Raw genomic sequence first — 72089 nt, forward strand, 5'->3', positions numbered from 1 at the left:
GTGTCATTAGACTTAACAAACGAGGATCGGATGTCGTCAACCTTCTTTTCAAAGTGGTTGACGAAGTCATCCACAGAGAGGGAGGAGGGGGGGGGGGGGTGGGGGGGAGGATTCAGCAGTGAGGAGAATGTGGCAAAGAGCTTCCTAGGGTTAGAGGCAGATGCTTGGAATTTAGAGTGGTAGAAAGTGGCCTTAGCAGCAGAAACAGATGAAGAAAATGTAGAGAGGAGGGAGTGAAAAGATGCCAGGTCGGCAGGGAGTTTAGTTTTCTTCCATTTCCGCTCAGCTGCCCGGAGCTCTGTTCTGTGAGCTCGCAATGAGTCATCAAGCCACGGAGCTGGAGGGGAGGACCGAGCCGGCCGGGAGGATAGGGGACACAGGGAGTCAAAGGATGCAGAAAGGGAGGAGAGGAGGGTTGAGGAGGCAGAATCAGGAGATTGGAGGGAGAAGGATTGAGCAGAGGGAAGAGATGATAGGATGGAAGAGGAGAGAGTAGTGGGAGAGAGAGAGCGAAGGTTGCGGCGGCGCGTTACCATCTGTGTAGGGGCAGAGTGAGTAGTGTTGAAGGAGAGCGAGAGAGAAAAAGGATACGACCTCACCCCATCGCGTCCTCCTTCTGGCTGTAGTTATTGAACTCAAACTGCAAGAGGTTTGTTTGTTGTGATTGACTGGGGGGAAACAGCTGCGGGAAAGGCTCTGTCAGATGGGTGTGTATTGGTGGTGGCAAGGACACATCCAAGAAACACCCACAGAAAACCACACCCCCAAGCCAACTCAGGTTTGGCTTCTGTCACAGCAGCCAGCATTTCTTGAGGAGCAAGCCAAAAAATGAGGCCAAATCAGTGGTGCAGTTCCCCTTTAACTGTGGACAATCACCTCACTATTCAGCCTATTGTGCATATTGAACATTCATATTGCAATGTACAACATACCCCATGTCATGGATTCAACATCCATAGGTTATCAGCCTACTCAGTGACACCCACAGAACACAACTGTGAAGAGTTTTCACAAATATTAGCATTGTAGCTCTTATTATGCGACTCTAAAACACTGTGAAATGAGCCACGAATATTGAGTTTACACAAATATTAGCATCCTAGCTCATATTAGGGAACTTTAAAGACATACTCCGTAACTTTGGAGACTACTAAGTATTTTTTCAACCTCCCACTTTGGGCTGGATTTGTCAATGTGTAGTTCATGCATGCATAATCTATGAGCAGAATTAATGTCTTACCTCAATCGGCCACAAAATCCCTAGTTTGAATGCAACTATTTTTTTGGAAGCTGTGCTGCGCCATTTTCCCTACATTTCCACCTACAAGCCCTTAGCAATTTGAGTTCAACCAAGCTTCAGCTGCTCGCCACATGAGTGACAGCTAGCAAGATGCACATGGTGCACCCACAGTAGAGCGAGAGAGAGAGAGCAATGAAGTGATGTACATATCTGCACATTCAGTATGTGACATAGTACTCCATTTTCGTGGACCACTTTTGGCTCATGAGCACTACTTTCAGAACTACTGGCTAAAAAGTATACAAAAGTACAGAGAATCACTTTAAATGTGGGAAATCACCTCACCATATAGCTTATTGACATTCATATTGCATTTGTGAGAGATTTATTATGTTTATAATTGATGGAATGACTAACTTAGAAAGAATGCATTCTTGACTGGGCTAATGTAGGTTGTCACACCTGGCAAGCTGTGATTGAGGTGAAGAGCTGTTTTAGGGGGTAAAGGGAGATAAGGATTTGTGTCTCCAGATGCTGGAATATACTGGTTCTTTGTGATCTGTGAACCTTCCTTGGACGTAGGAATGGTGTCTAAGGGAGCTGGCTCTTCTCACTATGACAGGTTGTTATGATATGGACATATGCCTGGCAACAGGGGTGCATCAACGGATTGGCTGAGTAAGTCTAAACCACGCTCAAGTCTCTACTCTAATTGGTCAGCAGAGAGGTGGGAAACTCTCTCTGTCAGAGTATTTGAGTATTGAATCTGTAACAATGGATTAGTTCTCTGGGGTGCCCTGCGAGGTATTTCAGAGAGCCCGTATATACGAAACATCATATTTACCATTGAAGGTTTTTCCATTAATTAAAATAACTAGTATATCTTAGAAGTCGTGTTGACCTCTTTTGTTCCTAATGCCAGACTTGAATTGACGCAACTTTGACACATTGTATAGCCTTACCTATGGGGCTTGTGTCCATGAAATGGGGTATCAGCCTACTCAGTGACATAAACAGATTACAATTCTGAAGAGTTTACACAAATATTAGCATACTCATGGGGATCTGTTACTCAGAGTCCCATGAAATGACACCATGTATACATTATACAGACCCTACTGAGTATTCCCTACAATACTTTTACTTTCGCACCCAGAATAGTTTTTGCTCTATAAACCAATATGTAATCCATATGCAGTGATTCGCATTGGTGGCATTTATTTGAACTTGGAAAGTTTTAAAACCCAACTTTAATGCAAATGTCACTTAACTATGAACAAATATCAATCCTTGTTAATGTTTAAACAATTATTTTCATATATCATGAATAAATAAAGGTTATTATATTGTCACTTTTCTACTATTACGTGGGGGACTTTTATTTATATTTTTTTCACTATTTCGAGAACCGGAAATGCTTTTTTAGTGTTGCTGACGAAACGCTGATTAGATTGATCAGATTTCGTAAAAATGTATGCGCCTGTGCGCTCGTTGTGTGAGATAGTGGTATATTATTCGCATATGCAATGCCAGCCCCGCGAAACATCTCTTCTACAAGTAGCCTAGCCTACGGTATCATTTGATTGGTAGAAAACAATTTGCTCCATAAAAGAACAACGCTGCATGGAAAATTTGTTGATCCATCAGAAGGAAAGGCCTACATCACCCCCCCGGAGAAAGGACAAATCGGGATAAGGATGCTTTTTTTCCAGAAAGGACATCGTCAGGACAGTAAAACGTGAGACATTGCAAATTATTATTATTTAGCCTTATCCAAATAGAGCAATAACACTCTTACAATGTATCTAAACAAAGCAAAAATTATTGGTATGTAACGTTAGCGTATGTAGCCTAGGCTGCCTTTCTTATGGCATGCAATTTATTATTAATGTATGCAAGTGGCATAAGATTTTACTGTATTTAAACCATACAGTGTTGACAGATTCAAATAACCATCATGACGAGTATGCTATATAAACGCATGTACAATCTATGCCCTCTTCTGTGGTGCATTGCATAACCGTCTTAATATAGTTTAGAAGTAGGCGTTTGGTATAAATAGCCTATAAAGATAATAATAGCTCAGTGTATTTGATATTTGACCTTGTTAATCGAATCCTTGGGACGTCCAACTCTGACGTCACCCCATGGAAGTTGAGACTTTAAACGCTTAAGGTAAGGGTTAAGGTTAGTGTTTAGGGTAGGGACGTTCCAAGGAACCGCCATAGCACTAACCATTTGATATTAAGACTTCAATAAACTGATAATCAAATACCAGGCCAGGGTGTAGATTTGTAAACACTGTGGGAACAAAGATCTGTAACAATCCAAAAACGGACCATAACAGCTATATCCTAGGGGGGACAGATAAAGCAGGAATAATCAGCTCAATATCGGTATAAACATCGAAACCAATTTTTTTAACAAGTAGACTTGAGCCAAAGAACTGAAGCAGTTTTAGTTTACATTTAAATGTAAAAAAGAAAAATAGTATATTGGCTGCAACAATCCTTTTAAGGGAGGCTTTTAAATAGGTCTACTGTATATTAGATTAGGACTCTTACCCTGTATTCTGCTTGTTCTCTAGAAAGTCTCTCCTTGGACTATTGGCCTTTATTAGTTTGCACTTTAATAGAGTGATGAAGCATCCACTTAAAGGCACATTATATTTAATTGAAATCATCAAGCTCCAGAGTCTTCCTAAAACATTAACATTTTAAACAAATATTCATGGTAAATACTTGCATGTATCCTCAAAGTGAATGAAAAAGCCTATTGTGAATGAAAAGCCTATCAAAACAGTAGCCTATGTAACAAGTCAATTAATTAATGCAATAGTCTGATGAGAAGATTTCTTCCATTAGAAAATAAGTGTTGGTTGAAGGAATAAACACACATCAAATGTATTATTGAAGGACTCCTATTTTTGTTATTTCCAAGGTCATTTCGGAGGAAGCAACTTCAGTCCGTACCATTTCTTACTTTGCTCAAACAACTTATTTCTGTTTAACATCTCAAAGGAATATCTTACTCTCAAGTGTTCAAAGAGACTGTTGGGATATTTTTTGATACGTTTTGAGGCTTCTCGGCCCTAGCGTCTGTACTTTTGTTGCTACATTACACCCGAGGACATGTCTGCTGTGCGGCTGCTGCTCCTGTCTCTGCTTTGTGCCCTCTTTGGTATGTGAGTTAACCACATGTGTAGATTGAACGTTTGTGGATAGTCACAACATCTTTCAAAATATGGATATTTGTCTGTATACTGTTGAATTATGAAGCTACCCATTTCTACAATCAAAATAAAGCGCTAATAACAACTCTTCTCTCTCCTGTAAACAAGTGCCCCTGTCTCATGGGGCGTGTGCAGAGGTGGACTCGGACACTGAGGCCGTTGCAGGCAAAGGGTTCAAACTGGGCTGCATCTCCTGTAAGATGAGGCCCGAGGTGGAAGCTTCTGCCACAGTCGACTGGTATTTCAAAGCCAAAGGGGAAGCTGACTTTGCTCATGTGAGTATCTGAGACTGATTAGGATTGCTATAGTATTCCAAATTACTGCCACGGTAGTAGATTGTAGGATTAGGTTTGGGGTTTTGTTTGTTCTGGTGCCCACACAAAACATGCTGCCACTATAGTCTGCAGTCTGTTTAGAGTATGCCAGTGCTTTTTAAAATGGCTAGGGTTAGGTTTACATAGTCCTTTAGACCAGGGTTTCCCAAACTCAGTCCTGGTGCACGTTATTTTATTGTTGCCGTAGCTGATTCAAATAACTAACTCATCATAAAGCTTTGATTATTTGAATCAGCTGTGTAGTGCTAGGGCAAAAACCAAAATGTTCACCCAGAGGGGCCCCAGGAACAAGTTTGGGAAACCCTGCTCTAGGCAAACCTATCTTAATCCACTTTGCCCAGAGCCCATCCCTAAGCACACAACCACAAGGCACAACGCACAAAGGTATGCACACACACACAATGCCCAACCACATGATATGGCAGAGAGCTGTGTGCAGTTTAGATGGAATCAATCTGGATGACATTTTAGCCCTCAGAGATCATAAGAGCCACTGGGACAGCAGATGGGCAGATAGTGCATAGCTCACAGCTATGTAACCTTGAGTATACTTTCCTACTGGAACCCCTTTCAAAACACAGTTGCATCCTGTTGAGTCCATTTTCTTGGATGTTACCAGCTACGAGTCGCGATCTAGGAAGTGAAACCGGAGAGATTTTCAGTGCCAGGTGAATAATACAGATGTCAATGTGTCATTAGATATATAATTACGATGAGGAGGGCCAGCACATTGTGGATGAGCGCTTTGAGGACCGTGTGGATTGGAGCGGCAGTAAGCAGAGCAATGACATACAGGATGCGTCCATCTACCTATTCAATGTCACCTTTAACGACTCGGGCACCTACCGTTGCTTCTTCCACCGGCTCCTGACGTATGATTTCTACGAATACCAGACCGTTGTCAGCAAGGTTGTGCACCTGACAGTGGTGGCTAAAGGTTCAGTATTACTATACAGACTAATGGCTTTGCATGCAATTGGAATTCCGATGTCAATTATCCCTATTGTTAGAAAACATTTATGACCTGAAATTCTATTCAGAAAGTGCTTTGTAAGAGCCTCTGTGGTGCCTTTTGAGTGCTTTGACTCCCGCTCTCTCTCTCTGTCTCTATAGCCACCAGAGGGACGGCCTCCATAGTCTCTGAGGTGATGATGTACGTGTCCATCATCGGGCTACAGGCTTGGCTCTACATAGAGATGGTATACTGCTACAGAAAGATCTCAGCTGCAGGAGAGGAAGCATTACGAGAAAGCGCGTAAGTAACACTGTAACCCTACTTCCTCTCCTGCAGCTGTATCCTTTCATTTTAGGTCCTCCTCTATTAATGTCTCCCTCCATATACAGTAATCTCACTGTCCTCCCTTTCTTGTATGCTCTGTACCTGTCCATCCTGTTGATTTGAGTTCTCTCCTCTCTCTTCCATAGTGCTGAGTAGTGCAATTCCTCTGTTCTTCCTTGTTCAATATTCTCTTTCGTTCTATCTTAATCTTCCTTGCCACTCCCATTCTCTCTCACTCTTTCCATCCTTGTGTCTCGCAATCATCACATTTGCCACTCTAGAAAAGCCAAAGAAGGTAAATTTCCTGAAGAAAATGTGTGTGCTTGCCTCAGCAGTCTTGAAGTGCTTTGTAGTTGTGGGAAACTTAAAAATAGCTTAAAGGGTCATGTAGAATTCAAGCTGAACAGAAGTTGAAGGAGTTAAATATAGTGTTGTCAAGAGAACTAATGTATTTTGCTGACATCACATTTCATTGAACATAAAATGTGAATGATAATACATTTGGCCTTGGCGTTTAGGCTGTGCTACCCATGTGGGGAAAGTGCTCAGTATTTTTATAAGATCAAAACCAAACTAAAGGTAGGGAGCAGAGACAAAAGAACCAAACCATAAGCAGGTGGAGGCTGGGGCAAAAGAGCAGCAGTTGCAAGCGATGATGCTTGCTGAATGGCCAAACTGAATAAGCGGCCCTTAAACAAATGATGTTCAGTCTCTGATTGGATGTTAGCTCAGCTGACACTGCTTGCTTTGCATCGCTACATTAAAGCAATAGGTCTGGTTACTTAAGTTGGATGGATGATTGCTTGATGGAAGGATAAAGGAAGTTATGGATGGATGAAAAAAGGATGGAGTAATGAATGAAGGTTAGAGGGGTTGTTGGATGGGTAAAGAAAGGTTAGAGGGGTAAGTGGATTCATAAAGAGAGGTTAAAGGGATTAATGAATAGATTAAGAGAGGTTAAAAGATTGGAATAAACATAGGAATAGTAGGAGATATGCAGTGTAGTTGAAATTATTGAAATGCTTTAAGTGATGAGTGGCAAGAATGGTTATACTGTAGATGGATAGATAGATGAATAAAGGGTGAATGGATGGATGAATAAGCAGATGATGATATTCTAACCATATCTATCTTTCTCCTTTCTTTCCAGGAATGCAGAATATTTAGCTATAGCCTCGGAGAGTAAAGATAACTGTGCAGGTGTGCAAGTGGCAGAATAACCCAGGTTTGTCATGAGATAAAACTTTATCAGCAAGCCAAAGTAAGCATAGTGTAGTTGCCTCGTTTGGCTCCCTCACATGTGCAAGTCAGAATAACCTAGAAAGAGTGGTGCAGGTCAGTGGTAAGATTGTAGGGAGAAACCAAAAGGCTCTCAGAGACATTTACAGTGGGGAGAACAAGTATTTGATACACTGCCGATTTTGCAGGTTTTCCTACTTACAAAGCATGTAGAGGTCTGTAATTTTTTATCATAGGTACACTTCAACTGTGAGAGACGGAATCTAAAACAAAAATCCAGAAAATCACATTGTATGATTTTTAAGTAATTAATTTGCATTTTATTGCATGACATAAGTATTTGATACATCAGAAAAGCAGAACTTAATATTTGGTACAGAAACCTTTGTTTGCAATTACAGAGATCATACGTTTCCTGTAGGTCTTGACCAGGTTTGAACACACTGCAGCAGGGATTTTGGCCCACTCCTCCATACAGACCTTCTCCAGATCCTTCAGGTTTCGGGGCTGTCGCTGGGCAATACAGACTTTCAGCTCCCTTCAAATATGTTCTATTGGGTTCAGGTCTGGAGACTGGCTAGGCCACTCCAGGACCTTGAGATGCTTCTTACGGAGCCACTCCTTAGTTGCCCTGGCTGTGTGTTTCAGGTCGTTGTCATGCTGGAAGACCCAGCCACGACCCATCTTCAATGCTCTTACTGAGGTAAGGAGGTTGTTGGCCAAGATCTCGCGATACATGGCCCCATCCATCCTCCCCTCAATACGGTGCAGTCGTCCTGTCCCCTTTGCAGAAAAGCATCCCCAAAGAATGATGTTTCCACCTCCATGCTTCACGGTTGGGATGGTGTTCTTGGGGTTGTACTCATCCTTCTTCTTCCTCCAAACACGGCGAGTGGAGTTTAGACCAAAAAGCTCTATTTTTGTCTCATCAGACCACATGACCTTCTCCCATTCCTCCTCTGGATGATCCAGATTGTCATTGGCAAACTTCAGACGGGCCTGGACATGCGCTGGCTTGAGCAGGGGGACCTTGCGTGCGCTGCAGGATTTTAATCCATGACGGCGTAGTGTGTTACTAATGGTTTTCTTTGAGACTGTGGTCCCAGCTCTCTTCAGGTCATTGACCAGGTCCTGCCGTGTAGTTCTGGGCTGATCCCTCACCTTCCTCATGATCATTGATGCCCCACGAGGTGAGATCTTGCATGGAGCCCCAGACCGAGGGTGATTGACCGTCATCTTGAACTTCTTCCATTTTCTAATAATTGCGCCAACAGTTGTTGCCTTCTCACCAAGCTGCTTGCCTATTGTCCTGTAGCCCATCCCAGCATTGTGCAGGTCTACAATTTTATCCCTGATGTCCTTACACAGCTCTCTGGTCTTGGCCATTGTGGAGAGGTTGGAGTCTGTTTGATTGAGTGTGTGGACAGGTGTCTTTTCTTTTATACAGGTAACGAGTTCAAACAGGTGCAGTTAATACAGGTAATGAGTGGAGAACAGGAGGGCTTCTTAAAGAAAAACTAACATGTCTGTGAGAGCCGGAATTCTTACTGGTTGGTAGGTGATCCAATACTTATATCATGCAATAAAATGCAAATTAATTACTTAAAAATCATACAATGTGATTTTCTGGATTTTTGTTTTAGATCCCGTCTCTCACAGTTGAAGTGTACCTATGATAAATATTACAGACCTCTACATGCTTTGTAAGTAGGAAAACCTGCAAAATCGGCAGTGTATCAAATACTTGTTCTCCCCACTGTATAAAGATGGCAAATGTGTAAGAGGGGTAAAGAAATAATTTTGGATCTAACGCATCCACTGAACAATCAATATGCAGTACTGCCATCAGGGCGCAGACTCGGGTGTTTACCTCATAAAAACAACAGAGCCACTAACAGTTGTGTACCAGCATCAGTATGGCTTTTAAATGAAAATTGATTTGTGTGACTTACGTTTATTTTTGAAGTAAAATTGTTTTTGTGACTTAGGGACAGTTCGAAAAAATACAGGGGGGAGGGGGGTTACAAAATAGGGGAGAGGGGTGTAACCTTTTTTTTTGCTATGGGGAGGGTTGTGTGGATTTTATTGGGCACAGGGGAGGGTAGTGCGTTTTTTTACATTCGCCGTTTTGCTGGTTTTCCTATATAATTTATTCAATTTTAGGCAACTTTTCCCATCTGCTTTCATGCGCCTTCCCTATCAAAGGGTTTTGGTGCTTTCCTTATTCACTACCCTACGCCACAGTACCCACATGGGTTGCCGCAGTCGGCTCCGGGCTCATATTCGCCACACTCGCACTTTTGATATTTTTTAGGCTTTTTATCAGAGTTATTGACTTCTCAATAAGCCAGATTCGAGTAACTTCCATGACAGCTTTGTGGTGCTGAAACGTGAAGCGGCAGCTGTGGCGCAATCAATCGGGAGGTGGACAGCACATGGTGCTGAAATTAGCCTAATTAAAGTAATTCATTTCAACAGTCTTGTAGGCTATCCAAAGATTTGTCTGCCAATTCCTCCAATAATGTCACCACTCCTTAAATACCTCTGTGTCCGTGAAGGGCTTTGTGTGTTAAGTTAAAACCAGTGCTCGAATTGAGGGGATAGGGCTTTGTGAGGGTATGCCATAGCCTACTTTTTGTCAAAGAAAATGTCAAAAAGCATAGTCCTTGTTAGTTTAAGATTTTTAAGAAACTAAAACAGATTCTGATTATATAAAGCGATTTATAATGACGCTTTCCTCCACTATGCTCTATGCTAGAAGCAAGCTACACAAGAAAGTTCCGTCTCTGATGCATATGGGGATATCTTTGGTTCGTTTCTGTGGCATTCAGAGGCTGAGCCATGAAGTTCTATAGCCGAGAAGTAAAAAAAAAAGAAGACTTTCCTTGGGACGTAGGGGAGACTGGGGAACAAAGTAACACAGGTCAGTTATAACAGCTTAATAACTCAAATTAGAAACCACTTAGAAAGCTGTTATTCAATGTGCTAATGTTTGGTTAGTGTCTACATGCCTAAGAAGTTTTGTTTAAATCCATCAATTATTTTTTATTTTATTGGAATGAAAACATGTAAATATACTTGCTGCCTCTCTTTTTTAAATTATTGACCTGTGGAACATTCTACATGTATCTAAACATATATAATTTGTATCAGTAAGATGGGGTCTTTTGATTGGTATAGTTGATGACAATAATTGTTTTATTTTTGTCAAAAGATTCAGATTAGTATAGGCTCCTATGTGGGGGGTTAGATGTAACGCAAAACCTTATATTGTATTTAGACACATTCACATCATGATATAAAATGTCACTTCTTTACATCAAGTTTAGCAGTACAACTAAGATAATACCTTAGAAAAATACAATAAAAAGTCAAATTCATACTTTTGAATGCTAATATAAATGTTGGTAAATTTTGAGTTTTTGGTCAATATGACATGCCTAAAAGATAAAATGGAAATATTTTTAATATTTGTTGTCAATTTAGTGTATTACCATTGAAATATCAGTTTCAAATTATAATCTTTTTACCATTTAAGACAGTGTTACATTGACATACTGGGTCAATTGTAACATTTCACTCCCGCCACTTTCGGGTTGAATTGTAAATGACTGGTATGATCTGGAAACATAGTTACAGTGTGTAATGGTAGCTGAGATATGTAAGTTGTTTGTATAACAATTATTAATCTAACTCAAATAATATTTTCATAATAAGCAAAAGCCTAAAAGCGTTACTTGGTTCCCTGATCTCCTTTAATCAAATAGGCCTACAATGTGTAACTCCATCACTATCAATTGAGCTATTCACTTTCTGTTAAAGAGAAGATGTTTAAAGGCCCAACAGTTTTTATATGAATATAATTTTGGGGTAACAATTAAGTACCTTACGGTAATATATTTCCATTAAAATTGGCAAAAATTGCTTTTTAGCAAAAAATACTATTTCTAAAGCAAGGATTTTGCTAGGACTGTCTAAGAGTGGTCTGCGTGGGGAGGGTAAAACTGAAAACTAGCTGTTATTGGCAGAAAGGTTTGGAACTCTCTTTGTTATTGTTCTATTAACCAATTTACCGCATGGTGATGTCACCATGGAAAGCCGAAACTCCTGCCCATGCAAACCTGCTGATTAGAAGGTCCTGTGTAGATTGTTTTTTCAACCAGCAACTATCAGGAAATAACACTGATCACATTTTTTCAGACTTTTACAGTGTTTGTTTCATCAACTGTTGTACAATATGATACAAAACACAGGAAAACATAATTTTGACTGCACTGGGTCTTTAAACCCAGGCAGCTTTTAGGGACTCACTTGTGATGTTCTCTTTTTGGGTTAAGCCACGGAAGAGTATCCAGCAGTTAAAGCTTAAATTGTTCTGTGTCGGACCTCTGTCTGGGGTGGAAAGGTAACTTTTGAAAGTAGGCTACAATGCTTAGAATCACACTGGTTTGGCATGGGGAAATGTGGTAAGATGAACGCATATCTCTTCCCTGCAACGTCTATTTTCAAAATCTGCCTTTCTTTTGGGACTTTTTGAGAGCAACATTTTCTCTTGCAAGCAAGCTGATTGTTTTGAGCTAATAAATAGTAGCGTACCAAGAAAGACAACTCATTTGTTAGAGACATTGGTGATTTTATCTAAATTATTATGTTATTGTCATTGAATTGATTATGTGCTAACCAGATGTGTAAAAAATAGTGTAGGTCTATAAATTGGGCTGCTATTATTTTATGTTCTGGTCCGCCGACTAATATCTCAGAAAAACTGTGGTATTAAAAGAATACATTCTGCTAATGTCTTCAGTAATGTAAAATGACTAGAATAGCATGAAATCTGTTTATAAAAGTCATTTTTTTTCCAGGACCCTTCTTTTCACCCGCTGGTCGTAGTAGTAAGGTAGGCCTACTTTGTAACTGTTACTGTTGTCATAATCATTCTTTTGAGTTAATTCTAATAAGGTGGAGGGTATTGTAATTTTTTTCAAGTACAAGGGGAGGGTCATGTGAAAAAAAATGGAACGTTGGGGAGGGGGGGTGGGGGTGCATTTTTTTTAGGACATCTCGAATTGGATAATTTTAGAACGGTCCCTTACATTTATATTTTATATACCGTGTAAGCGTTTGTATCTGTCATGTGTGAATGTCGATGTTAATATGTTTACAATATACACTACATGACCAAAAGTATGTGGACACCTGCTCGTCAAATCTCATTCCAAAATCATGGGCATTAATATGGAGTTGTTCCCTCTTTGCTACTATAACAGCCTCCACTCTTCTGGGAAGGCTTTCCACTAGATGTTGCAACATCACTGCGGGGACTTGCTTCCATTCAGCCACAAGCGCATTAGTGGGCGATTAGGCCTGGCTTGCAGTCGGTGTTCCAATTCATCCCAAAGGTGTTCGATGGGGTTGAGGTCAGGGCTCTCTGCAGGCCAGTCAAGTTCTTCCACACCGATCTCGACAAACCATTTCTGTATGGACCTCGTTTTGTGCACGGGGGCATTGTCATGCTGAAACAGGAAAAGGCCTTCCCCGAACTTTTGCCACGAAGTTGGGAACAAATAATCGTCTAGAATGTCATTGTATGATGTAGCGTTAAAATGTCCCTTCACTGGAACTAAAGGGCCTAGCCCCAACCGTGAAAAACAGCCCCAGACCATTATTCCTCCTCCACCAAACGTTACAGTTGGTACTATGCATTCGGACAAGTAGCGTTCTCCTGGCATCCGCCAAACCCAGATTCGTCTGTCGGACTGCCAGATGGTGAAGCGTGATTCATCACTCCAGAGAACGCATTTCCTCTGCTCCAGAGTCCAATGGTGGTGAGCTTTACATCACTCCAGCCGACGCTTGGCATTGCGCATAGTGATCTTAGGCTTGTGTGCGGCTGCTTGGCCGAGGTCAGACGATTTGTACACGCTTCAGCACTCGGTGGTCCCGTTCTGTGAGCTTGTGTGGCCTACCACTTCACGGCTGGGCCATTGTTGCTGCTAGACTTCACAATAACATCACTTACAGTTGACCGGGGCAGCTCTAGCAGGGCAGACATTTGATGAACTGACTTGTTGTAAAGGTAGCATCCTATGACTGTGTCAAGTTGAAAGTCACTGAGCTCTTCAGTAAGGCCATTCTACTGCCAATGTTTGTCTATGGAGAGTGCATGGTTGTGTGCTCGATTTGATACACGTCAGCAATGGATGTGTCTGAAATAGCCGAATCCAGTAATTTGAAGGGGTGTCCACATACTTTTGTATATATATTGTATCTGTGTCTATCTTATCTTATCCGACTTGCCATAACTGAAGTTCCTTCTGGAAAAAAGTTACTCTATTCTATTCTATACACACAATTCAAGCAGATTCAAGCATCAAGCAAGTGGAGAGGCAATTATTGTAGGATCGAGGCTTGTCATGGATATTTGCACATTTACATCTAACAGAGTTCAACTCTCCTTGACCTCTCTCTTGTCACAGGATGTGCCATGTGTAATGTATTGATGTTTAATTCTGCTTTCAGGCATTCAAGCGGTTCCATCTACAGACTGGCCTCATCACCTATACGACCCCTTGTTTCGCATGAAGACACCCGGAAGATGTATTGTATCTAGAGTCTTTATTACCTTACATGTTACAATGTTAATGGATAAATGTGATATGGTGACATTACTTTTAGAGTAGTATGTGTATGAATCCTTTTTTTCAGTTTTAATGATATCTCTCTCTAAAGTGTATGTACATTTATATTAATTGAATGGTTATCAAGAGAGCTTTATCAACATGGAATTAGAATACTAGAATGGACATGAACGTTCTTATGACGGTATAAAAGGTCAGCCATTTTGGTAAAGGAGTTGGTCAACCACAATGGTCAGCAAGTGCTGTGATAAGATATTGTTTAAAACAATGAATTTGAAAATTATATGCACAGTAATGTTTATTAGCTAGCTATCCTGCCAGTTTTAGTAGAATGATTCCATCATTTTTTTCTAAATAACTGCCAATATGCCGACATTCCAAACAAACAATGCAGTCAATCCACAGTCTGAAATCAGTTGGTGATATGACTTAGACAAATGTGTAACTGATATTGTATTATATTATAAGATTCACAGCTTTCCAAGAAAACAAACACTGAGACATTTGTGGTCTGTTTACATATTTTTATTATTATTATGTATTTATAATTATATGACAATATTTAGGTTGACAATTCTATTACACAATTTCTGATACATCACATACCTTACTTTTATTTTCCTGGATAAGTAAAAACAGGAAATGCATCACCTATGCCTCTACTGAAATTCATTCCAATTTTATTTTACTACAATGACTGCCATTATCATCCCATTCTGGAACTTTGAGGGTTTATTACATTGCCCCTCAAGAAATTTCATAGGATCTCTATGTTTATCACACACTGTATTAATCAATCCATCCACTCCACCTGTTGTATGTCTTCTAGATTATGCACAATCATCATGAAATGTACTAACCTTCAAAGGTATTTTCATTATAGAATGTGATTGCCTATAATAGACTGTCTACAATGTACAATGTTATGTGAAGATAATGATAAATTAAATAATACAATTAATTGAAGTGAAGATTCATCTTACAATTTTTTATATTGAACTTTTAATTGTCAATATTTAAAGAACAAATCAGACTGCAATTACAGCTGTCCATAAGAACTCTCACAAGAACGCCAAAACATTTAAAGCAAACTGCATCAGCAAAAGACCCATCAATTTAGGGATAACCTTTCCTGCAAACAGTACATACACATCTCACCAAATTCATAATAGATCCACTGATGTTGATAACTTCCCATGTTTACTTACATAGCCTTTCTCCTATACAGTTGGCACCAGTAGTGTAGTGGAGGTAAAACGCACGTCAATGCCTATCTATTGGAGTAAAATACATTGAAAATATAGGGAGCGTTACGTTACTCACCACAAATGACGATCACCGTTTAACCCCCCCCAAAAAATCCGTACCACTACATCACTGATTGGCACTACTGCAGCTGGTACACACAGTCAGTATCGGTGTACTAAGGTAGGTTGAGCTGGTACTCAGGAAACCTCCCTCTAGATACTGGTGGCCTCCACAGAAGTGTGTTGCTGACTTCTTATGGACAGTCAGGGAGATGAGCATACCTGGCTGGAAAGTATTCAGACCCCTTGATTCTTTCCACATTTTGTTACGTTACAGCCTTGTTCTAAAATGGAATTTGATTTTCTTTTAAATCAATCTACACACAATACCCCATGATGACAAAGCAAAAACAGGTTTTTAGAAATTTTAGCAAATGTATAAAAAATAAAAAACCGAAATATCAAATTTACATAAGTATTCAGACCCTTTACTCAGTACTTTGTTGAAGCACCTTTGGTAGTGATTACAGTCTCAAGTATTCTTGGGTATGACGCTACAAGCTTGGCACACCTATATTTGGGGAGTTTCTCCCATTCTTCTCTGCAGATCCTCTCAAGCTCTGTCAGGTTGGATGGGGAGTGTCGCTGCACAGCTATTTTCAGATCTCCCCAGAGATGTTTGATCTGGTTCAAGTCCGGACTCTGCTGGGCCACTGAAGGACATTCAGAGACTTGTCCCAAAGCCACTCCTGCGTTGTCTTGGTTAAGTGCTTAGGGTCGATGTCCTGTTGGAAGGTGAACCTTCTCCCCAGTCTGAGGTCCTGAGCGCTCTGGAGCAGGTTTTCATCAAGGATCTCTCTGTACTTTGCTCCGTTCATCTTTCCCTCGATCCTGACTAGTCTCCCAGTCCCTGCCACTGAATAACATCCCACAGCATGATGCTCCCACCAACATGCTTCACCGTAGGGATGGTGCCAGGTTTCCTCCAGACGTGAAGCTTGGCATTCAGGCCAAAGAGTTCAATCTTGGTTTCATCAGACCAGAGAATCTTGTTTCTCATGGTCTGAGAGTCTTTAGGTGCCTTTTGGCAAACTCCAAGCAGGCAGTCATGTGCCTTTTACTGAGGAGTGACTTCCATCTGGCCATTCTACCATAAAGGCCTTATTGGTGAAATGCTGCAGAGATGGTTGTCCTTCTGGAAGGTTCTCCCATCTCCACAGAGGAACTCTGGAGCTCTGTTAGAGTGACCATTGAGTTCTTGGTCACCTCCCTGACCAAGGCCCTTCTCCCCCGATTGCTCAGTTTGGCCGGGCGGCCAGCTCTAGGAAGAGTTTTGGTGGTTCCAAACTTCTTCCATTTAAGAATGATGGAGGCCACTGTTCTTGTGGACCTTCAATGCTGCAGACATTTTTTAGTAACCTTCCCCAGATCTGTGCCTTGACACAATCATGTCTCGGAGCTCTATAGACAATTTCTTCGACCTCATGGCTTGGTTTTTGCTCTGACATGCACTGTCAACTGTGGTACCTTATATAGAGACAGGTGTGTGCCTTTCCAAATCATGTCCAATCAATTGAATTAACCACAGGTGGACTGCAGTTAAGTTGTAGAAACATCTCAAGGATGATCAATGGAAACAGGATGCACCTGAGCTCAATTTCAAGTCTCATAACAAAGGGTCTGAATACTTATGTAAATAAGGTATTTCTTTTTTCTTTCTTTTTTATAAACTTACAAAAATTCTAAAAACCTGTTTTTGCTTTGTCATTATGGGGTATTGTATGTAGATTGATGAGGATACAATTTAATTTAATCCATTTTAGAATAAGGCTGTAATGTAAAAAGGTCAAGGGGTCTGAATACTTTCCGAATGCACTGTACAGTATGGGAGGATATCACTATCCCAAATTTAAACATTTTGGGCCAGCTATAGACTTGGCACACACAGTATTGATGTCACGACTTCGGCCGAGGCTGCCTCCCCTCCTTGTTCGGGCAGGCTTCGGCGTTTGTGTGTCTACGAAGGAATAAACTCTGTATTCAGTGATTACCCTCCTGCGCCTGACTCCTTTCCATCACACTCATCACAGAATCACCCACCCGCTATGGAGTCAGCGGGAGAAGAGCGCATGCCTGGAGTCGTGGCATGGGTCCAGGAGCATTCCATGATGCTGGCCAGCTTGGGGGAAGCGATGGATCGGGTTCTTCAGGTCGTCCAACGCCTGGAGAGGAGAGGACCCGATCTGTCGAGACCAGCTGGCCAACCGGATCCAGCCACCTACACCCCAGCACCCGGAGGGATCCAGATATCCCGACCACGGGCGTTTGATGGGACGGCGGCGCTGTGCCAGGGATTCCTCCTCCAAATGGAGCTGTACTTCTCCAGCATCAGGCCGGCAGCGGGGCCCGGGTGGAACGACCATTTCCGGTGCCATTTGTGGGAGGACGTCCGACGGGAGCTAGTCTGCCGGGACATAATGTTGTCCTTCAATACACTGGTGGACATGGCCATTTGTTTGGACAACCTGCTGGCAGCCAGAGGACGTCCTGGTAGGGGTCTGCCCGTTTCCACCCCGGACGACTCGGATTCCGAGCCGATGGAGCTGGGTGGAGCCGCCGGCCGAGAGAGCAGAGGAGGACAGCGACAGTGCCGACTACGAGCCAGGCCTAATTGCCCAACATCAGTGCCCGACCTCACTAATGCTCTTGTGGCCGAATGGAAGCAAGTCCCCGCAGCAATGTTCCAACATCTAGTGGAAAGCCTTCCCAGAAGAGTGGAGGCTGTTATAGCAGCAAAGGGTGGGGCCAACTCCATATTAATGCCAATGATTTTGGAATGAGATGTTCGACGAGCAGGTGTCCACATACGTTTGGTAATGTAGTGCATCTTAGGCCTGAAGTAGGTAAAGCTTAATAATAGCCACACCATACCAAATCTTCACAAACGTTTCTAAACTTTATTAGGGTAACATCAAAGTAAGTCCTTTTTTATAGGGAAAATACGAGCAGAAGAGCAAATGTAAACTAGGGAAAAACACACTACCCTCCCCTGTGCCTAATAAAAAAAACACACAACCCTCCCCAAAGCCCCCCAAAAAGTTTCACAACCCTCCCCTATTTTGGACCACCCCTCCGCTCAGTAAATTTCGATCTGTCCCGTAGCTCAGCAGGCTAACACAGTTAACCCAGTTAGTCACATGTTCCCCTTATAACGACTACCCTTGCTGGAAACTTGAAACTAACACGTCTAACACAAACTAACACATGTCAAACTAACACGTCTTCACGTCTCAGGCAAGGTTGCTCATCACATAAGTATGGATCACCAGACCTTGCTGGATCTTGAGGATTGTATTAGTGTAGCAGATGGGGATCTGTGAAACTCACTCCTCAGCCTGAAGTGTTGCCCCTTAAGCAATTGAAGAAGACCCTTTTTAATAGCGCGATGGGTTGGAATGCTTCAGGACGATGGTCAGGTGTGTTTTCGAGGCAGAAGTCCTAAGTTCAAGTCTCCGAATGAGCTGAATCAGGGGGAAGCGGTATTTGTCAAGCAAGCAGCGTATCGTCCTTTACATGAACTTCCTGAACTTATCCCTATAGGCTTTAGCTAAGTGGGCTAACAGTCTTGTGACATGCAGGACACCTGGTTCGAGCCCAGTCAGTCACAAGAGCAAGATTAAATAGGGAGTGGAATGGCTATCCTTAGAAGGGCTATGACAGGGCTATTCAACTATAATCTTATGGGGGCCAAATTGCATTTTTTGTGTGTCTTGCATTGCCTGTTATCATCAAAGACGGGAACAGGAGGCACATCCATGTTCAAGAGAGGCTTAGCTTTCAGGAATAGGGTCATAATAGCTTACAGCCAAAACGGTTCAAACGCTAGAGCCAAATTAGTGAGAAGAAAATCAATTCAACATGCGGCATTGGCTTCAGAAACCAGAGTGGTGTAAAGTAACTTAAGTAAAAATACTTGAAAGTACTACTTAAGTAGTTTTGGGGGGTATCTGTACTTTACTATTTATATTTTTGACAACTTTTACTTTTACTTCACTACATTCCTAAAGAAAATAATGTACTTTTAACTCCATATATTTTCTCTGACACCCAAAAGTCCTTGTTATATTTTGAATACTTAGCAGGACAGGAAAATGGTTCAATACACGCACTTATCAAGGGAACATCTCTGGTCATCCGTACTGCCTCTGATCTGGCGGACTCACTAAACACACATGCTTAGGTTGTAAATTATGTCTGAGTGTTGGTGTGCCCCTGGCTATCCTTAAATAAATACAAAATAATAATAAAATGGTGCCGTCTAGTTTTAATAATAATATAAGGAATTTGAAATTATTTATACTTTTACTTTTGATACTTAAGTATATTTAAAACCAAATACTTTTAGACTTTTACTCAAGTAGTATTTTACTGGGTGACTTTCACTTTTACTTGTCATTTTCTATTAAGGTGTCTTTACTTTTACTCAAGTATGACAATTGGGTCCTTTTTCCACTACTGAGAAACCGCCAGAAGCTTCTATTTACCAAAGAGTGTGTTTGATTCTATCTGTTCTCCTCTACCTTTCCTGGCTAGAATGTTTTCTCTGGTTTTGAATCTGAATTTAGATAACATAATTTAGAAAACTGAATCTGAATGCATCTAAGGAGTTGAATATATGACATTTTGTTAAACTTGAAATGATAGTTTGTCAACTTGATACACAGACTATGAATGCAATATCTATGATATTGAAACTGAATATATAAATATTGAATTTGAATATTCAATTAAATTGGAATTGAATTTTAACTACTGGATCGGTGTCCCAATACCGGGACAGTTGCTGCTCAATATGCGATATGTTTTATTTATTTATTTTTATTTCACCTTTATTTAACCAGGTAGGCCAGTTGAGAACAAGTTCTCATTTACAACTGCGACCTGGCCAAGATAAAGCAAAGCAGTGCGATAAAAACAACAACAGCACAGAGTTTCACATGGGATAAACTAAACATACAGTCAATAATACAATAGAAAATCTATATACAGTGTGTGCAAATGTAGTAAGTTATGGAGGTAAGGCAATAAATAGGCCATAGTGCAAAATAATTACAATTTAGTATTAACACTGGAGTGATAGATGTGCAGAAGATGATGTGCAAATAGATGAGGTAGTTGGGTGGGCTAATTACAAATCGGCTGTGTACAGGTGCAGTGATCGGTAAGCTGCTCTGACTACTGATGCTTAAAGTTAGTGAGGGAGATAAGAGTCTCCAGCTTCAGAGATTTTTGCAGTTCGTTCCAGTCATTAGCAGCAGAGAACTGGAAGGAATTGCGGCCAAAGGAGGTGTTGGCTTTGGGGATGACCAGTGAGATAAAACTGCTGGAGCGCAAACTACGGGTGGGTGTTGCTATGGTGACCAATAAGGTAAGATAAGGCGGGGATTTGCCTAGCAGAGATTTATAGACGACCTGGAGCCAGTGGGTTTGGCGACTAATATGTAGTGAGGGTCAGCCAACGAGAGCGTACAGGTCACAATGGTGGGTAGTATGTGGGGCTTTGGTGACAAAACGGATGGCAGTGTGATAGACTACATCCAATTTGCTGAGTAGAGTGTTGGAGGCGATTTTGTAAATGACATCGCTGAAGTCAAGGATCGGTAGGATAGTCCGTTTTACGAGGGTATGTTTGGCAGCATGAGTGAAGGAGGCTTTGTTGCGAAATAGGAAGCCGATTCTAGATTTAACTTTGGATTGGAGATGCTTAATGTGAGTCTGGAAGGAGAGTTTACGGTCTAACCAGACACCTAGGTATTTGTAGTTGTCCACATATTCTAAGTCAGACCCGCCGAGAGTAGTGATTCTAGTCGGGCGGGCGGGTGCAAGCAGCGTTCGATTGAAGAGTATGCATTTAGTTTTACTAGCGTTTAAGAGCAGTTGGAGGCTATGGAAGGAGTGTTGTATGGCATTGAAGCTCGTTTGGAGGTTTGTTAAAACAGTGTCCAATGAAGGGCCAGATGTCTACAAATGGTGTCGTCTGCGTAGAGGTGGATCTGAGAGTCACCAGCAGCAAGAGCGACATCATTGATATACACAGAGAATAGAGTCGGCCCGAGAATTTAACCCTGTGGCACCCCCATAGAGACTGCCAGAGGTCCAGACAACAGGCCCTCCGATTTTACACATTGAACTCTATCTGAGAAGTAGTTGGTGAACCAGGCGAGGCAGTCATTTGAGAAACCAAGGCTATTTAGTCTGCCAATAAGAATGTTGTGATTGACAGAGTCGAAAGCCTTGGCCAGGTCGATGAAGACGGCTGCATAGTACTGTCTTTTATCGATCGCGGTTATAATATTGTTTAGGACCTTGAGCGTGAGGACCTTGAAGGTACGGTGGGATTCGAAATGGTTGGTGATCTGTTTGTTAACTTGGCTTTCAAAAACTTTCGAAAGGCAGGGCAGGATGGATATAGGTCTGTAACAGTTTGGATCTAGAGTGTCACCCCCTTTGAAGAGGGGGATGACCGCAGCAGCTTTCCAATCTCTGGGGATCTCAGATGATACAAACGAGAGGTTGAACAGGCTAGTAATAGGGGTTGCTACAAATTCGGCGGCTAGAAAGAAAGGGTCCAGATTGTCTAGCCCAGCTGATTTGTAGGGGTCCAGATTTTAGAGGGTACATTAGTCAGGATGATATCTATGAGGGTACCCATGTTTACGGATTTAGGGTTGTACCTGGTAGGTTCCTTGATAATTTGTGTGAGATTGAGGGCATCTAGCTTAGATTGTAGGACAGCCGGGGTGTTAAGCATATCCCAGTTTAGGTCACCAAGCAGTACGAACTCTGAGGATAGATGGCGTTGTAAACAACAGCCAACTTTCAGGGACATAGACATGTCTTATATGGGAAGAAAGCTTAAATGATTGTTAATCTAACTGGAGTGTCCAATTTACAGTAGCTATTACAGCAATAAAGTACCATGCTATTGTTTGAGGATAGTGCACAACAACAAAACACTTTTATCACGGCAACTGGTTTGATACATTCTTACATTCAGTAATCTTGCTCTGATTTGTCATCCCAGAGATAAAATGTAGTGTAGTTTTGTTTGAGAAATCCATTTTTATATTCAAATGTAGGAACTGGGTTCTACAGTTTGACCCCACTGCTGTCTCTGGCTCCACACCCACCCTCGCCCGGCCATCTAGAGGTGTGAAGGTTAGTGTATTTTCTGTAGGGAAGCTAATGATCCATCATGTATGACATTCCTGGGAGTGTGTAAACTTTAATTTTTTATTACCATAGCATATTTTTGTATCTTCTCTATAGCTCTGTACTTGAAAATGTACCAATTCGGCACAACTCCTGGCAGACTTTTTATTTAACCAGGCAAGTCAGTTAAGAACAAATTCTTATTTACAATGACGGCCTACACCGGCCAAACCTGGACGACGCTGGGCCAATTGTTCGCCGCCCTATGGGACTCCCAATCACGGCCGGTTGTGATACAGCCTGGAATCGAACCAGGGGGTCTGTAGTGACGCCTCAAGCACTGACATGCAGTGCCTTAGAACGCTGCGCCACTCGGGAGCTCGGGAGACTTGATGCAAAATATTGTGTAGTGATGTCATTCTTCACTGGATCAGTCTGAAACTTTGCACACACACTGCTGCCATCTTGTGGACAACATCTAAATTACACCTATAATCCTACATCAGTCTGAACTTTATCTTGCATTTCAAAGATGATGCAAAAAAAGAAATAGAAAACGCATGTTTTTTTGTTTGTATTATCTTTTACCAGATCTAATGTATTATATTCTCCTACATTCACTTCACATTTCCACAAACTTCAAAGTGTTTTGTTTGAAATGATATCAAGAATATGCATATCCTTGCTTCAGGTCCTGAGCTACAGGCAGTTAGATTTGGGTATGTCATTTTAGGCGAAAATTTTAAAAATGGGTCAGTGTGAAATCACAAAATACATGTTCAATTTATGAATTTAATGATTCATGTGCATTACAAATTCAAAAATATTTTATTCAAATTCAATATCCTAATACAAAATTCAAAATTATGGAATTCTAATACAATTTCTGTTGGCATTGAAATCGCTCCATTGTAGTACCCAGGCACACTGCGCCCAGTTTACCTCACTACTCATAATGGGGAGTTTCAGCACACCTATGTTGGGATTGTTCTTGTTGTGTGTGGCTCTGTGCAGGAGGAAGGCCTGTTGAGCGAGACGAGACTGCCATATGTTCTGCTATTGTTCCCTTTCCCCTGACAATAGGAAATACATTGAAAATGATTGCAACTGCTCCAGATCTCATTGGGATCTGCTACACTATATGCCAAGAGGTCTGAATCTTCATGGCACAGGTGACAGTGTGCTCACCCTTAGGAGGGTTGTTGGTTCATGCCACACCACGGAGCTGTTACCAATAAAATCGCTACATTGGTAGTATAATCCCTGTAGTCTCTCTCTCAGGCCTTTGTTGTCAGTTTGCTCCTGTTTTGGGGTTAGCAGGTTGCCTCTTGAGAGAGTTTAGTCTCCCTGTATGTGAGCTTAGGCTAGAGACCAACATTGACCTTTGAGGTCTGGTGGACCCATGTATATAGATAAAGGACTCTAGTGCCTAAAAGCCTGTTTTAGCATTGGCAGGGCCATTGAGGACTTTCATAATTTTTAAGTAGTTAACTGGGTGGGACTTCCCATGGGTTAAGGAAGGATCACATGAATCCATCCGGGTCATCACAAGGGATCAGCCAATGAATTATACTTGTGAGCAAATATTCCATAACTGCAGTTGGCATTACATTTGGCTTTGTACCTGTTCAAACAACAAACTACAGGTGGCAGTATGCACCCTTTCAGTTTGCTTGCCAACTCATAGAAGTAGCAGAAGAAGAAAATGGACTACTTCAAAATGGAGATGGCCTCAATGGCACTGCCCATGCTCTCAAAGATGCCATAATGGGACATATACAATAAAGCGATTTCTATCTAAGTCTATGGGTGTAACTCAAAGCAGACGGTGTGCTAGTCCCTTTACCACATGGCCTTTGATGTAGTGGTAAAAACAATAGGTGGGTAAACTCTGATCGCTGGTTGCGGTGAAAAAAGTAATGCTCCCTATACTTTCAATGAATTTTTCTGCAAAAGTTAGGTCAACTGCATTTACTTGCGTATACCCTCCAATACATTTACTCAAACCTACAGACACAACAGCCTATATTATAAGATGCTTATTGTAATGAAAAAAGGGACAAGAATGTAGCAGCCAGCCTTTTTATATGGATATTCTAATGGTAATAGCTAATTAATTAATGGATAAATCATGAATAAAGGTTAAGTAGTCCGCATTATTTTAAAATTAAAATCATCCAGTCACAAGTATTCTTGTCTTTTTATTATGTTCATTGTGATGATAGGCCTAAACTCCTAATAAATAGATTAATAAATAGATAATTCATTACTAAAAGTGCCAAGGCTATAATGACCATGCCTCTAATGATTATCAGCCTCTGATAATGGATGGATAGTTCTAGGAATCGGGTATATTGACAATAAATAAAGAGGGGTAGATAAGATGCCCAGCCTAGATTATTTTAGTTCTGTGCTACTGTAACTACATGAGTTAGCAATGGTTGCTACATGAGTTAGCAATGGTTGGAACTTGGTACATGATGGGCACGGTCACAGACAAGCTCTACACTCCCACCCAACACCCACTTGACATGATGGAACTGTGTCGAGTTGAGTGTGCGTTACCAAACGAGAAGGACTGGGTGATTGAACAACGCTGCAAAGACAGTGCTTTAGCTGAAATCACTGGCATATTTTGAAGACTCGTTTCGCGTTTGGAGAACCTGAAAAAAGAGGTAATTAGCTAACTAAAGCTAATGGAATTGCACACATTTTGTTTCATGCTAACATAGCTAGCCTGACTAGCTAGCTAGGTTGCTAACTAGCTAGCTACTGACTACGAGTTGAATGGACTAGATAGACAATTTTCGGTCTTGCTAATGTTCACTGTTCTTGGCTATATCAGACTGACAATGAATTTGCGCAAGGTTAGGGCTGCGAAGATTACCGTTGGGCCTTTCAACCCTTTCTGGTTGTAGCTAGCTAGCTAATGTAGCTAGATAATGTTAGCACGCTAACTAACTAGCTGGCCACACCACATATAGAACCAGATGTTTCACCGGATGTATAAATCTGAAGCATCCGTTTGGCGTTTCCACGCCACTCGCCACCAAACGTTGATAAGTGGAAGCCCAGTGGGAGAAGATGGAGCGAGATGGTTCCCAAAACTCAGGGCCGGCGTTATTGTCGGCCTTACGGGGCCTGGGCCGCCCTACCGTACCTCCTTGCCCCTCCAAAAAAAATATTTAAATATTGATCATTTATTTAATCGAGATGCGCACCGACAGAAAGACGCATACATCTCAGTTAAAGCATCCAAGCGAGCGAAACAGCGCCCCTCCGTCTTAATATTTGTAGACCATGTATCTGATGCTGTCTGGGCCAAAAAAGTATTGCATCAGATACATGGGTTACATATAGAGGGCCGCTGTTTCGCTCCCTCGGGCTCGATAATCACCAAGCCTCGGTGTGAAAAAGCAAAATATCATGATCCCATATATCCAGTGGAAACGTCATAAAAAACTGCTGTCTGTCCCGAGCTCACTGGCCCAGGAAACTCTGAGGGCCCAGAATAGGCTAGTTGATACAATGTTGCAAGTTCGCTAACTACAGCTTCTGGCTGGGCCCAGTGATGATTTGATCCAATGAGTATGGTTACATGCACACAATAATGTGATGATTGTGGATAGTCAGATTAATATAATAGTTCGATAAAAACATTTACATGCTTTGCAAGAAGAACGATTCCCCTAATAATCCTGTTTACATGGAAACAACTGAAATCAGGCTACCTGATGGCACTCTGATAAATGCAGAAAATTGCCAGTCAAAATAAACATTCTACCACAGCGAACATGTTATTTTTGGGAAGCATATTTGATTCTGAGTTCAGACATATAAAGTTTGTATGTCAAAACTACTTCTACTACACATACATTCAGTTGTTCCTAACTCACTTCACTCACACTAAAGAGGGAGGCTTCTCAGTGGGCAAACCTGGTTGAAAATAAGTCAATATGACTTATTTTTATGATGTCTTATTCTGGTCGCAAACTGGTTGAAAAAGTAAAAAAATAAAAATAAATTCTGACCGCCATATGTAGCCTACTGGTCATAGTTAAGACCTTGTCATAACCTGGTAATGACCACCTGACTACAGCTTATTACCTACACTCTTTGAAAAAAGGGTTCCAAAAGGGTTCTTTGGCTGTTCCCATAGAATAACCCTTTTTAGTTCCAGGGAGAAGCCATTTTGGTTCCATGTAGAACCCTCTTTGGAAAGGGTCCTGCATAGAAGGGTTCTACCTGAAACCAAAAGGGTTCTTCAAAGGGTTCTCCTATGGGAACAGCCGAATAACCCTTTTAGGTTCTAGATAGCACCTTTGTAAAAAGTATTGCAGAGGATAAAGTTGGATATTGAAAACATTGTTCATTACATTTCTATTTGTTTCAATAGTCCCCAATTAAAGTTAATCAGCAACATATTCTTACATTTAAAATAGATCAAGCAATCACATTTTTCGCACATCTGCATACAGTAATTGTTTCATAATTTACCCACAGAAATGACATGCATAGAAACACTGGTAGTATATAAAGGCCCATTGTTTTATTTGATTAATGATTAATAAGAGTGGTGTGATGGGGTAGATCCTCATCAAGGACCTCTGAGCACAGAAGGCGATCTAGAGCGTAGTGGCCCTCGAAGAGTTGTGTGACGGGTCAGTTCTGCAGTGAAGAGAATCAGTGCATTACAACTTTATTAATTTGAGATTTTATAAGCAAACTAGAAAAGGACATTCTTGAAGAAACTTTGTGGACTCAGCTGACTAAAATTATTTCCATGGTAGTAGTTGAGTTTTGTGGCAGTTATAGCTTAGAGATGTCTTTAAAAATGAGCAACTTGCTCATATACATACTTTGCGTCCTTCTCCAACATGACTCGGGAACATTTCGTGAATTTCCAGAGGGCCCGCAACACATCAACTTACTGAGCGTTTCACTTTTCATGACACTTACTGTAAGAAGAAAAAAAGAAATTAACGATTGACATAATGTGGGCATGCAGGACACGAGATAACGGTAACGCACAGTAAAATATTTGTAACTGTCAGAATCTACTAAAAGTTGTAGCAAAGGCATGTTTGCTCCTCTGTCCCTTCATATTGAAGTGGGACATTAATTCATTGGTCATCAATCTGAAAATTTTTAAGAGGCTATCAAAATTAGACAGTTGTATAATGAAAATGTTTAACTCCTCTCTAAATGGTAAAGTTTTGCTTAATCCTAAAACATGTTGTAATATTCAAACAACTTTTTATAAACACACCGCTCCATAATCCTGAGGACATTGTCCCAGTCAGAGGTTCCCCAATTGAGGACAGCTTGGCAGTCTTAAAAAAAGAAAGTTCAATGCAAAAATTCAAGTATGCATAAAGAGGCAATAAGAGACAATAAATATTAAATTGTTCAAAAGTTGTTGGTCATACCATTCCTGCAACAAACAGTGCTAGAAATTGGTGGAAATGGCAAATCTCTTCCTCTTCTCTGCATCTGCACACGTGTTTGAGTGAGCGAAAAGGAGAATGAGCAAGGGAGAAACTTTACATGACTCACCAAGGGACGTGTCTGTTGAATTAGGACACAAGGGTTTTGCACCTGGAAAAAAAAGGCGAGTTAAAATAGGATTTGATTTGCTTTACAATCGTATATTATTAGAAGTGACGCTATTTCAATAGGCGATATGCACAGGCGAGCATGATGTATTTCCGGTTAAATCTCAGGATGGATGTAAACTTCCGGTTATCGTAGAATGCTGTGCTACCGAATGCTAGCATTGAATGCTTGTCATCAAAAACATCCGAAACGGTTAATTTTCGTCGTTGTTTATGTTAATGTTTATGTTAATGTTTTTACTTGTAATACTTCGTCTTGACTTATAACACGATGACGTGTAAACGTACGAAAGTGTCCTTTCAAAAACGGGATGACAGCTCTTCCAGCCATCTTCTAGACATCTAACAGCGATTAATAACATTTATTTCACAACACATTGTAGTCTGCCTATTTAATTGCATACCTAATTCCGCTTGCCGGAGTAGCATCTGGTTTGGGCTTCACTACAACCATGGCATCCACAGGTCCTGGCTTCACTCCCTATTTATTTATGAGATGGTATTAGGAGAGATGCTAGTATGCATGTGACACAACTGTCTGGTATTGAAATGATACAAACCATTGTTCGTGGTTTATGCCACTTCTGCTCTGTTTCAGTGCACGAAAGTACAGGAGGGACGACAGACATGCCACATTCAGAGTAATGGGCAGTCTGATATAGTAATGCAACCAAATGATTGCATATCCCACACCCAGCCACACAGGAACAGTAACTTTTAACAAGCACAACTGGCTGTGAATCACGCAATGTCATCTGAAATACACAGAAGCATAATTTAATGGGTTTTGAAAGACGAGGGTCTACAGCAGCAGGAGTAGGAGCAAAACTTGTTCTTTCTACTTTTTACTGGTGTAAGCAACTTATTTACTGTCTCGTGTCACTTTTGTGCTTTCTGCATCACTTTCCTACTGTCTTGCACCACTTGGCTATACTGTCTCCCACCACTTACCTATTGTCTTGTGCCATTTACCTACCTTCAAACAGTATTGGCAGAGCAGTAGGTGAGTGGTGCAACATTGTAGCCTAGTACCAATAACAACAGTAGAATGAAGGTTTTGCTCCTAATTCCTCTTGAAAAGTAGAAACATCAAGTACAAAAGCAAGGATGTTGGGCCATATGTTTATAAAGAAAGAAGTAAAGATGACAGGACAGTTTTGAGTAGAACATCAGCAGTTTGAAGAATAGCTGAGTGGAATATGTTACTGTCATTGCAGTCATCAAGTCAGGAAAAAGTAGTAATCTCATTATTGTTTACATTTCAAACCAAACTCCAATTTGTTTACAACAGACCCAACAACAAAGCATGGCAATTCCCACTCAGCTACCCTGGTCTGTATTAGGCTACCACTGTTCAGCTATTGTGAAAACCACTAAAGTTCTAAAGTGTTCTCTTAGCAATGGCAATCAAAGCTGTGGTAACATTAAACGAGTAAAACATGTGTTGAACGGAACCTTGAACAAGTTCAACAGAACTTAGAACGTGTCACTTAATCTAGTCCTACTCTCAGCTGGTGTGGTGGCTTTAGTTTCTTCATTGAGCGGTAGCAGTGGGCTCTCACAGATCTAATTTGTAGCCCTGTTTTTACCTGATACTTTCATAAAAGTACAAACACATGAAGTGAGAGGTATATACACATGATTAAACTTTTATTTAAAGCATGATTAACCTGAAGCAGGACGGAGTCATGACTTAAAACACCAAAGCAAGGCTTCTAGCTCAGGCTAGCTAGCGTTAGCATATTACCTTCAAAGTTGCAAAGAAAAGAAGAAACGTAAAATTTGAAGCCTTTATCCAGTTTGCTACATGGTGTCGTACTGGATGTCCGGACGACCCACCGTATATCATTAACAGATACTTTAGGCAACTCCAGCAAACACCTTGTAAACTTCATCTCTGCCATCATAACGGACTACTGTCACTGTCTAATGTTTTTTTCCGGTAACCGGAAATGCCCAAGCATCCCTACGCCAATGCAGAAGTGATGCGTGCATAGAGCCTATTGGATCTACTTACACTACTCTCTTTAAAAAGAAAGTGTTCCAAAGGGGTTCTTCGGCTGTCCTCATAGGATAACCCTTTTGGTTTCCATGTAGAACCCTCTGTGGAACGGGTTCTACCTGGAACCCAAAAGGGTTCTACCTGAAACCAAAAAAGGTTATTCAAAGTGTTCTCCTATGGGGACAGCCGATAAACCCTTTTAGGTTCTAGATACCACCTTTTTTTCTAAGAGTGTAAGATCAGACAATCAAGGGCAGCTGAATAGCATGTCTCTTGGGGAACCCAGTCTCAGTGAAACCTGAACATTAATGATCATCAGCATAGCTAGTACAAACCTACCTTTTACAAAGCTGGTTAGTAGGAATCAATATACATTTAAGATCAGAGTATCAAACATCAATATTTTGCACACACCTTACTGTCAATGAGTATGGATTTAAGGAGGGGTGGTTCTGCTCTCTCCCTGGAATGTGGCAGAATAGGACACTGGTAACTGAGTGGGTGGACAATCACTGCTGTAGAGGCATCAGGTCATTGACATATTTCAGGAACTGTAAAGACAGAGGAATTATGATTAACAATTACGTAAGGTCTTCAGTAAGTTAGACTTAGCCTAGCAAGTACATTGGCTATGTTGGTCCTCAGCAATCTGGGAGTTAGGCAGACGGACGGAGAGCGAGATAGACAGCAAAGCATAGGCTATTTACATTTCTTAGTCAGCAGGCTGGATAACTAATGTACTCCTTCCATTTGTTCCCGCCATCCTTCCATCCAAGCTAGAAGATTCCTGCAAAAACAGAGAATCAAGAATTGAAAAAGGCAGTTGAGAGGTGTAACCTTAGAATGTGTGTTGATGGGGGGCAGGGATAGGCAAAATGTATGGTATTTTCAAAAACAAAATACAAGGATCTCTGCAGTGTTGCCAACTTAGCGACTTTGTCGCTGTATTTAGCGAGTATTCAGACCCTTCTAGCAACACATTTTCAAAAACGCGACTAGCGACAAATCTAGCGACTTTTTCTGGTGTTATTGGAGACTTTTGGAGACTCTGACGTGAAAGCACGTATCGTTCTTACTCTTCTCAACGAGCAGCAGGTGCTGCCCTGGGCCCCAACCCCGTCCCAAAGCACTCACAGGCGGCCCAGTCCTTGCGCAGCAGTCCCTCCCAGCTGCAGTCAGAGCAGGAGATGTTCACCCCTCCGCGTCCAGACTGCAAATGAATCGCGCATGCGGGAAGCCGCCTCTGGCAGATCCCGCCCTGGCTTACATTCAGGGTGGGATGTAAATGTAAAATTTATTTTGTGTGTAAATTTACAGAAACTGTCGTTGTTGTGTAGCTTTATCGGGTGCTCTGTCTCAACTGCCATATGGAATCATATTGGAATGTTGACGCGCTCAAGCTGGCTGCCTGCGCGTGAAGCACATATTTCAATCCAAGTTTTAGCTGGAATTTCTGCTTCTTCTTCTTTAAGGTTTCATGGCAGACCACCTTCGTGCACTGCCGCCACCTACTGTACGGGGTAGTGAAACAAAAAATATGTATTTGCTTTAGCTGGAATTTATATGCCTACCTCCTTATTTAGCTACTGAAATTAAAATACAATTACTGTATGCATTGTTATTTGCTTAAAAGCTTTAAGTAAAAATTTAATAGTAATATTTTCCGGGTCAAATTCAGTTACAATAATTAAATAAATAAAATCCTGGTGGATTGTAGTAGGATATTTAAATAAAATACATAGGCCTACGTTTTATTTGTTAAATTCTGAAAATAAATGTAGTTATTCATAATAGAACATCAAAACGGCATTCAGTGGAACAGAAGAAAATGTGCAGCACAAAAAACAGTGCAGTTAGCTAACACATTACAAAAGATTACCATTAGAAGCCAACACACACAGCAAGCAATCCAGATATCATTAATTAAACAACCATTATTTCAGTTTTACTGCATTTTAATGGCAATTACATTTTGTAAGGGTATCCTGTATTATTGTGCATGTTTATCTTGCGTGCTGGTAGCCTAGAACAAATGTTATGGAAGTGAATGTGCACTTTTCAATTGGATGGACAGCAATTACAAAAAACACTGCCATAGCCTGTTGTAAAAGTTATAGCATTGGAGATTCTCTAAATTACAGACCATCTCTGATAGCTATAGGGCCGCAAAGACTGTCACAAATTTGAGCTTCTAATGACCTAGCAAATTTGTGGGGCCGGCAGGTAGCTTAGTGGTTAAGAGCGTTGTGCCAGTAACCGAAAGGTCGCTGGTTCTAATCCCCGAGCCGACTAGGTGAAAAATCTGTCGATGTGCCCTTGAGCAAGGCACTTAACCCTAATTGCTCCTGTAAGTCGCTCTGGATAAGAGCGTCTGCTAAATGACTAAAATGTAAATGTAAATGTAATGTAAAAGGATGACTTTGAGGTGAAATATATCACATTTCTTTGTTTTTTAAAATTGGTATTTAATCACCTGCCGAATAAAAACCTCAAATGGCCCTACTCTTGAAAAAGTTAATCGCCCCCTTACAAAAAAAAGATTGCAGTTTTGAAACTGCAGTCGACTGTGGTATTTTGGACGCAGTAATTGCAGAATAACTGCAGTTTACTGTACAAGGGCGAATTGAGTTGTTTCACACGCCATAGAGAATGATAGATGCCTCAATTTTTTTATATATTTTTTTATTTTATTTAGCAGACGCTCTTATCCAGAGCGATTTACAGGAGAAATTAGGGTTAAGTGCCTTGCTCAAGGGCACATCGACAGATTTTTCACATAGTCGGCTTGGGGATTAGAACCAGCGACCTTTCGGTTACTGGCACAATGCTCTTAACCACTAAGCTACCTGCTAGTGGCCAAAAGGCCATATTAGCATGGCAGTGGCATATTTTTTTTTATTGTATTTTTACATTTTATTGTTTTTTAAAAGTTATTTTTATTTGTTTACCTTTATTTAACTAGGCAAGTCAGTTAAGAACAAATTCTTATTTACAATGACGGCCTACACCGGCCAAACCCGGACGACGCTGGGCCAATTGTGCGCCGCCCTATGGGACTCCCAATCACGGCCGGTTGTGATAATGCCTGGAATCGAACCTGGGGGTCTGTAGTGACGCCTCAAGCACTGAGATGCAGTGCCTTAGACCACTGCGCCACTCGGGAGCCCAATAAAGGGCATTGAAGGGCAGCGGCATTTTAATGTAGTCAACTGGGTGGGACTTCCAACTTCATTGGCAGATCCCTCCTGGTGACCCTGTTGGAGTCATGTCCAACCGGGTCATCAGGAGGGATCAGCCAATCGTTAAGAAGAAAATGTACTACTTCAAAATTCCCATGCTGTCACAGACACTACAATGGTACAGATACAAAGATGACACACGTGTGCTTCACAAAGTAGGCATTCCCTAGCGGAAATATGCGAATACATGCTAGAACGCGCCAATAGGATCTCACTAGCTCATGCTTGGCTCTGCCCACCTCCTTGCTTGTTCTGCCCACTATGATTCATTTGCTCCCATTGGAAATGACAGGCTGTGGTCTATCTTGGGTTAGTTATAAGAATCTTTGCCCACACTGCATTGCATTCGCCAGTAAATTGGAGATGATCCTAAACCTAGGAATATGAAACGCACTAGCTAACGAACAAATTAACATCTTGGGTAAATGATCCTCCACCACCATAGTCAGACTGCTAGCTATATATCTTCAAAAAGCACAGGTAACTGCTAGGTCCTTGCGATATGGGATCCTTGGGACGTCCCTACCGCCCATTGAAGCAATAGTGTGTGATTGCGGGGCATTCCTGCATGTGGGGTTTAAAAGCGGTTGGCATCCAATGGGAACCTACTGTACTGGAGCGCTCCCACCTCCCGCCTGTCCTAGCTTAAAAATGGACCAATAGAAGTATAAAGAGGGGTTCCTGCAGATGCAGGAATGCCCACATGCAGGAACGCCCCGAATTGCGGGCCGCAATGGCACCCTTCTCCATTGAAGTTGACATTTTAAATGGTAAAGGTAAGGGTAGGGGTTAACGTTATGGTTTGGGGTAGGGAGTTTAGGGACGTCCCAAGGATCTAGCTAGCTAACAGCATTTTATTCTTCCTTGGATTAGGCTCAATGGATCAGGGCTGCATTGTCTCTGGTGCTCCTGCTGGCCCGGTGGTCCAAGTATGTTTCCCCAGTGTGCGTGCAGCAGTTTTGGACAGCCTGAATCGACAGCGGGAGGAGGGCCGGCTCTGTGACCTTTCAATCCAGGTGCAGGGACAGGTGTTCAGGGCCCACCGCTGTGTGCTGGCTGCCTCCTCGCCATACTTTCATGATCAGGTTTGTCTGTCTGTGTGCTTATAAGTGTGTGTATTAGTAGTCTCACACGTCTGTACGTAAACAATGTCAGTTTGGCATAGAGGAAAAGGCGGAGTTAGCCTATGTGACTAGCCTATGTCTGTCTGAAGAGGACCCTCCCCTGAACATTTTTTTCCCCTTTTCAAAGTTACCAAGAGAGTCCGTCATTAATCCCAAACATAGGCTAGTCACTGCTGTTGCCTAGGTCTGGGTTTCCGTGACGAGTGTATTAGAGAGAGACATGTCAGTCTTTGCCTGTCTCTACACAGGAGGAGTTTGTGTCTTTGCTCTGTCATGTGCACCTCTGTTCTACATTGTTGTCTGGAAAAATAGATGTACTGTGAAATCCTAGTTAGAATGTATTTTTTTCATCACTTTCACCAGGTGTTGCTGAAGAATGTGACGACAGTTTCTCTGCCCTCTGTCATGGACCCTGTGGCCTTTGAAAGTGTCCTGAGTTCAGCCTACACCGGCCAACTGAGCATAGTGCGTGATGACATTGTCAACTACGTGACGGTAGCCAGCTTTCTCCAGATGTGGCATATAGTTGACAAATGCACAGAGATCCTGAAGAGACCTCGACCTCTAGCAGAATGCAACCCTGGGGATGTTGCAGCTGGCACACACCATGGTGCCTCCTCAAGGCAGCAGTCCCCAAGCAGCACTGACTGCCTATACATGGAGAGAGAGGGGAAAGAGAAGGAGAAGAGGACCTACGGCCAGGAGCAGAATGCTCTGCCTCCATTGGCCACGTGGAGGAGGCCCCATCAGTTCCCCAGGTGGGGCCACCCCAGGCCCTCACCCCAGCCAGCCATTTCCATGCCTGTCCAGCACCTAGCTGACTCACAGCTGGACTCCCACCCTGCTGGGGAGAGTGACTACTCCAGCTGTGAGGAGGTGTGGATGTCCAGCCACAGCAAAGCCAGCCCCCTAGGACATCATGATGGGAGAGGACTGGACCATAGCCACACCAGGCATGGGGGGTTTCCTGGTGAGGCATTGAGACTGAGACCTAGACTGAGACAGAGGGCAGCACCACCAAGTGCTGAGAAACTGCATGGCAGGGATAGAGGAAGTGGAGAGGGCTTTGGAGAAGAGCCTCAGGAGAAGAGGGGGACTGAAAGAGGGATTGAAGCAAATGAAGGAATGGGAGAAGAGTTGGAAGAGGAGAAGAGGGAGGGTCCTGAGCGGAGAGGACACTCTGGTAAGTAGTCCTAGAATGTGAAATGTAAACAGGACTTGGACATTGATATGTGTTTATAAAGTGTTTATATTTGTTTATATATTTGTTTTTATATACAGTATATATATATATATATATATATATATATTCTTTATAAGTTATATTCTTCAATAATCAATGTGTACATATCATTCATTTATAAGTCATTCATTTATAAGTCATACCCCATCAGAACCCAAAATGCAACCTTGTTTTACTCCAATGTTTGTAAACAAAGTAATGTACAAACACTATATAGCCTCAAAACATGGTTAAAACTATAATTTAATAAACAGGCGCCTCACAGGTCGTCAACTGGCAGCTTCATTAAATAGTACCCGCAAAACACCAGTCTCAAAAGCCATATTTCAGACTGCCCATCTTAATCTTTTATTTGTATTGGCCAGTCTGAGATATGGCTTTTTCTCTGCAACTCTGCCTAGAAGGTCAGCATCCCGGAGTCGCCTCCTCACTGTTGACATTGAGACTGGTGTTTTGCGGGTACTATTTAATGAAGCTACCAGTTGAGGACATGTGAGGCGTCTGTTTCTCAAACTAGACACTCTAATGTATTTGTCCTCTTGCTCAGTTGTGCACTGGGACCTCCCACTCCTCTTTCTATTCTGGTTAGAGCCAGTTTGCGCTGTTCTGTGAAGGGAGTAGTACACAGCGTTGTACGAGATCTTCAATTTCTTGGCAATTTCATTTCTCAGAACAAGAATATGCTGACGAGTTTCAGAAGAAAGTTATTTGTTTCTGGCCATTTTGAGCCTGTAATCGAACCCACAATTGCTGATGCTCCAGATACTCAACTAGTCTCAAGAAGGCCAGTTTTATTGCTTCTTTAATCAGCACAACCGTTTTCAGCTGTGCTAACATAATTGCAAAAGGGTTTTCTAATGATCAATTAGCCTTTTAAAATGATAAACTTGGATTAGCAAACACAATGTGCCATTGGAACACAGGACTGATGGTTGCTGATAATGGGCCTCTGTACGCCTATGTAGATATTCCATAACAAATTAGCAGTTTCCAGCTACAATAGCCGTTTACAACATTAACAATGTCTACACTGTATTTCTGATCAATTTGATGTTATTTTAATGGACAAAAAAAATGATTTTCTTTCGAAAACATGGACATTTCTATGTGACCCCAAACTTTTGAACGGTAGTGTATGTCCATTGTACATCTCTCTGTTTGTATTTCTCCAGTAGACTTCCACACTAGTGTACACCAAGGTGAGGAGGGAGGACAGCCAGAGGGGAGAAAGAGCTCAGGGGAGCTGCAGAAGAAAGAGGAGAGACAGTTGGGGAGATGCTCAGCCCTGACTTCTCCCCATGCTGGGGAACCAGATGAGGTGATTCCTGGACCCTCCTGCTCAGCTCCTACACCATCGACCCAAATGCAGTGGCAGGCCAGTCCCTGGTCTCAGCAAGTAGCTAGGCCGCAAGCTGGAGAGGAAGACTACAGAAGAGAAGACGACAAAGAAGATGACGAGGAGGAAGTGGACTTTGGCCGATTTGCGGATGGTGCCTTTCGAAGGGAAACCTATGATGAGATTGAGGATGGCACCGGACAGGTTTCTCAGAGACCCTTAGTACCTGCCTGTCCTGATGACAATGACTTTGTCCTGGGGGCCCCAGAGTTGAACTGGCCCAATGGGGCAAACATGACCCATGGTGGTGGTACCCCAACCCCCACCTCCAGCTGCCACCTGTCCCCATCCCCTGCTCCATTCCCCCCTTCCTCCTCACCCCCCATCCCATCTTCCTCCTCGTCCGTCTCCCTTGCCGGGGCCCCTTACACAGGAAAAGTGCACTTCTGCCACTGTGGGAAGGCCTACACACTGAAGAGTATGCGCGACCGCCACGTCAAGATGCAGCACCTCAACCTGCGGCCCTTCGCTTGCCCCGTGTGCGCCAAGAGCTTCAAGATGAAGCACCACCTGACCAAGCACCTGAAGACCCACGGCGGGCTGCGGCCCTATGAGTGTGGCCTGTGTGGGAAGAAGGTCATCTGGAGGGACAGTTTCCTGCGCCACCAGGCCCGCTGTGAGAGACTGGCCGCCAGCTATGATGGAGCCGCTGCCAGTAGTAACACCACAGAGGCCGCTGACATGGATGATGGTTATGCCTATGGGTTCGAGGAGGGGGAGGTTTATTTTTCACAGGGTGGGCAGGTGAAAGTGGAGCAGGCAGACTTTCAAGGGGAGGCAGAGTCTGGGATGAGTGCGTTGTTAGGGGGTGAGGTTGGGGCTGAAATAGGCTCTCAGTCAAGGACTGTGGTTAGTCACAGCTTTAAGGAGGAAGCCAGTGACAGGTTTAGTAGCTGAAGCTAAAGGAGGGAGACTGGTGAAATATTGTGGAATATAGGGCCCGCAGCACCTGAATTTGGTATTAGATAGGGTGATGATTATGTTCATAATGGTCCATGTGTAAACCATTAACACTCCGATCCATGTTGATACACCTGTTTGAACAACTATTCTATGAGGGAGATTTCGGTTTTATTATTTCTTTAGACTATCCCTGTCATTGATATCTCGAAAGAGGGAACAAACATGTCATTTGCTCGATGTGAATCATGTGGTTTTACAAGTTTGTGAAGTGTGATGTGAGCACCAGTGAGTGCAACTTTGGTTTTAGAAGTGGGGGGGGACATATATCAATTATATATATTTTTTTATCCAGTCGGATAAACACTCCAAACAGCCTACCCGACCGCTCGGAGGTTGCATGGTCCTAAAGTTGCCTCGTTTTGTATCACATTCCAATTATAAAACTGGGGGGGACAAAAATGCAATTTCAGAATGTGGGGAGTGAAAGTTGCGCCCCTGATATTTTGTATATTTAAATGAGCCAAATGATCTTATCATGAGCCGTCTTGTGAATGTAATTGAGACAATAAAATATTGTTTGCACAGATATGGTTTGAACAATAAGTTATCAGGGTCATTCATGTCATATTGGGTAACTTACAGAATGCTAGAAGTATGGTGGTTTGCTTCCCATGAATATTGAAGACGTTACTGAATATTCATTGAAAGTGTATGCAGGCTAAATATAGTTCTACAATAATTATGAGTAGCAGAACTCACAGGGAACAGAAGGGGTCTCTCTTGCTAAATGCAGCAAGGATGATGTCTTGTTTTCCTCCTCGTTTGCTGCTAGGTCTGTTTTCATGATCAAACACACACATAGGCTTCGTCCCAAATGGCACCATATTCATTATATAGTGCATGTAGTGCACCATCTGGTCAAAAGTAGTGCACTATATAGGGGAAAGGGTGCCATTTGGGATGCACACATAGTACACACAGTTGATCAAAACCTGTAGAAGGACACTATGCCAAGAAAGCCATGGAAAGGTAAATACCTGTCAATTTGTGGGAAAATCACCCAGATTAACTCTTTAGTATTATCCCAGTTGACCTATTTGCTTATGGTCTTGCCTACGCCTTGTGAAGTTTCAATTCAATTTTATTTGGAACGGCAAGCCAGACAAAATTAAACGGGCCTATTAATATAATGAATATGAATTCGGAGGACAGAAATTATTAAATATTAAAGCATTAGACCTATCACTAAAAGCTTCAGTCATACAAAAGTTATACTTAAATCCGAAATGGTTCTCTAGCAAATTAGTAAGATTGTCTCACCCAATGTTCAAGAATGGCCTTTTTCCCTTTATTCAGATTACAACCTCTCACTTTCAGTTATTTGAAAAGGAAATCATCTCCCAAATATCACTATTTCTAAAACAAGCCATAGAAAGTTGGTTGCAATTTCAACGTAATCCTCCAGAAACGACAGAACAAATAATGCAACAAATATTGTGGTTAAACACAAATATACTATTTGATAAAAAAAACTGGTGGAGTCATGTCGCAGCTAACAAAAACATGGAAATGTCTGCTCTACCCAAAATTACAACCAAATAATTGCAGCATTACCGCAAAAATGGAAGAGGAAAGTGGAAGTGGGAAAAAGTAAGGAACTTGTCTGTCGGCCCTGCATTAAAGAACATAATTGGTTAAAGAAAACTGTGATGAATTAAAAAGTATACCAGTTTCATTTAAGGACCAAAAGATTGACAGCCGTCCCATATAGATTGCAAAATAGTTGGGAAGAGATTTTTGACGTACCAATTCCATGGCATAGTGTTTATGAACTAATACGCAAAACGACGCCGGATTCTAAACTTATAATTTTTTAATTTAAATTATTATATACAATTCTTGCAACCAATAGAATGTTATTTATATGGGGGATACAATCTTCCCAGCTCTGCAGATGTTTTGGTACTGTCCATATGTAGCTTGTTTTTGGACACAGGTCCAGGAATGGCTAAAGGATTGCAATATTTACCTGGAGCTAACCCTGCAGATAGCATTACTGGGTGATCTGAAAAGTCATAGTCAATCGATCAATAATATAATAATACTTTTAGCAAAAATGTTTATTTGCAATCTGTAGAAACAATGAGAATAGAAAGGTTCAGAACTTTTGTAAAACATCATAGTACAGTTGAAAAATATATGGCAAATAGAAATCCAATATGGATGGTATTAAGAGATAGATGGGTGGTGTTGAATGGAGTTGAAGGATGGGACTAATAACATCTAACAACAAGCAATAACAACAAGATAACTAATAATGTAAGCATACTGTGTCCATAATAAGTATATAGGTTATAGGTTGAGAGCTTTTGTGAAAGAGCACAGTTAGAAAGAGATGGTATGGCATATAGAAGCAAACCGGATGGACATCATGAAAATGATCGGAGAGGTTGAGGGTAGAGGAAGTTCAGGAGTAAAAACAAACAAAATAGAATTATTGTAAAATTGACTGTGTCCATAAAATGTATATAGTATGTATAAGATGGAAGTAGAGGCCTAAGCATTGTTGTTCACTAGTTTTCTCCAGTTAGGGAAGGGGTGGTGGGGTTGGAAGATAATAAAGGGAAATACACTGCTCAGAAAAATAAAGGGAACACTAAAATAACACATGCTAGATCTGAATGAATGAAATAATCTTATTAAATACTTTTTTCTTTACATAGTTGAATGTGCTGACAACAAAATCACACAAAAATTATCAATGGATTTGGAGTCACACTCAAAATTAAAGTGGAAAACCACACTACAGGCTGATCCAACTTTGATGTAATGTCCTTAAAACAAGTCAAAATTAGGCTCAGTAGTGTGTGTGGCCTCCACGTGCCTGTATGACCTCCCTACAACGCCTGGGCATGCTCCTGATGAGGTGGCGGATGGTCTCCTGAGGGATCTCCTCCCAGACCTGGACTAAAGCATCTGCCAACTCCTGGACAGTCTTTGGTGCAACGTGGCGTTGGTGGATGGAGCGAGACATGATGTCCCAGATGTGCTCAATTGGATTCAGGTCTGGGGAACGGGCGGGCCAGTCCATAGCATCAATGCCTTCCTCTTGCAGGAACTGCTGACACACTCCAGCCACATGAGGTCTAGCATTGTCTTGCATTAGGAGGAACCCAGGGCCAACCGCACCAGCATATGGTCTCACAAGGGGTCTGAGGCTCTCATCTCGGTACCTAATGGCAGTCAGGCTACCTCTGGCGAGCACATGGAGGGCTGTGCGGCCCCCCAAAGAAATGCCACCCCACACCATGACTGACCCACCGCCAAACCGGTCATGCTGGAGGATGTTGCAGGCAGCAGAACGTTCTCCACGGCGTCTCCAGACTCTGTCACGTCTGTCACATGTGCTCAGTGTGAACCTTGCTTTCATCTGTGAAGAGCACAGGGCGCCAGTGGCGAATTTGCCAATCTTGGTGTTCTCTGGCAAATGCCAAACGTCCTGCACGGTGTTGGGCTGTAAGCACAACCCCCACCTGTGGACGTCGGGCCCTCATACCACCCTCATGGAGTCTGTTTCTGACCGTTTGAGCAGACACATGCACATTTGTGGCCTGCTGGAGGTAATTTTGCAGGGCTCTGGCAGTGCTCCTCCTGCTCCTCCTTGCACAAAGGTGGAGGTAGCGGTCCTGCTGCTGGGTTGTTGCCCTCCTACGGCCTCCTCCACGTCTCCTGATGTACTGGCCTGTCTCCTGGTAGCGCCTCCATGCTCTGGACACTACGCTGACAGACACAGCAAACCTTCCTGCCACAGCTCGCATTGATGTGCCATCCTGGATGAGCTGCACTACCTGAGCCACTTGTGTGGGTTGTAGACTCCGTCTCATGCTACCACTAGAGTGAAAGCACGCCAGCATTCAAAAGTGACCAAAACATCAGCCAGGAAGCATAGGAACTGAGAAGTGGTCTGTGGTCACCACCTGCAGAACCACTCCTTTATTGGGGGTGTCTTGCTAATTGCCTATAATTTCCACCTGTTGTCTATTCCATTTGCACAACAGCATGTGAAATGTATTGTCAATCAGTGTTGCTTCCTAAGTGGACAGTTTGATTTCACAGAAGTGTGATTGACTTGGAGTTACATTGTGTTGTTTAAGTGTTCCCTTTATTTTTTTGAGCAGTGTATATTTTTTTAAAGGATGTGTATATGTATGTGTATGTATGTGTGTATATGTATATATGTGTATGTATATGTATGTGTGTACACAGATCAGACACGGACAGAGTAAGATTAGCTCGGTTTCAATGGTGTTTATTAATAAAATAATCAAAAGAAAAGGTTAGGTCTCCCCCATGAGATCCTCTCCAGGATACCGTCTCCAACTACACAGAAGTTACCTTACTTCCCCCAGTCCTCTCCCATGTGCTGCCCTTCTGCCAGCTTTATGGGCCTTGCACTGCTGGTGAGCAATCCGCCCTTAATTACTCACCAGCTCCCAATCAGGCCCAATTAGTCCTGTCCGGGGAGCCCGTCGAGACCTGGTACGTCCAGCAGATGGCGCCACCGCCAAGTGATGTATACTCCATCTGTTACAAGGCCTCGACGAGTCTCCCCCTGGTGGCTGACCTGCTGTACGCACCGCCCCCCCCCCCCTCCCAGTGCAACGATCATCAGTGCAACGTCTGTCTCCCTTCTCGATAGGGCATCTGCGTTTCCATGCTTCGCCCCTGACCTGTGCACAACAGAAAAAGAGAAGCGTTGAAGGGACAAGAACCACCTGGTGAACCGATCGTTTGTGTCTTCTCCCCTGGCCATCCAGACCAGGGGAGCATGGTCCGTGACCAGGGTGAAGTGGGTACCTAACAGGTAATACTTGAGTGTCTAGCGCCCACTTCACCGCCAGACACTCTTTCTCAACAATTTAGTATTTTTTTTCTCTCGGTATCAGCTTTCGGCGGATGTACATGATGGGGTGCTCCTCCCCATCTGGGACAGAACGGCCCCGAGTCCCGTATCACATGCATCCGTCTGGACCACCATCGGCACCTGGAAATCGGGCATTATGAGAATCAGATGGGAGCACAGTGTTTCCTTCAGATGGCTGAACGCAGCTTCTGTCTCGTCCGTCCATTTCACTGTTTTCGGGAGGCGGGCCCTGGTTAGATCGGTGAAGGGGGAAGCTATAGCCGCAAAGTTGGGTATAAACCGGCTATAGTATCCTGCCAGTCCAAGGAAGGACTTGACCTGTGTCTCTGTAGCTCAATTGGTAGAGCATGGCGCTTGTAACGCCAGGGTAGTGGGTTCGATCCCCGGGACCACCCATACATAAAAATGTATGCACACATGACTGCTTTGGATAAAAGCGTCTGCTAAATGGCATATTATATTATAATTATTATTATTGGTGCGTGGAACGGGCCAGTCACGTACCGCATGAACCTTCCTCTCCTGGGGCTTGACGTTCCCCCGTCCGATCAAATACCCCAGGTACTCCACCTCCTCGAACACTAGCTTGCATTTCTTGGGGTTTGCGGTCAACCCGGCTTGTCTGAGCGCGTCCAGCACCGCCTGGAGGCGCGTCAGGTGCTCCTCCCAACCTTGGCTGTGGATGATGATATCATCCAGATAGGCCGCTGCGTACTACTGGTGGGGTCGAAGCACTCTGTTCATCAGTCGCTGGAATGTGGGCGGAGCTCCGTGGAGACCGAATGGGAGCACCCAATACTGGTACAGACCGTCGCGTGTCAAGAACGCCGTCTTCTCCCGGGAGGAGGCTGCCAATGGTACCTGCCAATATCCTTTGGTCAGGTCAAGGGTGCTGATGTACCGGGCCTTTCCCAATCGGTCGATTAGCTCGTCCACCCTCGGCATGGGGTAGGTGTCGTCCACCCTCGGCATGGGGGAGGCTACCGTCTGGTTTAGGCACCAACACGATGGGGCTGCACACCATGCACTGTGGGACTCTTCGACGACCCCCATCCTCAGCATAGCCTCCACTTCTTGTTTCACGGCCTTCCGTCGAGCCTCCGGAATTCGATACGGCCTCTTTCTTACCGTTTTCCCGGGCCAGGTACGGATGTGGTGTTCAATGAGGGTCGTGCGGCCCGGCTTCTCGGAGAACACCACCGTGTTCCGATCTACAAGCTCCTGGAGCTCTTGCTTCTGGGCCGGGTCGAGGTCCTCACTGCTCGGGACCACCACTGGTACCGTTGGTGTCCTGGGTCCCGACCATAACACGGCCAAGGCCGGTTGCCGTACGCGGTAGTTGACAGGTCCCAGTTTCTCGACCACCTCGTATGGTCCATGCCATGTTGCCAGGAACTTACTTTTGGCCGTGGGGATCAACACCAACACCCTGTCTCCCACCTGGAATTCTCGGGGCTGGGCTCCCCGATTGTAGACCTGGGCTTGGGCGTGTTGGGCCTTCTCCATATGTTCCCTCACGACTGGCCATATGGCTGTCATCCGCTCCAGCATCGTCTCCACGTGCTCTACCACGCTGCGTAAGGGGGTCGGTTGGGCTTCCCACACCTCCTTGGCGAGGTCCAGTAGGCCACGTGGCCTCCTCCCGTAGAGGAGTTCAAACGGGGAAAACCCAGTGGAGGATTGGGGTACTTCTCGGATTGAGAACATTAGGTGGGGTAGCAGCTGGTCCCAGTTCTTCCCGTCCTGCTCGATGACTTTCCGCAGCATCTGTTTGAGCATTTTGTTAAAGCGCTCGACGAGCCCATCCGTCTACGGGTGAAAAATGGAGGTCCGGAACTGCTTGATCTGCATGAGGGCACACAACTCTTTCATGAGGTGGGACATAAACTCTGTACCTTCGTCTGTCAGGATCTTGTTCGGGATGCCCACCCGGCTAAAGAGGTGGAACAGCTCCCGGGTGATTCCCTTGGATACCGCCGCCCGTAGGGGAATGGCCTCGGGATACTGGGTGGCATAGTCTACTATTACCAAGATGTACCTGTGTCCTTGTGCAGTTTTTACCAGGGGTCCCACTATGTCCATGGCGATGCGTTCAAAGGGCACCCCGATGATCGGCAGGGGGACCAGAGGGTTTCGGAAGTGTGCTTTCGGGGCAGTGAGTTGACACTCCGGGCAGCTGCGACAGTAGTCTTCCACGGCCCAGTTCCCGGGTCTTCTCCATTCCCAGGTGCGCCCCCAACAGGTGGGTGTGGGTCAGCTGAAGAACGGTTCCTACGTACCGTCGTGGCAGCAACAATACCTCTCGAAGTTCCCCCTGTTGGCGCGACACCTGATACAAAAGGTTATTCTTAATTTGGAAATGGGGGTATCGCCAGTCACTCACCCCCGGAAGTAGCTGGCCATCCACCGCTATCACTTGGGCTGCGGCAGCTTTCAAATTCGGATCCTCCCACTGGGCCGTCCCGAATTGTTCCCTCAGTTGGCTGGGCTCCTCATCCAGTGGTTCCCAAGGGGGTTCGGGTTTCGGCTCCGACTCCGACTCTGAACCCGTAGAGTCAGGTTGGTTAACCGGTGGCGTCCTGGCTACACAGGCGAGGGGTCGTCCCCGCTGTCTTCTTCGGCCGGCTCGTATAGGGCCGCGAACAGCGGACAATCCCGTCTCACTATGATAGGTACCAGCAGCTCTGGTACTGCACCCACCATCATCTGGCAGCTCCCTTGTGGTGTCACAATGTTGGTCCATACGGCGGGATACCGCTTTGTGTCACCGTGAACACAGGAAATTGACTTCTCCCTACCCCGTTCGGTCTCCTGGTTCAGCAGGCTCGTGGTTACGAGCGTAACCATGCTTCCGGAGTCTAATAGCTCTTCCGTGTCGTGTCAGTCAACCTTCACCGGGACCATGGGTGCAGTTGATTCATGGTGCGCCCAACAGGAGGTGACATAGTTCACGGCGTGACCCACCTGGCCTCCGGTGCTAGCTGATGGCATCGACTCCTCTTGAGCAGGGCAATTCCAGGCAATGTGCCCCCGGGCGCCACACTCAAAACACCTCCGTTGGTCTCCATCTACCTGGGGTCGTAGGTGGCAGGTCGGCTCTTCCCCAGCCGTCTCTCCACAGGTTTGCGGTCCCTTGGCCCTGCCGACTGTCGGTTCGGGGTACACCGCGGGGGGGTTGTCCTTCCGTCACCTCGCACAGGTCGCCGACTCGTCTCGGCTCCCCCTCAGTAGGGCCTGAGTGTTCTGATGCGTCTCCACTGCTTCCAGGAGGCCCTCCAAGGTCTGGGGTGTGCATAGGCTCGCTGCCCTCTTCATGTCGTAGGGTAGCGCCCGTACGAAGCGATCCAGGACCACTTTGTCAAGGAGGGAGAGGGTGGATACGTCGGTTAGGAGCCATTCCCTGGTGATGCGCAGAAGGTCGCTCATCTGGGCTCGGGGGGATGCGTCAGGTACGAACCTCCAGTCGTGGAACCGTTGAGCCCGATGGGCCAGGCTGTACCCGTAGCGGCTGAGAACCTCCCATTTGAGTCCGTCGTAGTTTGCCGCCTGCTCGTCGTTCAGGTCCCAATACGCCTTTTGGGCATTCCCAGAGAGGAACGGGGCCAGCAGACTTACCCACTTCGGCCTTGGCCATCCTTCCCGTACAGAGGTATGTTTCGATGTCATCGTCTTCCGTTAGCTTGATTAAAATCTGGTTGAGATGGGTTTCAGGAGACTCTCCTCCTTGCAGCTTCCTGACTTCCTCCACGAGGCGGATGTTTTGTAGTCGCTGTTCCTCCAGCGTTCGTTCCTGAACCGCCTGTTGTGCTTGTTGGGCCCGGACGAACTGAGCTATCAACTCGTCCATGCTGATGCTGTGTAAACGTCAACACTGATCTGACCACGTTATCAAAATGCTCGCATTCTCCACCACTTGTGGCAGATCAGGGGGTTGGGTCAAGATGTTTACACAGATCAGACATGGACAGAGTATGATTAGCTCGGTTTCAAGGGTGTTTATTAATAAAATAATCAAAAGAAAAGGTTAGGTCTCCCCCATGAGATCCTCTCCAGGATACCGTCTCCAACTACACGGAAGTTACCTTACTTCCCCCAGTCCTCTCCCATGTGCTGCCATTCTGGCAGCTTTATGGGCCTTGCACAGCTGGTGAGCAATCCGCCCTTAATTACTCACCAGCTCCCAATCAGCCGCAATTAGTCCTGTCCGGGGAGCCCGTCGAGACCTGGCACGTCCGGCAGATGGAGCCACCGCCTCGTGATGTATACTCCATCTGTTACCAGGCCTTGATGAGTCTCCCCCTGGTGGCTGACCTGCTGTACGCCACAATGTATATATGTGTATGTGTGTGTATATACAGTGGGGAAAAAAGTATTTAGTCAGCCACCAATTGTGCAAGTTCTCCCACTTAAAAAGATGAGAGAAGCCTTTAATTTTCATCATAGGTACACGTCAACTATGACAGACAAATTGAGAAAAAAAATCCAGAAAATCACATTGTAGGATTTTTTATGAATTTATTTGCAAATTATGGTGGAATATAAGTATTTGGTCACCTACAAACAAGCAAGATTTCTGACTCTCACAGACCTGTAACTTCTTCTTTAAGAGGCTCCTCTGTCCTCCACTCGTTACCTGTATTAATGGCACCTGTTTGAACTTGTTATCAGTATAAAAGACACCTGTCCACAACCTCAAACAGTCACACTCCAAACTCCACTATGGCCAAGACCAAAGAGCTGTCAAAGGACACCAGAAACAAAATTGTAGACCTGCACCAGGCTGGGAAGACTGAATCTGCAATAGGTAAGCAGCTTGGTTTGAATAAATCAACTGTGGGAGCAATTATTAGGAAATGGAAGACATACAAGACCACTGATAATCTCCCTCGATCTGGGGCTCCACGCAAGATCTCACCCCATGGGGTCAAAATGATCACAAGAACAGTGAGCAAAAATCCCAGAACCACACGGGGGGACCTAGTGAATGACCTGCAGAGAGCTGGGACCAAAGTAACAAAGCCTACCATCAGTAACACACTACGCCGCCAGGGACTCAAATCCTGCAGTGCCAGACGTGTCCCCCTGCTTAAGCCAGTACATGTCCAGGCCCGTCTGAAGTTTGCTAGAGGGCATTTGGATGATCCAGAAGAGGATTGGGAGAATGTCATATGGTCAGATGAAACCAAAATATAACTTTTTGGTAAAAACTCAACTCGTCGTGTTTGGAGGACAAAGAATGCTGAGTTGCATCCAAAGAACACCATACCTACTGTGAAGCATGGGGGTGGAAACATCATGCTTTGGGGCTGTTTTTCTGCAAAGGGACCAGGACGACTGATCCGTGTAAAGGAAAGAATGAATGGGGCCATGTATCGTGAGATTTTGAGTGAAAACCTCCTTCCATCAGCAAGGGCATTGAAGATGAAACGTGGCTGGGTCGTTCAGCATGACAATGATCCCAAACACACCGCCCGGGCAACGAAGGAGTGGCTTCGTAAGAAGCATTTCAAGGTCCTGGAGTGGCCTAGCCAGTCTCCAGATCTCAACCCCATAGAAAATCTTTGGAGGGAGTTGAAAGTCCCTGTTGCCCAGCGACAGCCCCAAAACATCACTGCTCTAGAGGAGATCTGCATGGAGGAATGGGCCAAAATAACAGCAACAGTGTGTGAAAACCTTGTGAAGACTTACAGAAAACGTTTGACCTGTGTCATTGCCAACAAAGGGTATATAACAAAGTATTGAGAAACTTTTGTTATTGACCAAATACTTATTTTCCACCATAATTTGCAAATAAATTCATTAAAAATCCTACAATGTGATTTTCTGGATTTCTTTTTCTCATTTTGTCTGTCATAGTTGACGTGTACCTATGATGAAAATTACAGGCCTCTCTCATCTTTTTAATTGGGAGAACTTGCACAATTGGTGGCTGACTAAATACTTTTTTCCCCCACTGTATGTATATATATGTATATATATATTTGCGAGGGAAAAAAACATATGGGGGATTGGAAGTGATACAGACAATTACATTGATGGAAGTTACAATCTATCTGCAATATTAAAGCTGATCTATCCCCTAAGAAGAAAAAAACAGCTTTGAGCATAAATACTAGACATTGGGCCAGTAAGAGATGGAGATAATGGAATGATAGTGTTTTGATGTGTTCAGGTGCACAGTTTTATACCAGGGGGCATAGAGATTTCCACTTCAAAGGGACATGCAGTATTGGGATAAAGCCCTTGAAAAGAAGACCCCTACACAATCCTACAATGAGATTCTGAGTTGGTATTAGCTGAGTTTATGCATATGCCGTGCCTTCAGAAAGCATTCACACCCAATGACTTTTTCCACATTTTGTTGTGTTACAGCCTGAATTTAAAATTGATTGTGTCACTGGCCTACACACAATACCATATAATGTCAAAGTGGAATTATGTTTTTAGAATATTTTACAAGTTAAGAACAAATGGAAAGCTGAAATGTCTTGAGTCAATAAGTATTCAACCCCTTTGTTATGGCAAGCCAAATAAGTTCAGGAGTAACAATGTGCTTAACAAGTCACATTATAAGTTGCATGCACGCTCTGTGTGCAATAATAGTGTTGAACATTATTTTTTAATGACTACCTCATCTCTGTACCCTACACCTACAATTATCTGTAGCTTCCTCAGTCGAGCAGTGAATTTCAACCACAAAGACCAGGGAGGTTTTCCAATACCTCGCAAATAAGGGCACCTATTGGTAGATGGGTAAAAAAACTCACACTGTGCAATAAATCAAATCAAATCCAATTTTATTGGTCACATACACATTTTTAGCAGATGTTATTGCGGGTGTAGCGAAATGCTGGTGTTCCTAGCTCCAACAGTTCAGTAATATCTAAAAATTCACAACAATACACACAAATGCAAAAGTCAAAGAGTGGAATTAAGAAATATATAAATATTAGAACGAGCAACGGAGTGGCATTGACTAAAATACAGTAGAATAGAATGCAGTATATACATATGAGATGAGTAAAGCAGTATGTAAATATTATTAAAGTGACTAGTGTTCCATTATTAAAGTGGTCAGTGATTCCATGTCTATGTACAGTTGAAGTCGGAAGTTTACATACACCTTAGCCAAATACATTTAAACTCAGTTTTTCACAATTCCTGACATTTAATCCTAGTAAACATTCCCTGTCTTAGGTCAGTTAGGATCACCACTTTATTTTAAGAATGTGAAATGCCAGAATAATAGTAGAGAGAATGATTTATTTCAGCTTTTATTTATTTCATCACATTCCCAGTGGGTCAGAAGTTTACATACACTCAATTAGTATTTGGTAGCATTGCCTTTAAATTGTTTAACGTGGGTCAAACGTTTCGGGTAGCCTTCCACAAGCTTCCCACAATAAGTTGGGTGAATTTTGGCCCATTCCTCCTGACAGAGCTGGTGTAACTGAATCAGGTTTGTAGGGCTCCTTGCTCGCAGATGCTTTTTCAGTTCTGCCCACACATTTTCTATAGGATTGAGGTCAGGGCTTTCTGATGGCCACTCCAATACCTTGACTTTGTTGTCCTTAAGCCATTTTGTGACAACTTTGGACGAGTACCTGAGGTCATTTTCCATTTGGAAGACCCATTTGCGACCAAGCTTTAAAATCCTGACTGATTTCTTGAGATGTTGCTTCAATATATCCACATAATTTTCCTTCCTCATGATGCCATCTATTTTGTGAAGTGCACCAGTCCCTCCTGCAGCAAAGCACCCCCACAGCATGATGCTGCCACCCCCGTGCTTCACGGTTGGGATGGTGTTCTTCGGCTTGCAAGCAACCCCCTTTTTTATGGCGGTTTTGGAGCAGTGGCTTCTTCCTTGCTGAGCGGCCTTTCAGGTTATGTCGATATAGGACTAGTTTTACTGTGGATATACAGTGGGGAGAACAAGTATTTGATACACTGCCGATTTTGCAGGTTTTCCTACTTACAAAGCATGTAGAGGTCTGTAATTTTTATCATAGGTACACTTCAACAGTGAGAGACGGAATCTAAAACAAAAATCCAGAAAATCACATTGTATGATTTTTAAGTAATTAATTTGCATTTTATTGCATGACATTTTTGATACATCAGAAAAGCAGAACTTAATATTTGGTACAGAAACCTTTGTTTGCAATTACAGAGATCATAAGTTTCCTGTAGGTCTTGACCAGGTTTGCTCACACTGCAGCAGGGATTTTGGCCCACTCCTCCATACAGACCTTCTCCAGATCCTTCAGGTTTCGGGGCTGTCGCTGGGCAATACGGACTTTCAGCTCCCTCCAAAGATGTTCTATTGGGTTCAGGTCTGGAGACTGGCTAGGCAACTCCAGGACCTTGAGATGCTTCTTACGGAGCCACTCCTTAGTTGCCCTGGCTGTGTGTTTCGGGTCGTTGTCATGCTGGAAGACCCAGCCACGACCCATCTTCAATGCTCTTACTGAGGGAAGGAGGTTGTTGGCCAAGATCTCGCGATACATGGCCCCATCCATCCTCCCCTCAATACGATGCAATCATCCTGTCCCCTTTGCAGAAAAGCATCCCCAAAGAATGATGTTTCCACCTCCATGCTTCACGGTTGGGATGGTGTTCTTGGGGTTGTTCTCATCCTTCTTCTTCCTCCAAACACGGCGAGTGGAGTTTAGACAAAAAAGCTATATTTTTGTCTCATCAGACCACATGACCTTCTCCCATTCCTCCTCTGGATCATCCAGATGGTCATTGGCAAACTTCAGACGGGCCTGGACATGCGCTGGCTTGAGCAGGGGGACCTTGCGTGCGCTGCAGGATTTTAATCCATGACGGCGTAGTGTGTTACTAATGGTTTTCTTTGAGACTGTGGTCCCAGCTCTCTTCAGGTCATTGACCAGGTCCTGCCGTGTAGTTCTGGGCTGATCCCTCACCTTCCTCATGATCATTGATGCCCCACGAGGTGAGATCTTGCATGGAGCCCCAGACCGAGGGTGATTGACCGTCATCTTGAACTTCTTCCATTTTCTAATAATTGCGCCAACAGTTGTTGCCTTTTCACCAAGCTGCTTGCCTATTGTCCTGTAGCCCATCCCAGCCTTGTGCAGGTCTACAATTTTATCCCTGATGTCCTAGGATTTTTGTTTTAGATTCCGTCTCTCACAGTTGAAGTGTACCTATGATAAAAATTACAGACCTCTACATGCTTTGTAAGTAGGAAAACCTGCAAAATCGGCAGTGTATCAAATACTTGTTCTCCCCACTGTAGATAATTTTGTACCTGTTTCCTCCAGCATCTTCACAAGGTCCTTTGCTGTTGTTCTGGGATTGATTTGCACTTTTCGCACCAAAGTACGTTTATCTCTAGGATACAGAACGTGTCTCCTTCCTGAGCGGTATGACGGCTGCGTGGTCCCATGGTGTTTATACTTGTGTACTATTGTTTGTACAGATGAACGTGGTACCTTCAGGCATTTGGAAATTGCTCCCAATGTTATTCTCAGAGGCTACCCGGAACATATCCCAGTCTGCGTGATCAAAACAATCTTGAAGCATGGATTCCGATTGGTTGAATAAACCTTAGCACGGGTACTTTCTGTTTGAGTGTCTGCCAATAGGAAGGGAGGAGCAAAATGGAGTCGTGATCTGATTTGGCGAGGGAGGGCCTTGTAGGCATTTCGAAAGGGGGAGTAGCAGTGGTTGAGTGTTTTACCTGAGCGAGTACTACAGTCAATGTGTTGATAGAACTTCGGTAGCGTGTTCCTCAAATTTGCTTTGTTAAAATCCCCAGCTACAATATGTGGTTTCCAGTTCGCATAAAGTCCAGTGTAGTTCCTTGAGGGGCCGTCGTGGTATCGGCTTGAGGGGGAATATACACGGCTGTGACTATAACCGAAGATAATTATCTTGGGAGGTAATACAGTCAGCATTTGATTGTGAGGTATTCTAGGTCGGGTGAACAAAAGGACATGAGTTTCTGTATGTTATCACAATCACACCAAGAGTAGTTAATCATGAAACATACACCACCGGCCTTCTTCTTCCCGGAGAGTTCTTTATTCCTGTCTGTGCAATGTACTAAGAACCCAGCTGGCTGTATGGACGGGGACAGTATATCCAGAGTGAGCCATGATTCCGTGAAACAGAGTATGTTACAGTCCCTGATGTCTCTCTGGAAGGAGATCCTCACCTGAGCTCGTCTACTTTATTGTCCAGAGACTGAACATTAGCGAGTAATATACTCAGAAGCGGTGGATGGTGTGCACGCCTCCAGAGTCGGACTAGAAGTCCACTCCGAATACCTCTTCTCCGCAGGCGGCGTCTTGCAGCAGCCTCTGGGATAAGTTCAATTGTCCTGGGGGGTATGAACAAAGGATCCAATTGTGGTAAGTCGTATTACTGGTGGTAATGCTGGTGAGTTACCGCCGCTCTGATATCCAAAAGTTATTTCCGGCTGTATGTAATAACACAAAAAACGTTCTGGACTAATAATGTAAGAAATAACACACATAAAAACAAAATACTGCAAAGTTGCTTAGGAGCTAGAAGCAGAGCTGCCATGTCTGTCGGCGCCATCTTGCCATATATAGTGCATTCAGAAAGTATTCAGACACCTTGACTTGTTCTATATTCTGTTACGTTACGAATTAAAAATAAATAAAAAACAGAAATGTACATAAGTATTCAGACCCTTTGCTATGACTCAAAATTGAGCTCAGGTGCATCCTGTTTCCATTGATAATCCTTGATGTTTCTACAACCTGATTGGAGTCCACCTGCGGTAAATTCAATTGATTGGACATGATTTGGAAAGGCACACACCTGTCTACATAAGGTCCCACAGTTGACAGTGAATGTCAGAACAAAAAACAATCCATGAGGTCGAGGGAATTGTCCGTAGAGCTCCGAGACAGGATTGAGTCGAGGCACAGATCTGGGGAAGGGTACCAAAAAATGTCTGCAGCATTGAAGGTTCCCAAGAAAACAGTGGCCTCCATCATTCTTAAATGGAAGAAGTTTGGAACCACCAAGACTCTTCCTAGAGCTGGCCGCCCGGACAAACTGATCAATCGGGGGAAAAAGGGCCTTGGTAAGGGAAGTGACGAAGAACCCAATGGTCACTCTGACAGAGCTCCAGAGTTCCTCTGTGGAGATGGAAGAACCTTCCAGAAGGACAACCATCTTTGCAACACTCCACCAATCAGGCCTTTTAATGGTAGAGTGGCCAGATGGAAGCCACTCCTTAGTAAAAGGCATATGACAGCCCACTTGGAGTTTGTCAAAAGGCACCGAAAGACTCTCAGACCATGAGAAACAAGATTGTCTGGTCTGATGAAACCAAGATTGAACTCTTTGGCCTGAATGCCAAGTGTCACGTCTGGAGGAAACCTGGCACCATCCCTACGGTGAAGCATTGTGGTGGCAGCATCATGCTGTGGGGATGTTTTTCAGCGGCAGTGACTTGGAGACTAGTCAGGATCGAGGAAAAGATTAACAGAGCAAAGTACAGAGAGATCCTTGATGAAAACCTGCTCCAGAGCGCTCAGGACCTCAGACTGGGGCGAAGGTTCACCTTCCAACAGGAGAATGACCCTAAGCACACAGCTAAGACAACGCAGGAGTGGCTTCGGGACAAGATCTGAATGTCCTTGAGTGGCCCAGCCAGAGCCCCGACTTGAACCCGATCAAACATCTCTGGAGAGACCTGAAAATAGCTGTGCAGCAACGCTCCCCATCCATCCTGACAGAGCTTGAGAGGATCTGCAGAGAAGAATGGGAGAAACTCCCCAAATACAGGTGTGCCAAGCTTGTAGCGTTATACCCAAGAAGAATCGAGGCTGTAATCGCTGCCAAAGGTGCTTCAACAAAGTACTGAGTAAAGGGTCTGAATACTTACGTAAATGTGATATTTCTGAAAACAAAAAAAAACAAAAACATTATTTTCATTAAAACCTGTTTTTGCTTTGTCATTATGGGGTATCGTGTGTAGATTGATGAGGATTACTTTTTTACAAATCCATTTTAGAATAAGGCTGTAATGTACAATTTTTTTGAAAAAGTCAAGATGTCTGAATACTTTCCGAATGCACTGTATAATAATGTTTAACATGATTTTTGTTAAAAAATTATCTGTAAGGTTCCTCAGTCGAGCAATGAATTTCAAACACAGATTCAACCAGAAAGACGAGTAAGGTTTTCCAATGCCTTGCAAAGAAGGGCACCTATTGGTAGATGGGTAAAAAAATAAGCCAACATTGAATATCCCTTTGAGCGTGGTGAAGTTATTATATAGTTACACTTTGGATGGTGTATCAATACACCCAGTCACTACAAAGATACAGGCGTCCTCTCTAACTCAGTTGCCAAGGGATTTCACCATAGGCCAATGATCACTTTAAAACAATTACAGAGTTTAGTGGCTGTGATAGGAGAAAAATATTTACTCTACACTACTAACCTAAATGACAGAGTAAAAAGAAGGAAGCCTGTACAGAATAAAAATATTCCAAAACATGGATTCTGTTTGCAATAAGGCATTAAAGTAAAACTGCAAAAAATGTGTCAAAGAAATGAACTTTATGTCCAGAATACAAAGCGTTATGTTTGGGGCAAATCCAGCACAACACATCACAAAGTACCACTTCATATTTTCAAGCATGGTGGTGGCTGCATCATGTTAAGGGAGTTAAAAAATATATATATAAAGAAATTAGAGCTAATCACAGGCAAATTCCTAGAGGAAAACCTGGTTCAGTCTGCTTTCCAACAGACACTACGAGACAAATGTATCTTTCAGCAGGACAATAACCTAAAACACAAGGCCAAATCTACACTGGAGTTGCTTACCAAGATGACATTGAATGTTCCTTAAGTGGCCTAGTTACAGTTTCTCCTGTCTGGATTACTGCAACTTGCTGTTGGCTGGGCTCCCTGCCTGTGCCATTAAACCCCTACAACTTATCTAGAATGCCGCAGCCCGTCTGGTGTTCGACCTTCCCAAGTTCTCTCATGTCACCCCGCTCCTCCGCACACTCCACTGGCTTCCAGTTGAGGCTTGCATCTACTACAAGACCATGGTGCTTGCCTACGGAGCTGTGAGGGGAATGGCACCTCCTTACCTTCAGGCTCTGATCAGACCCTACACCCAAATGAGGGCACTACGTTCATCCACCTCTGGCCTGCTAGCTCCCCTACCTCTACAGAAGCACAGTTCCCGCTCAGCCAAGTCAAAGCTATTTGCTGCTCTGGCACCCCAATGGTGGAACAAGCTCCCCCATGACGCCAGGACAGCGGAGTCACTGACCACCTTCCGGAGACACTTGAAACCCTACCTTTTTAAGGAATACCTGGAATAGTACAAAGCAATCCTTCTACCCCCCCCTGCCCCACCCCCCCATAAAAAAAGAAGAACAAAACTGGTTGTCCCACTTGCTATCATAAGTTGAATGCACCAATTTGTAAGTCGCTCTGGATAAGAGCGTCTGCTAAATGATGTAAATGCAAAAATCGGCTTGAAAATCTATTCCAAGACAGCTGTCTAGCAATGGTCAACAACCAACTTGACAGAATTTGAATAATTTTTTTAAGAATAATGTGCAAATATTGTACACTCCAGGTGTGCAAAGCTCTTAGAGACTTACCCAGAAAGTCTCACAGCTGTAATCGCTGCCAAAGGTGATTCTAACATGTATTGACTCAGGGGTGTGAATACTTATGTACGTTACGTACAGTATTTCTGTATTTTATTTTCAATAAATTAGCAAAAATGTCTACAAACATGTTTTCACTTTGTTATTATGGGGCATTGTGTGTAGATTGGTGGGAAAAAAATATATTTAATCAATTTTGAATTCAAGCAGTAACAACAAAATGTGGAATAAGTCAAGGGGTATGAATACTTTGTGAAGGTACTGTAAATAGGGGTCTGGCTGCTGAATAAAAGTAGTGAATGAAGTTATTGTATATTATTGTAGTGTTCTGTTTGAGATTGAGGAAGGTCTGTATGGCCAATGGTAGCTATGTACTCATGTAAGGAAAATACGGTGATACCTTTTTTATTTATGCAAGGCCTCAGGCATGATGTTTCTTAGGGGGGGGAAAGCTTTTAAGGTCACCACATTTCAGAGAAAAAGAGCCTTTATATTTTCACTATTGTCATTTCTTACAGGAAGTCTCATCCATTTCAGGGATTTTCTTTTTGAGGTTTAGCCTACTGTATTATCCATGCGCACATGTGGCTTCTTCTCCTCCTGTTAGTGCTTTTTGAGGTTGATTCGATTTCGAATTCGGTTTCGATAAAATAAAATAAACATTACATGGATTATGAAATAATGACATTACAATGATTTTAGAGCTTTTTAATGGAAATTCCAAAGCCAAAAATAGTGAACATTCACTTGCCAAAACATAAAAAAATATTCCATTGTCTCTGCCAGGCCCACATTGGGTAGACATCAATAGAATAATTGGAAATCACTATGAAATAATACAATATTTCAGTTGTGTGTATTACTTAGTTTCTATTTTATTGTTTTATTATTTTTTCGTTCAGCCAGCCAGACCATCTAACGTTATCTACTCTCCATGCTGTACTGTCTTTAGTCATCCTATTTAGCTAGCCGGCTGCAGAGCTGTCTGACAAAATCATTTTACTAGTTCTTCAAAGTAGATAAGGCATACTTACACGAACTGTCTCTGTCCCTCTCGTCATTGTGTTGTGTAGCCTACATAACTCTCTCATGCGGTTTATGCGGTCTGTGTGTATCTAACCTAACTAACATAGCAGGCGTAAAAGTGTCCATCCAGAGATCTATAACTGTCTGAGCCGGAAAAAACAGGCGCAATGGATTATGGTCATTGTAGTTAATTACCACGTTTCTGCTCTGAACTAGGTTGAATATTTGCTTAGTGAAAACTACAACTCCCTTCAGCCAAGCGTCCCACAAATTGTAGTTCCTGACTTTATTTCTCTCATTAATTATTTGATTTCTCTCTTGAGAAAAGGCACGTTTGGCTCACAAAAAAATATATAAAATAGAATTCAAGTAATTGAACCCAGGACCGAGTTTGGGAAACCTTGGCTTATATGATGAGGTATGGATAAGTGCAATGTCATTTTTATGGATGTCACCAACATTCAAATAATACCCTCAATATTTATTGAAAATGTGTATTAAGCTCACCACCATCCATCACTTAACCACCATGAAGTTCATCATAACGTATTTCATCTGCCTATAAATGCTGTCAGAGTGCAGTATAACTGCAGTACACTGCAGTATAACTGCAGTTTGAGTGCAGTATAACTGCAGTTCAACTGCAGTTATTCTGCAATTACTGCGTCCAAAATACCACAGTTAACTGCAGTTACTGCACTTTTACTGCAGTTTCAAAACTGCAATCTTTTTTTGTAAGGGTGCTTTCCCATGTCGTAGTAGTAGTACAACGTATCATAAAATTGCGTGACTCCATTACTTCGATATGATGGTTATTATATCAATATTTGCGCATAAAGGCATTTCCACTGCCATTTCTCGCATAATGCATTTTACAGACACAAAAAGATCCCACCATGTCGAACGAACAAAATGGGGGAGGGTCATGCTTTTTCAATTTCAGTTAGGGGGAGGGTTTAGTATTTTTTTATTTAGTCCAGGGGAGGTCATGTAATTTGTAATCGATTAAATGTCATATTGCTCAGGGTTTGAGAATTAGTTGCTTATTATATCTCGATGTGTGCCCGATGATACCCCTCATCCCTGATTCTCTGCTGAGCGCACAATACCTAGTATGGTCCTAATCAGATGATCCATAGCCTATACTATAGGCCTAGGCTATACAAAGAGCATGCTCGGAGAAGCAAAGGGCAAAGTTATATTTCTAAGAAAATGTACTTCCTTCCCGAGTTTTGCACTGCTGGGATGGTGTATATTAAACTACACTGAACAAAAATACAAACGCAACATGTACTGTGTTGGTCCCATGTTTCATGAGCTGAAATAAAAGATCCCAGACATTTTCCATACACACAAAAAGCTTATTTCTCTCAAATTTTGGCCACAAATTTGTTTACATCCCTATTAGTGAGCATTTCTCCTTTGCCAAGAAAATCCATCTACCTGACAGGTGTGGCATACCAAGAAGCTGATTAAACAGCATGATAATTACACAGGTGCACCTTGTGCTGGGGACAATAAAAGACCACTCTCAAAGGAGAAATGCTCACTAACAGGGATGCAAACAAATTTGGCCACAAAACGTTAGAGAAATAAGCTTTTTGTGAGTATTTCTGGGATCTTTTATTTCAGCTCATGAAACATGGGACCAACACTTTATATGTTGCGTTTGTATTTTTGTTCAGTGTACATTACAAAATGACTGTACTTAAATTAAATGTATGATTCTGAGAACTTGTTGGCCATTTAAAAATCTTTATTTCAAAGAACATTTTACAAGAAACACATTACTCTGGTTTTCAATCGGTTTCTTCACCTTTAGCACCAAGTGTATGTTATTGAGCACCCTCAGAAAAATGTATGATTTTATAAAGTTTTAATCATATTTTTTATTTAACACTCATACAGTGAACAGACAGATATGTGCACACGAGGGAAGTGACAAATTAATCAAGCACATAATACAATTGTTTGAGAGAGAATTTGCTAAACTAAATGCTCTCACCCGCTCTTTTACTCTGCAGATTTATCAGACCTCTTAACAACTTCCCATTTCACCATCTCTTTTACTCAAAAAGCTAACTTCCAATTAACCACTTTCAGAAATAAATTAAAAGCATTGAAACTACAAATTTAAAGATTAGTCAGAAAATATGTTAAATCCTCTCAAACAGTTTTGAAATATATACGCAAAGTTTAACAGTGCAGTTTGTAAGGGCATTTGTTTTAATTATTGTTGTTTTAATAGGTTTGGACACCATAACACTATACGTTGATGATTTAAGTGCCTAAATAAAACAATACTTTTGTAATATGACTAAACGAATCAAATGGAATTGTTATACTACAATAGAGTATTACATAATGTTAGTTTATCATTTTTACAGGTAGTTTTCCCATTACATTTTCAAATACACAAGCACTGCATTCATGACATACTTTTCACAAGACAATTTTGACTATTGCATGCATAACAAGACCCACAAACACTTTCTTAGACTAGATTTCACATAAATGGCGACATACAAAAAACGAAACAGTCGTGTGTTTGAGTTCCTAAAAACAACAAGGGGGAATATAAAGCATTTTTCTATGTGTACAATAGATCATCCATGTACAACATGCAGACAAATAGAGACAAATAGAAAAACACAACATGAACAACCCATTGATAGCATACACTAGCGTCATCAGAACAGGGTGCTAGGGTGTGGCGAATAGCCCATTGAGCCAAATGTTAGAGTAGAATCATTTTGTAGCATTTCCAAAAATCTAAAGGAGAACTTTCCCTTAAAACTCAGATTATAAGGCTATTGACACACTCAACAGCTCCCACCCTCAATGACTGCACATTTTCATCCCAGCAGGCTAAATATTAGGTGCCAAGATTGTGTCACTATCTACAAACAAAGGAGACTTACTGGTGTTAGTGTGTTAACGTTGTCAAGGGTTGTTGTGAGTCTGTCAAATGGAGATCTTTCTCCTCTTCATCCTTTTCCATGGTTTTCTCATCTAAGGAGAGCTCAGAAGATGGTGCTCCAGCGTTTGGGGGGAAGGCGGGACTTTGTCTCCTGTAAACAGAGGGAAGCAGAAGTAATACATTAGATTGATATCTGAATTATTAAATTCTATACAAACAAAAAAGGAAATACAGAGCTTTAAAAGTGCTTGTCATGGTTGGACAAGTGTCTCTATTCGATGGAAATTTGATTTTCTATGAGAAGATTGGGATTTAAATTGTTATTTGTATTTATATGATTGTCAAGTCACATTTTCAGGGATTGAAAGTTAGTACATACTCTCAGGAAAGAGGGTTGAGGTAGGTATAAAGACATCAATAAATAATACCATCAATAAAAATGAGTTGTGCAATAGAGATTAAACTGAAAAAGCATTGATAACAAAAGACACCCTCCACTTTACAATTAATTTCCCTAATACCTATGCATTTACATGAAAGTTACATAGCCAGGTACAGTGTAATTACCTGTTTGCTTACTGTTATACCTGTTTATAACAATGTGTACCTACATTGTAACTATGTAAATATATAGGAACATACTGTACATTATAAAGTGGAGCCCAACCAGTCAAGTTAAAAATATATAATTTTGTCCATTTAATTAATGCGCATATTAGTTCAGTATGATGTCAAATAAATCACAATGTAATTAGCTTTTTTGAGATTTTATGTATAAATGAATGATGATTCAGGATGGATATGGCTAGGTTACTAATTTGGCTAATTTACTCACTTTGATAATATCACCACTGTTGTTTTGAGAGGTAAACACAAACAAGAAACAATGTTTATCAGGTGCACTCTTTAGACAGTGTAACTGTGTAGCGACAAGATAAACTTGGGACACAAACATCAGGACGTCTCACCAGGTTGAAGATTTTGGACAGTGTTCCTTGGTCTCTGCGGCGTCTGTAAGATGACTTTGTGGCATCAGCATGCGGTGGCGAGGCCTAGAACAAGATGCTTTATAAACACATGGAACATGGCTGGACCTGGGTATAAATCAGTGCTCAGCTCTCATTGGATGAAGTAGGGAGCGGTGTTGAACTAGTAGTTATATTGAGTTTGAATATATTTTGATAAATACAATGGGTATAAATGTTACATTACTACAATGCTCTATTGCATTAAACCCAGAAATGTCATGTTGCTGTCAAAATCAATTGACTTCATTCAGTGGTCTGTTACTGTAAAATAATGGTATGAATGAAACAGGAAGAGAGATAAATGAGGAATGACCAGCATTACAGCAACCTTTAGGGGGTAAAAAGATGGAAGACAAAGGCATGCATTACTTCAGAGCACACATAACACAGAGAACTGGTGAGGAGCACATGTCAATTCTTACACACTGGACAGCTCTGTGGACACAGAGGAGTTTAATGAAGAAACACACTAATGCAGGAAGATTAGTGAGTCACCATGAACAGAGAATGAGGCAGAGATGAAAGAGTCTCACAGACTGGTATGGAAAGGAAAGGTGTAAAGGAAGGCGGGAACTGTTGTATATAGGGGTCCCTGAGAGAGTGTCTTTACCGGTTGCGGTTCAGAAATAGTTGAGCAGTGTCAAAGTCATCCAGAAGCAGTGACTCTAAGTTAAAATGTCAGAAAAACAGAAATCATGAGATGTAATGGCACCACAGTCTAAGCTGCACTTGAGCTTTTCATCAGCAACTACTTTGCCATGAATAATTCCATTGTGAGGAAAACTGTGTTTGACGTTGATTCACGCATTTGACATTTTCCATCTGAGTAAGAATAGTAAGGTAAACAACGTTTGTACTTAGGCTATCTAAGAAAAATATATATTTTCTTTTGGATGTTAACTGTCTTGGAGAATCACACAAGGGAAGGAAGATGCAAAGTTGGGAGAGTAAAAGTTAAATAAGAGGGAAGAACAACATCAAAACGCTCACAGAAGGACATTAGAGAAAGTATTCAGACAGAGGGAGACATTGAGATGTCATTATCACACACAGGGCTAGGTTTGAGTTTAGGGTTGAGTTTGAATGACCTACCAAGCCCAAGACCTCCCTCCACTAGACATGGAAGAAAAAGAGAGGATCAGGAAAATTCATGAAGGCCTACTGGAGCAGCGCCTGTTACTATGACAATTGAAAACATAGGCCTACTGTACTAGCTACCCAACTTGCACAGGCCCATGAAGAGATGCAAGTCATGCACTGTAAAAAGCAAGGAACGTTTTAAAGATAATTACCACAGTAAATAAAAAATAAAAATAAAGGAAGTAATGGAACTCACCCTGGACTTGGGACGGGGAGAGGATGTCTGCTGAGGATACAGAACACAACAAATGATAAGGTCCTATTCTATGAGTTAAAAAATGGAAACATAAGGACATTGGCTAATGGGGAAAACCCTTTGCAACACCAGAGAGTTTAATAAAAAACAGTACTATTGAAAGTTTGAAGCAGTGGTGTAGACCTAGAGACACAGACTTGTACTAGATAACTACTCTACCCAATATCTTGTGAATATGTCTCCTAATGAGGACCAGAGCTGGGCAAAACATCTGGTCTGTCTAGATTATGAATAATTAAACCAAATCTTCAATGGGTGAAAAATAACTTTGTCCAAGTTTACATTTATATTGATGAGAGAACATACTGCTCAAAGCTACATTATTCTCTGAGCAGTATATTTTCTCATCAATAGAAATATGAACATGAATGGGTGAAGATGAATACTGTATGCACTACAAAACTCAAAGAAAATAAATAACCGCTTATTTACAGCTACAAGTAAATATTGTTCCAACTGTATGGCAAGTTTGTTCATGCCCTACCTGTATCAAACAATCACCATTGACCAAAGCAGATGTAACTTCAGGTAATACATTTTCTCCAAGATCTCTACAATGCTTCAGGTAAGATAAATACCATTGAGAATTAAACTAGTTTATAATTCTTTGACAACAAAACATATTGTGTAAGAGTGTGTAAGAATAAGTTCAATATATTTATTTCACAACCTTTTCAACTTTACAATTAGTTTATTTAAAACTAATACAATACATGTTATAATATATAACATTGCACTGAGGTAGTCAATCGAAGATACTCACGCTCAAGCTCCTGAAGAAATGCATTACGGCATTCTCATTAGCCCGACGTCGAGGGGCTGGCTTGGGGGAGGTGGCTTGACCCCGGAAGGACCCCTAAAGGTATAAACAATAGTCAAAAACACACCTACGTCTCACTGCTAACGTTGGACAAGCAGGCACAATTAAATGGCTATGAGTACATGTTAACCTAATCCATAAACGTCTTTATACAGTATGTACTCTATGTATTTTAAATTCATTTTCAACTTGAGGTGACTTTCTGAACAGATACTATGCTCTGTATTTCTTCGTAATGTTATGCATCCTAGTTCACAGAGTTAATGTTTTTTACATGGTTTGCTCAAGGGAATTAGAAATTAAATTAACCTCTTAAGGATCTGACCCTTTTTTTAAATGTTCACCTAAAATGACATACCCAAATCTAACTGCCTGTAGCTCAGGACCTGAAGCAAGGATATGCATATTCTTGATACCATTTGAAAGGAAACACTTTGAAGTTTGTGGAAATGTGAAATTAATGTAGGAGAATATAACACATTAGATCTGGTAAAAGATAATACAAACAAAAAAACATGCGTTTTCTATTAGTTTTTTGGTTCCATCATCTTTGAAATGCCCCAGTATAAATGCCAGTATAAAATATATATATATAAAATAAATAATAATAATGTATGCACTCACTAACTGTAAGTCGCTCTGGATAAGAGTGTCTGCTAAATGACTAAAATGTAAATGTAAGAGAAAGGCCACAATATAATATTGCAGTTTAGACGCAATTTAGATTTTGGCCACTAGATGGCATCACTGTGTGTGCAAAGTTTCAGATTGATCCAGTGATGCATTGCAATACTGGACTATTTTGTATCAAGTCTGTCTAAATGTGCCGAATTGGTCAATTTATATATTTTCAAGTACATAACTATAAAGAACATACAAAAATGATATGGTAATACAAAATGTACGTTTACACACTACCAGGAATGTCATACATGATGGATCATTAGCTTATACACTAACTTTCACACATCTAGATGGCCGGGCAGGGTGGGTGTAGAGCCAGAGACAGCAGTGGTTCAAACTGTAGAACCCAGTTCCTACATTTGAGTATAAAAATGGATTTTATCAAACAAAACTATGCTACATTTTATCTCTGGGACCCTTAGGATGACAAATCAGAGCAAGATTACTGAATGTAAGTACATTATTTACCTTCAGAGGTGAATGTATCAAACCAGTTGCCGTGATACGTTTTTTGTTGTTGTGCACTCTCCTCAAACAATAGCATGGTATTTTTTCAATGTAATAGCTAATGTAAATCAGACAGTGCAGTTAGATTAACAATAACTTAAGCTTTCTGCCCATATAAGACATGCCTATGTCCTGGAAAGTACTCGATTTGTTTCTGACTATTGCAATAATTAGAGGAACTCGAAATGCAAATATAAGGTAAGGTAAGGTATACATTTTTCAATGTTGGTGAAAAACATTAAAGACATGCCTCGGAACTTTGACAACTAGTAAATCATTTTTTAAACCTCCCGCTTTGGGCTGAATGTGTCAATGTGTAGTTCATACATGCATAATCTATGAGCAGAATTACGGTCTTACCTCAATTAGCCACAAAATTCCTAGTTTGAAAGCGACTGTTTACTGGGAGGTGTGCGGCACCATTTTCCCTCCAATTTCCCCCATGTGGGCCAGCCCCCCTAGCAATTAGAGTTCCAGCCAATGAGCTTTAGCCCGTCGCCATTTGAGTGATAGCTAGCAAGATGCACACACAGCAGAGCAAGAGAGAGAGCAATGACATGGTGCACAAATGTGACGTAGTACGCCATTTTCGGGGACCACTTTTGGCTCATGAGCACTACTTTCGGAACTACTGGCCAAAAAGTATACAAAAGTACCAGAGAATCTCTTTAAGAGATTGTCAGCAAATAAATTAAATGTGTATTCCTGTTTATCAACGAGAATCCCTGTTATCTTTAGTGGTTCTATAGCTATTCCTTTCCCCCAAAAAAAATCCTCAACATGGAGAAACAATGCCAAACAATCTGCACAGCAAGTAGTCCATTTGATATTTTGGGTAGATCTAGAATAAAAATTAAATGACCAATTATCTGAGATTATTACATCAGATATTCTAGCTCTACAAGTATTTTAGCGCTGCACAATAAATAAATCACCTTTTTTCAAAGAATCTCTCTCGACTGCAGATTTCAACACAAAAACTGGACAGATCTATCCTTACCATCGTCATGTTAGAACTCTATAGACTGGAATAGTCTTGGTGAAGCCATTGGTCATGACAGCTGGTAACCCCAGATGCTCACCTTGCCCCTTTTCTTTTTGTCGCCTCCAAAGAACATGCTAATCTGATCCATCAGGCCAGGGGCCTTCTTCCTCCTGCTCAGTCCGAATGAGCTTTGCCCTGAGGTACTCGCTGTGGCCATGCTGGATAGTTGTTAAATTGGGTGGGGTCGACCGCTCTGTATCTGGGATTAAGACCTCTCAAACCAACTCTGTAAACGCTTTGCTGTTGCTCCTTGGATACTTTTCTATCCGTCTGACGTTGGATGGGCAGTCTTTGAAGGTATCGCCCCCGTGCCCCAATGCATCATGGGAGATGAGGCGGGTCAGGTGGGGGTAGCCGGCCACAGTGGCGTCTATGGTGCTGGCCTGACTCCAGGCATTCTTTGGCCCCTCAGTGCCTGTGGAGTCAGTCACTACCGCTCTCTGCATGGGCCAGCCATTGTTCTCGCCCCCCCCCCCCCCCCCCAGCCTCACCCGGCCTGAGGAACAACAGGGGTTATCTAGGAGCCTGACCTAGGTCCCTGCCTGATGCAAAACAGTCTCCAGCACTGTGAGGCCATTGTTGAAATGGACCCCATATATCTTTTTGATTGATTACATTCAAATAAGATTTAAAATTAGCCCTGTTTTCCATACAGTTGACTAGAAAAAAGGAAACACCTAAATGCTAACTAATGTTGAAACATATGGAAATTATTTCTCTATACAATAGGTTGTTAATCACAACTACACAAAAGTGATGGTCAGCTATGGAAAGAGCTTTGACCTCCATTACTGTAAATATGATATTCTCCCCCTTAAATCTGAACAGACATAAAAACCATACCTACTTAATTATTTCATAATTCATAAGAATGTTCAATGCATTTAATAAGTAATAGTTATTATAGCTGATATTTACTCATGCTGTTTTGCCAATGCAATATTTAAGTTTACCAAAGAATGTTTGTCAAACTCGATTGTGTTGTTTTAATCCATTGAAGCTGCAGCAGCTGTGAAACAAAGCGGGTTCTGTAACACGGTGAGTTGTGTTAGAAAACACCCTAACATTAGCATATTCATATTTTAGAATAGATGCCTTTTTCTTTTTTTAGTCTTTAAAAAAAATATATTATTATTCTTTTTTACAAAGAAGGCTATGTCAAGAAAGTAACTTTCAGAGCAAAAGAACCAACTCTTCAAAACTCTAGTTTTACAGTGATAGTTTGGGGTGAATTCCAAATATTTAATACCATTTTAAAGCTAAACAGTTCACAATGCAAAATATTGGCCAAGTAGGATTAACCTGCAATGGCCTCTAAGGCATTCCAAATACTACTTTCACAAAACTAACTCCGGTGATTGAAAATTTCTAAAGTTTCTGTTTTCCGATAATCTCAGAGACCTCTGCACCCCAAGGAGAGTACAGATAATAACTTTGATGAAGTCAGATTAGAGTGCTGTGAAACATCTGAAGAACAGCTAAAATAAAATGGTAGTGTTAGAAGGAACTGAAAAGATAGTTTCTTCAGAAAATGTGAACTACACATTGTATGCCATGTAAAAAAAAGCTATTATCCTTTAGCCTGACACATAGGCCTATAAACTGAAGGTAGGAGGTGTGTCAAACTAAATCTGCACAATGCTAATTGTTCACTGTATGCTGGTCATTAGTCAAAACTCCATGAGAACATCAGACTGTGGCTTGCACAACAGTTTGTTCAAACTGTTACAGTTAATTCTATAAAGGACCAGACTCACTGACATGGAACAAACCGCGTAAGAACCATTAAGGAATGTGAGGAAGAGTTCGAGATTTTAATAGAGTTATGGTATTCCATAGAGTTATGCTGTTCATGGGTAGACATTGCTTGGTGTACTACACATGTGCTTCCTTACTTTAGTACTTACTAGATGGTGTCTAAATAGTAGCACGGTTTGAATGGCTTTTGGCCACTCTATAAATGGAGGACACGTCGAGGGAGACATGTTTGTCCATTATGTCATGTCTACAGTAGTCCATCTGTTTTGTCAGGGAGGGTCTCTGAACAGCGCCCACAGGCCTGATAGAGAGCAGGAATGCACAGAGTGGGTTGACCGTACTGCATGTGCCCTCGTGTCTAGAAGACTCTTAGCTTTGTCCCTCCAGTTTGAGGGTCGAGAGAGACCGCCGTGAAAACAATACGGGCCATGGAGGAAAACTGTGGGACACAAACACGGGAGATATCCTTGAACCACGAAAAGAATGTAGATCTAGAGACCAAGACACCCACCTAGGGTAGCAGATGAGAATCTGCTACTTAACAAGGCATTGTGTTGCCACTGTGCCTTAGGAGCCCAACAGCCAGGGAGACAGCTCTCCTCTGTTTCATCACGTGTGGCTGGGGAAAGACAGTACAGGAGGTTGTTTGGTAGGCCCCTTATTCCAACAGCAGTTATACTGGTTCTTGAACATAATGTATAAATACAGATTTTTTTTTACAGCAGCAAGGCTGTGAATGGTACCTTGACACATTTGGGGGCTCGTCCATTGTAACAGGTTGGTTGTTGGAAATGATTAAGTTGTCCAAGATCATAAATTGAAACAGTATCATTTGATATTCAAAGTCTTGACTGACCATTAGGTCTGTAATGATAACTGGGATTTCATATGATAAACTTAATAACAGATACTCATGTATAACTGTCATCTGTCTGTTATCATGAGTACGATATCTCATGTCACAAATCGGAGATGAGCTTAGGAACTTGTTTATTAGTCTTCTATTTGCATTGGTTTTTATCATAGCATCTTGTAGCAGCAGCACAAATGTATTCTTTGGCTTTTGGGTTGAAACAAAAGAGCATGACATTGTTGTGACAAAAAACAAATGGCAGCATTATGCTCGGGCCTGGGCAGTGGCCTCTGCCAAGCGTTGATGGAATCGCTGGCTTTCTACCATTGAGAGATTTGCATTGATTTAACCAGCTAAAAGGATCTGAGGACACTCAGTGGGAAGGTCTTACAGCTGATCTGATGAGTTCAAAGGTCTTAAGGGTTCACAGCCAAACAATGGGCTCTTAAAGATACTACATAAAAATTGTTCTATTTGAGTGCCATGTATCACATCCAAACGATCCAACAGACAATAACCACAGACAGACAGTGTAAGACACAGGAAACAGTCAAAAGCCCCATTCTTGGCCTGTGTCAATTGAATGGTGAAAGCTTATGGCCATGCCCATGTCCTCATCTACAGGCTGCCGACAACATGGGCAGGTCATGTAGGGCTAGGACACCAATGTCACACGTATTAAGACCTCAGAGGATGTTAATAGGACAAGCATGTCATCCAGGTCAGATTGAGGGGTATCAGCGAGACAGATGTATAGCAGGGCCTCATAGTTATCCTTTAGTGTCGCTCATAAACAATAAATATAAGTGTTGTTCCCCTGTATTTGCTGGGACTGAGAGTAGCAGTGGTTGGACTGTAACCGCAGAAACCCTCTCTGAAAGGGAGGATAAGCAAGAAAGCAAGAATTATCTAGTAGCTGTTGAACATATTCTTTATTCAAACTCCTTGATGGCAACTGTACCTTTACACCATGGCTATTACTCAATAGCTTAATATCAGACATTCTATTGATTGTTTACACAATCATTTGATATGCCTCTACCAGTCATTATACGTTGTTTTTTTGGGGGGTGGGGGGGGGGGGGAGTAGATCAGCTTTAATATTGCAGATAGATTGTAACTTCCATCAATGTAATTGTCTGCATCACCTCCAATCCCCCATATGTTTTTTTCTCTCGCATATACAGTTGAAGTCGGAAGTTTACATACACTTTAGCCAAATACATTTAAACTCAGCTTTTCACAATTCCTGACATTTAATCCTAGTAAAAATTCCCTGTCTTAGGTCAGTTAGGATCACCACTTTATTTTAAGAATATGAAATGTCAGAATAATAGTAGAGGGAATGATTTATTTCAGCTTTTATTTCTTTCATCACATTCCCAGTGGGTCAGAAGTTTACATACACTCAATTAGTATTTGGTAGCATTGCCTTTAAATTGTTTAACTTGGGTCAAACATTTCGGGTAGCCTTCCACAAGCTTCCCACAATAAGTTGGGTGACTTTTGGCCCATTCCTCCTGACAGAGCTCATGTAACTGAATCAGGTTTGTAGGCCTCCTTGCTCGCACACGCTTTTTCAGTTCTGCCCACAAATGTTCTATAGGATTGAGGTCAGGGCTTTGTGATGGCCACTCCAATACCTTGACTTTGTTGTTCTTAAGCCATTTTGCCACAACTTTGGAAGTATACTTGGGGTCATTGTCAATTTGGAAGACCCATTTGTGACCAAGCTTTAACTTCCTGACTGATGTCTTGAGATGTTGCTTCAATATATCCACATAATTTTCCTTCCTCATGATGCCATCTATTTTGTGAAGTGCACCAGTCCCTCCTGCAGCAAAGCACCCCCACAGCATGATGCTGCGTACCATGACATAATTTTCTGGAATTTTCCAAGCTGTTTAAAAGGCACAGTAAACTTCTGACCCACTGGAATTGTGATACAGTGAATTATAAGTGAAATAATCTGTCCGTAAACAATTGTTGGAAAAATTACTTGTGTCATGCACAAAGTAGATGTCCTAACCGACTGGCCAAAACTATAGTTTGTTAACAAGAAATTTGTGGAGTGGTTGAAAAACAAGTTTTAATGACTCCAACCTAAGTGTATGTACACTTCCGACTTCAACTGTATATATATTGCAAAGAAAAAGCCATATCTCAGACTGCCCATCTTAATCTTTTATTTTTATTGGTCAGTCTGAGATGATTTTTCTTTGCAACTCTGCCTAGAAGGTCAGCATCCCGGATTCGCCGCTTCACTGTTGACGTTGAGACTGGTGTTTTGCGGGTACTATTTAATGAAGCTGCCAGTTGAGGACCTGTGAGGCATCTGTTTCTCAAACTAGACACTCAAATGTATTTGTCCTCTTGCTCAGTTGTGCACCTGGGCCTCCCACTCCTCTTTCTATTCTGGTTAGAGCCATTTTGCGCTGTTCTGTGAAGGGAGTAGTACACAGCGTTGTACGAGATCTTCAGTTTCTTGGCAATTTCTCACATGGAATAGCCTTCATTTATCAGAACAAGAATAGACTGACGAGTTTCAGAAGAAAGTTCTTTGTTTCTGGCCATTTTGAGCCTGTAATCGAACCCACAATTGCTGATGCTCCAGATACTCAACTAGCCTCAAGAAGGCCAGTTGTATTGCTTCTTTAATCAGCACAACAGTTTTCAGCTGTGTTAACATAATTGCAAAAGGGTTTTCTAATGATCAATTAGCCTTTTGAAATGATGAACTTGGATTAGCAAACACAACGTGCCATTGGAACACAGGACTGATGGTTGCTGATAATGGGCCTCTGTACGCCCATGTAGATATTCCATAAAAAATCTGCAGTTTCCAGCTACAATAGCCATTTACAATAGTATTTGATCCCCTGCTGATTTTGTACGTTTGTCCACTGACAAAGACATGATCAGTCTATAATTTTAATGGTAGGTTTATTTGAACAGTGAGAGACAGAATGACAACAAAAAAAGAAAAACGCATGTCAAAAACGTTATAAATTGATTTGCATTTTAATTAGGGAAATAAGTATTTGACCTCTCTGAAAAACATGACTTAGTACTTGGTGGCAAAACTCTTGTTGGCAATCACAGAGGTCAGATGTTTCTTGTAGTTGGCCACCAGGTTTGCACAAATCTCAGGAGGGATTTTGTCCCACTCCTCTTTGCAGATCTTCTCCAAGTCATTAAGGTTTCGAGCCTGACGTTTGGCAACTCAAACCTTCAGCTCCCTCCACAGATTTTCTATGGGATTAAGGTCTGGAGACTGGCTAGGCCACTCCAGGACCTTCATGTGCTTCTTCTTGAGCTACTCCTTTGTTGCCTTGGCCGTGTGTTTTGGGTCATTGTCATGCTGGAATACCCATCCAAGACTCATTTTCAATGCCCTGGCTGAGGGAAGGAGGTTCTCACCCAAGATTTGACGGTACATGTCCCCATACATTGTCCCTTTGATGCAGTGAAGTTGTCCTGTCCCCTTAGCAGAAAAACACCCCCAAAGCATAATGTTTCCACCTCCATGTTTGAC

The 72089-nt window shown here is 42.3% G+C and overlaps 3 protein-coding genes across 9 annotated transcripts; 2 read left to right on the plus strand and 1 right to left on the minus strand.

Moving 5' to 3' along the window:
* The first annotated feature begins 4289 nt into the window (after positions 1-4289).
* On the plus strand, positions 4290-14884 carry LOC311111406 (sodium channel regulatory subunit beta-1-like). The gene is made up of 7 exons (XM_084154118.1): positions 4290-4420; positions 4581-4747; positions 5507-5744; positions 5921-6062; positions 7237-7311; positions 12188-12222; positions 13845-14884. Exons 1-5 carry the CDS (start codon positions 4372-4374, stop codon positions 7304-7306), a joined length of 666 nt encoding a protein of 221 aa, XP_084010244.1. The 5' UTR covers positions 4290-4371; the 3' UTR covers positions 7307-7311; positions 12188-12222; positions 13845-14884.
* A 10062-nt stretch (positions 14885-24946) lies between these two features.
* LOC311108873 (uncharacterized protein) lies at positions 24947-38530 on the plus strand. 2 transcript variants are annotated; one of them, XM_084151655.1, is made up of 4 exons: positions 24947-25097; positions 34152-34363; positions 34766-35585; positions 36818-38530. In XM_084151655.1, exons 2-4 carry the CDS (start codon positions 34157-34159, stop codon positions 37936-37938), a joined length of 2148 nt encoding a protein of 715 aa, XP_084007781.1. In that variant the 5' UTR covers positions 24947-25097; positions 34152-34156; the 3' UTR covers positions 37939-38530. The 2 variants fall into 2 exon arrangements, with proteins under 2 accessions (XP_084007781.1, XP_084007782.1); XM_084151656.1 differs by having other exon boundaries at positions 36821-38530.
* Positions 38531-59283: 20753 nt separating this feature from the next.
* Positions 59284-66215, minus strand: LOC311111417 (myelin basic protein-like). Of its 6 annotated transcripts, none has more exons than XM_084154129.1 (6): positions 65981-66215; positions 63651-63743; positions 62828-62857; positions 62584-62604; positions 61432-61515; positions 59284-60614 (listed from the first exon to the last, which is right to left on the minus strand). In XM_084154129.1, the coding sequence occupies exons 1-6, from the start codon at positions 66098-66100 to the stop codon at positions 60567-60569; spliced, it is 396 nt and encodes a 131-aa protein (XP_084010255.1). In that variant the 5' UTR covers positions 66101-66215; the 3' UTR covers positions 59284-60566. The 6 variants fall into 6 exon arrangements, with proteins under 6 accessions (XP_084010255.1, XP_084010259.1, XP_084010256.1 ...); XM_084154131.1 differs by having other exon boundaries at positions 59290-60614; positions 62828-62854; positions 65981-66183; XM_084154133.1 differs by lacking the exon at positions 62584-62604.
* Between the last annotated feature and the right edge of the window lie 5874 nt (positions 66216-72089).

Source organism: Coregonus lavaretus, assembly GCF_964263955.1.
Source record: "Coregonus lavaretus genome assembly, chromosome: 3".
In the NCBI taxonomy this organism is placed as follows: Eukaryota; Metazoa; Chordata; class Actinopteri; order Salmoniformes; family Salmonidae; genus Coregonus; species Coregonus lavaretus.

Bases quoted from the DNA above. Each gene is read 5' to 3' on its own strand.
- LOC311108873 (XM_084151655.1), top strand. From the start codon at position 34,157: ATGGATCAGGGCTGCATTGTCTCTGGTGCTCCTGCTGGCCCGGTGGTC. The intron at 34,364-34,765 runs GTTTGTCTGTCT...CACTTTCACCAG, and splicing joins CGCCATACTTTCATGATCAG to GTGTTGCTGAAGAATGTGAC. The intron at 35,586-36,817 runs GTAAGTAGTCCT...GTATTTCTCCAG, and splicing joins TGAGCGGAGAGGACACTCTG to TAGACTTCCACACTAGTGTA.
- LOC311111417 (XM_084154129.1), bottom strand. From the start codon at position 66,100: ATGGCCACAGCGAGTACCTCAGGGCAAAGCTCATTCGGACTGAGCAGG. The intron at 63,744-65,980 runs GTGAGCATCTGG...TTATACCTTTAG, and splicing joins ACAAAAAGAAAAGGGGCAAG to GGGTCCTTCCGGGGTCAAGC. The intron at 62,605-62,827 runs GTGAGTTCCATT...TTCCATGTCTAG, and splicing joins CTCCCCGTCCCAAGTCCAGG to TGGAGGGAGGTCTTGGGCTT.
- LOC311111406 (XM_084154118.1), top strand. From the start codon at position 4,372: ATGTCTGCTGTGCGGCTGCTGCTCCTGTCTCTGCTTTGTGCCCTCTTT. The intron at 4,421-4,580 runs GTATGTGAGTTA...CCTGTAAACAAG, and splicing joins TCTGCTTTGTGCCCTCTTTG to TGCCCCTGTCTCATGGGGCG. The intron at 6,063-7,236 runs GTAAGTAACACT...CTTTCTTTCCAG, and splicing joins GAAGCATTACGAGAAAGCGC to GAATGCAGAATATTTAGCTA.